This window comes from Dermacentor albipictus, chromosome 1, assembly GCF_038994185.2.
Source record: "Dermacentor albipictus isolate Rhodes 1998 colony chromosome 1, USDA_Dalb.pri_finalv2, whole genome shotgun sequence".
Taxonomy (NCBI): Eukaryota; Metazoa; Arthropoda; class Arachnida; order Ixodida; family Ixodidae; genus Dermacentor; species Dermacentor albipictus.
In genome coordinates this window covers 245,208,654-245,260,351 of record NC_091821.1, presented here as the reverse complement: position 1 = coordinate 245,260,351, position 51,698 = coordinate 245,208,654, and the positions used below count along the sequence as shown (strand labels likewise).

Sequence of the window (51,698 nt, the reverse complement as noted above, 5' to 3'; positions counted from 1 at the left end):
TATATATATGCCATAGAACCGTGCGGAAACGTTATCTATTGAATCTTGATGAATGCACAACCTGTACCGCTTATGTAAGGAATACATTTGGGCCACTGCAGCTCCGTTGTGGAGCCAGATCTACTACGGAGGTTGGTGAATATGTGCCGCCCCACCGAGGCTACCGACACTCAGGTGATCGCCTGATCTCGCAAGACGTTCAGACAAAGCAAGCGCCCGCCAAGTTCGTGTGATCACGTTCGTGTGACACGTTCGTCGCCGGGATGCTCTGTGCCAGGTGTGAACAAATAAGGTCCCTTGATTATATTAAAAAATTGTTTTATCTAGGAACCTTACGAGGGGAAACCACGCAGCGCCTCTCATCCTTTCGCTCTCTATTCTTGTCCGCTCAGCACGTGCGCGTTCTTTTTACAGACGCTTCAACAAAATAATCTGTGGGAAAACGTTCAGTAGAATGCACCCACAGATTTGTTTTCACGCGAGAGAGATGTAATGCGATAGCATTTATGGGGGCACTATCCCATCAAGTGATGATAAGTCGGTGACCAGACATTCGCATTAAATGAACTTGAAATTTTCCAAAAGCACAGCGTGAGACATCTTATGCGAGAACTCCACGAAGATTTCATTCAGATTGTTTTCTTGCAAGTTTTAGTACTGCGTTATAATATGGACAACTTTTGCGGGCACCAACCTTTTCCGGTGGATCCGCGCCTCGTTAATATGGGAACTCGCTGACCGGGCAATGGACGGGGAGGAAAGGCACAAAGCCTGTGGAAGCCCATGTATTTTGTCTCACTGATACGAACAGCGACGGTATGGACCTCCTCGAATGAAAGGGGGCTCACGATGGCGGCGAAACGCTCGCAGCGTGCCGGCGACGCTTAAGCGCCTGTGCATATTTGAAGGCTTCCTAGCCCACAGGGGCAAGACGCACCGCTGTCGGCACAACCGCACTGGCCTGCGTCCTTCCGCCGCTGCAGTCACGTGACAGCTTCAGTACTCACATGCTTTTTTTGGAGCGCACGCGCTTTCTGGGCCAAAGACTGGGACTTCTACGTCTTCCAGTTGTTATACTAGCACCCTGTACACACAAGTCCGTGCAGACAGACCGTGCTGTCCAGCCCTCGCGACGCATAGGGTGATTCAAGCTGCACATCCATTAATTTGAGCACAGCGGCGACCAGAATAATGCACTTCCACAAGTCAGATTTTTTTTTTTCAAATTTCAATTTCGATTTCCATCAGGGTTCGCTAATGTGGACGACCTACGGTCACGAGCAGAAAACACAATGTGACCTACGGTCAATATTGGTCAGGAGACATTAAGTGTCCATATTTACTAGGCACGGCTGTATTTTCGAGTAAATATATACTGTCAACTTTTGTTAATTCGATCTTGACGGGACAGGCGAACCTAGTCGAATTATCCGGTAGATGGAATTAAACAAGACAGAAAAAACACCGAAACACGCTGTTCAGTCAATTGGCAGTATTTACCTTTAAAGTTAGCTTCGCCGCGATACATCGTCATGCGGTGAACGTACCAAGCGGGAAAATGTGTCACTGTTACGGGACAAAGCACGTGTTATTACACACGCACATGCGCCCTCTCCGGCCACAGTGCGAGCACCGAGACGCCTAATAAGTTCACTGGTAGGCCTTCAGTTTTAGAGATACCTCAGTTTTTTTGTTGGCTTTAAACGTCCCCTGGACTTTTGGCGCGCGTATAATTAAGAAGCGCGTACTAGGCCCCGTTAACGGTCTCGAATACGAGACATGCATGGTGGGCGATACGAGAGCTCAAATCGCCAAAGCAACGTCAGAAACACCTTTGAAAAGATGCGAGTACGCTCATTAGGCGTCTATGTGCTCGTACTGTGACCGAAGACTGCGCATGCAAGGTCCGCGAATGCGCGCCGCCCTCAACTTGTTCATTTCATAGCCTTTACATTTTTCATATCAGCAGCATGCACTGCTTTGCTGCTTTCAAACTGATATAGTTCTAAAGTTCATGTGATATTTTCTTTACTTACTAAAGACAAAAAACATGGAAGCATTGATATCAGTTATTTCAGGCACAATTTTTGGGACATATAAGTACATTTTTTCATGAATAAATACACATTTTACTTGTCTTGACAGTGCGTAGAGTTCAAGAATTCGTTTGCAGCATCTTTGGCAATGGTAATGCAGTTATTATTCATGTATTTGATACCCCGACAAATTCTATAAGGAGGAGGCCAAGCTGCAACGCGAGCACCCCCCAAACGAAACTTCAGGCTATGCTACTAGGACAGAGCGATACGATGTATTGCAAAACAAACTTCAAACTTCAATGGGAATTCTAAAGCGAAGTTTCCTTTGTGGCATCCAAAAGATTTAGGTGCTATGGTTGGTAGTGATGGCAGTTGGACTGTGAAGAGGAGAGTGCAGGTGATAAGGAGGGGTGGCACTGGAAGGATGAAGAGGAGAAGACAGGTAGTAATGCGCACCAATTGGTTGGCAAAAGTGATGAGTCATCAGGCCGCCACGGCAGAATGGAAACAGTATGTGCACACTCACACTAATTCCCACAGCGTGTGGGACCAGCATTTTTTTCTACTCCTATTTTTTCTCTTTTTTTTTTCCAGAAGCTCAAAATAGAAGTTTGCTATTTCAAAAACTAAATCTGAACCAGTAACAGTCAAGCAACGTCATGTGCTCTGACTAAAATAGTTCATAGTCAATGACCCTCCTAATAAACTAATTTGTTGCATATGATGTAACCTTGCCATGAAAGGTTATATGACAACATCCATCAATGATAAGAGGGTACCAGGTTGTTGCTTCACAGGTAGACAGACTTTCACTGTACTTAAAAGACTCCAGTTGCACATCATTGGAGTGAAAATACTTCTGTATGCGCGAAGCAGCACATTACAGTCTCACATTAAATTGCGATGGCTGTTATGTCACTCTGGAAGCCCAATGCAGAAGTCAGAGGCATGCAGGCAAGTCAGCTAGTCCTCACAATACCTAGCAGTTCACCAAGAACTCTGGTTATGATGTCAGTGACAAACATAGGACTGTAAGCACAATTCCAGGAGGAACATTATAGTCAACCTAGTGTTGAGTTGTTTCATCATCCATCATTCTCATACAAATAGCATGGCCAGTGAGGTAGCTCGCAAGTAATTGTTGGAACCACCTACTAAAGCTCCACTCCTCCGGGCCGCCCCATTGAGGCCATTGTGCATAAAGTTGTAAACATCCGTAATGTCAGAGAAGATTGCCCGGGCAAGACACGCCTCATCTCTTTATCTTGAATGATGGAAGTCAATCATGTCAAGGATACTTTTTTTAAACCACACTAGGATTTCGGGAAAGGATACTGCTCTTCAAAATCCATCGAAGGCTTGTCAGCACCATTTGTTACACAGCCATAGCAGCACGGCATGCCTTAGCGGCATGGCCTGCCTTAGCAGCCAGCTGCCAAAAAGAAAACTCAAATTTTGCGTGGTTTTTAGAAAGAGCCATGATGGCAGCTGCACCTCCAAGTACCAAGCAGAGTGCCAGCTTTGAACACAGTGCCACACACAGGAAAAATACAACTTTGCACACTTCTACTTAAAGCTACAATGTTGCAAAGTATGGAACGCTGCCTGCATGTAATGCTCATGAGTGCATGGAGGCTTAAAATTGTAGCTAAAGTTCTTTTAAGGCACAGATATAGTCCGGCGTAACACGCAGCACAGTTATGCTACACCAGTGTAAAGAGGACGCTCTAGAGTCTAACATCACCATTCAGCTGCCTGGCAGTGTTCAGCGTGCTTCGACGTGACCAGCGCAGGAATAGAACAGAACACTGGACACACCAGACCAGAGTGCATTGCACGCTATCTTGGCTGGCCGGCAGCATGCTGGCCTATAGCTCGGGTGCAATGAAGATATTGTGTTGAATGTGCGCCTCTGCCAAATGCAAAAGCGCTTGCTTCCTGTGCACTTCTGCGCATGCACTGCGGCAGCAGCTGATTGCCGTGCTGTTGCGGGCCACATTAAACCGCCAAACTATACAAGGTGCAAATTTTTGGCAATGCTTGCAACACCAGCGTAATGTAGCTGACTTCGCCAGCCACTGCTTGGCATGCTGGAAAATCCGGACTATATCCAAGCCTTTAATGCAAATGGAGAATTAGCGAACACTGAAAATTGCATATAGCCAGCAGGGAAGGCTTCACTGGAAAATACGGTGCCTAAGATTCTTTAAATAAAACTTTATTTTTTTCACAGCATGACTTGACACTGTTTCTCTGAAAAGTACACTCACCGTCTTTACACGCGTTTGCCACATGGACATCAGTCCCAAGAGTAATGGTAGCAAAGTTGCAATTACCTTTATTAAATTACCTATTTATTGAAACATTAAACCATACATTGAACAGCAGAAGGCAATCCATGACTGGCACATTAATTTAATTAAAGTTGCCGAACGTGAGCATGTTTTTTAAATATACAGAGCAGATGCCGGCATCAAAGTTGCTTAACTTGAGAATTTCAATGAACAAATGTCAGCTGAGCTCAACAAAAAGTAAGTGAATTTCACACAGCTCAGTAGCAACATAACTAGGAGTAAAAAGGTGGATAGCCAACCCAGTTGGTATTATTGCATAATGTAAATTGTGTTAAACCCTTAAACAGACAGAGATTGCACAAGCCATGTTGTGTTTGTCTCTTTTGTGCTCAACTTCTGTCCTTTGACTAGAAGGTCACTCTAAAGACTTATTTTAAATGTAACCCACTATTGGAAAATGACTGCATTTAACTTTTCAGTATTAACATGTCTCAAAAAGACTAACAAAAGATTTGCTTATAATGACAACTACTGTGCTCTCTTACTTCAAAGACCAAGTAGCCTATCTTAAAACAAACTTTTTTTGATGCCACAACTTCCCTTATTTTATAAAATGCCCTGCTTTCTCATGCGAAGCTTTTCTGTGCAAGTCCTTTGCACAATTTCTTTTTTTTTTTCCCCCACTGCACAAGAATGCATGTGTTTTTGAACTGAGGCTTCATCAAAGTGTAGCTGCAACACTGTTTGTAGTTTAAATCTTCCCATGTAAGTGCACTCTCCTGCATCTTAAAATGAGAATTTTTAAAGCGTACTATTTTAATAACCTGCAGACAGTATTATATGGCCAGACATTGGCGCCTGTGTATTTCTACTGATAATGACAAGAGACATCACAGACATGAAAGCCCACATGTGAGAGAAATATACAAACTTGACTGCTCTATTCTCCAGTTGTAACATGCAAATTGGACCAGGTGTGTTTGAAAGCACACCAAGTTGAGACATGACAGCACTTTCTTAAGACCCAAACACAGACAAAGACAGATAAATGATAGATCAACGAGCCTCAGAGCAATAAGAAAAACCTCCGACACTGAAAGAGAGACGGTAGTCACTGGTGTCACAGATACACCTGAAAGGAGCTACTTAGAAGAAACACCTCAGCTGACTTAGAGCCACACTATGGACATAGGTAGACATTATCACAGTCAAAGTTGCCACCACAATCTCATAGTCAAGAGGACAGGTCACAATTCATCTTTCTGCTTCCGCTGTAAGGTGTCCAGGAGTTGTGTCACAGAATGAAGCAGTCCCTCATAGTAGTCAGCTGCGTGATCTGCATCCTCTGACAAGTGCTCATGATGTGCTTGCCTCTGGTAGTTATTGAGTAGAGTTCGCAGTTCTGTCACATGCCTCTGGAACTCTTCTAGGCACATATCGGCAAGGGCAGTCATGGCTTGCACCACCTTCTCCTGAACATCTACGTCTGAGCTGTGCAGAAGCCGTGGCACCAAGCTGCAGAATCCATGCAGCTGGATGCTCTGTATCAGCCTGCAAGTAAATATAGACAGGCTCAGCAGAAAAACACCACTGGTGCAGGTTCCTCATAGCCTGCACAAACAAACTTGATGCAGACTTTCCCAAGGTGTCGTTACAATTATTCACAGCTATACAAAAGGCTGCTTAACTATGGAATTACCTTTCCAAACATTTACCAACTCTAACAAAGTATGGTGAAATATCCCTTATTATTAGGCAATAAAGCTGAAGGAAGGAAATTCTATGTCACACATATGCTCAAAAATGAACCTCTTGATTCTGGGATGCTCTAACAAATAAGGTGCAAGCTAGAAAGTGCAAACATACACTCGAAGAGTGGTTCTTGTTTACAAAGCATACGGTAAGTGTTAGAAGACAAAGAAGTATCCTGACAATAAAGAGAAGGTGAGTAAAGCTGGAGTAGACCATCAATTTCTAACTCTATAGTCATTAGTGGTGACAGAGAAAATGAAAGTGATCAGCAGAGTGGAAATACATCGATCTCAGAAAGCCGAGATCAATATTTTTCGAAGCATGGTTCTGAACTTAATGCGATGCGCCGTATGGTAATTATGGAAAAAAGAAAGACCTGCTTTACACTCGTGCAAATATAGCAAGTAGTGCATTTTACTGTAACATTGACACCAGATATCTTAGAACTTGTGTTAGTCTCAGGATTCGTACTAAATGAACATGCCTTAAGCATTAACTAGTTCCAATTCTGTATTTGCAACTAGTGCCACAATGTAATTAACTTGGAAGTCATAAGCACAAAGTTATTAATTAGCTAAACACACATTATTTGCCCTGCAACCAATGCCAAAAGAAACTGTATGGGTTTCCCAGCAAGAACATTGAAGAAAAATTCATCTTGCAATTGCAACTTGTGTAGATTTCTACAAAATTGATTTGATTATTTAGTGTTCCTGCACTTTGAATTGTCAGTTAATTTAGCCTTACCCTGCCACCTGCCAGCCTTCTGATTAGCTCAGATTCATCATGAAAGAAGGTAAGGAAACTTACTCTGTGTCAGTTGGCTGGCCAGATTCATGCCTCAAGCGCTGCAAAACATCAAAAGAACAGTAAAAAAGCATGTCAACTAAAATCGAAACAGCCACTCAGCCTTTATTTTGTCTGCTAGTAACAAACTTTTTTCTGCCAAATAAACAAAACGAGTCATAAAGGATACTTTACTCTCCTGAAGTGATCTCGCATTGCTCTTTGAAAGAGGCATCTGCAAGTCAAGGATCAGCCTTGTGCCGTTTATAACAGCAGCTCTGTACATTATAAGCATGAAAGGTATGCACTGCATCTCAAAAGCTTAACACTCCACGTGCATATGCTTTCTCCATGGAGCTATCTTATGAATCCTGGGACTGATGAGCAAACAATGCATCATCACCATGCCATTAATATTATGGGGAAGTTCATGAGGCATGGAATATTGTCCCACTCACCTGTACTCGCATACTCCTTTTAACTCCTTACACCAACAGAGCAGTGACCTTTGTAAAACCTGTTTTACTCTCCACCGGGCCTCCATATACACTCCAAGATTCTGCACAATACATGCCTAAAACCTGGCATTTGCAGTTTGTGGCATGATGCAAACAATGGCAAACTAAACATATACAGCAGGCACTGCATGTTACATACAGGGGTAACTTCAGCATAGTGAAGCTGTGGGAACTGGGAAAAATCTTCACTAGTATGTCTGTATCTTCACTATAGTCATAGTTCATGATTCTGCCTTCCTCCCCAATCCCCTTCTCTTACAAAAAAAAACTTTTAAGAACAGAAGGTTGATTCTCGTTCAAAAGAGTTCAAATGTTATCTTTATTGAAATGCAGATTCACAGGCTGCTATCATTACGCATATAGATGCTGCCACCGTTACTCTTATAGAAAAGCATAATGACCACCCTGATCAGAATTCAAGGCAACCAGTGCTCATCTAAATCATCATAGTTGCTAAAACCATGGTAATTGAGATTGATGTTTACTCTGTCATCGTTAGGGTAATAAATTTACGTGCCTTTTTCTGTTTTTTTATTATTTTCGATGGCACAACTATACACGTTCCAGATATGGTAAAGAAATGTATTTTTATATATATATATATTGTTTTTTTTTTCTCTCTCAATAGCCATCTTCACAACATCAGGGAAAAATTGCACGGATGCCTATGAGAGCATAATGGGGACTGGCGGTTCTGTTCACTAGAACAATGTTTTGCTATATTTAATTTTTTGTGCAGATATTGCCCACTACAGGCACAAATGTTACTGGCATTGTACGGAACAAAGCTGCATCATAAACTGCCAGTGCTATTGATGTAGTGCCACCATTGCTGACAATGAGGTGCATTTTGTGCTGTTGTAAATGCAGTTCCAGATGGCCATGATATCTTTGTTCGCACGTACGAAGACATGGTTGTCCACGAGGAAAGGACTAACGAGGCCACCACGAGCAACATGTGTGAAACAAATGACACTGAGGACCAAGGGGCACGAAATGAGAAGACAATGCCGCGGGATGTGCTAGACACCTTTTACACAATTTCTCATTCTTAGGCACACGTGATGATGATGCTGCAATAGACTACTTGCTGTGTTGTGAGGGTAAAACCACAGAGTTAGTGCACAGCAAGGCTCACCAAAGTTGGGTAATGGAATTTGGGCAGAACGGTTTTGTTTTGCAGCCTACTCCCTGTTTGTGCTGTTTCATTTAGTAACAAAATTCTTGAGAAAGCCCCATCGATTTCGTTGTTACGCTGTTCAACTATACACTGATCAGAACAAAAGCATTCAACGTAGTGTAACCAGGAAATAGACATGGAAGATCAAGACTGTTCCTCTCAGTCCCAAATGCTAGTTGCACTACACTAAATGCTTTTGTGACCACATACCAACAAGCTTAGTTTATCACAACCTCACTTACTGATAAGAAGCTTAGGTATTCAGATGTTAACACATGCTAAGAGTCCCAGCCACTTACTCATATGGACTGGCATGCAATGGGTGCTTCATCTGAGTGCATATAATGTGATGGCGGGAAGAAAAAGGTTATGCCAATGTTCCCACCTGCTCGATGACCAGGTCATGCAAGAGTGTAACTGCCTTCAGCTGTAACTTGGGTGAACTGTCCGGTGCAGTGAAGAGACCTGCAAGCACGGTCAGCCCACCATGGTGGAGCAGGGATTCTTGAGCCTCTGGGAGTTGGCGCACCAGGCATGAAAGTGCAAAAAGGCAGCGCAGTCGTACTCGTACTGATGAATCCAGCACAATGAGGCGCAGTAGCTGTGGCAAAAGCCCTTGGCCCAGCACAGATCTCTGCACGTTTGGGTTCCTGCATAACAATAAACGATGTGAACACAATTTTAGAAAATGCATGGCAGCTAATTTTCTATATTCAACAGCAAGGTATATTAATATAAAAACAGGCAGAGGGGGTCCTGACAATTTTGCTGTTTCAACGAAATTTCTGTATGACAACGAAAATCCTCCACACATCGAAACCAAGCTTATTTATTCAGTACACATCTTTGTATCAGCACAAAAAAAAATCTTAACTGAGACAAGACAGAAAATGCAACCTATGCAGTTGCACAATGTTCTAACTTTAAGGAGGTCTAAGAAAAATTATTGAAATTATAAATTCATTTCATGTCTTATACCTACTTTGCAGAATTTCACTAATGAAAATAAAATGCACTCAACTGTCTGCACAAGCCTACAATACAAACAAGAAAATGACATGCTTGGCTTTTTTTAAAGTAAGAAGCAGAAAATTGGGTCCTTATTTGTAAGTTTTTTTTAGTTTTCCTACCATGGAGTTTCTTTCAAGATGTTTTCAAAAATGCATACTTTGTTACATGTTAAACCCACAGTAAAGTGTATTTAGTATCTCTTATCGGCATTTTTAATTTTGGCACCAAATTTTGAAAAATTGCAAAGTGTACAAACGTTTCCAGTTTTCGCACACAAATTAAAGAAGACCATCATCGCCAACTTCGACCAAACTTTCCCAGGATTATCTACTGTCATCGGTTATTTGCTATATGTAAAAAAATTTTCATCATTTTGTTATAATACGAAAGAAAGCAATGATTAGTGATGTATAGGCTGCAACGTTCGGCGCCCCATGGCCTGTTTTTTATAATGTTGCACTGTGCAAACATCAAGTTTAATTATGGCTCCTGTTTACACAACAAACTAATAAGCAACCGCAAGTGCTAAAGAGTGAAAACACATGCTTTTTATAAGATGTACAAAGGCCATCACTAGCTCTAATTGAAGTGGCTCTTGGATATGGTGTTCTCCTGCTAAACATGGATGCCACAGGTTCCACTCACTGACCCAGTGGTCGTATTCAAATGAAAAGCAGACACCCCAGTACTTAGAATTGGGTAAACGTAAGGACAGGTGATAAGATGTAATCCATAGCATTCCACTGCAGCGTTGAGTTCCCCAGGAGAACACCATATCCAATGAGTCGACTGTAATTAGAGCTAGTCACATCTTTCTATTTCTTATAAAAAGCACCTGTGTTCACTCTGTAGCACTTGAGGTTGCTTATTAATTCGCAGCACAAACACGAGCTATAATTTAAATTTGACATTTCTCTGGTGCAACATCATAAAAAAAGGCTGTGGTGCGCCGAACACTGCAGCCTATACATCACAATTTATTGCTTTCTTTTGTACTTCGGACAAAATGACGCAACAAGCTTTTGCACATAACAGATAACCAATGACACTACAAAACCTTAAGAAAATATGATAGAAATCAGAGAGGATGGTTTTGTTCGTGCATGAAAACTGTCAAATTTTCTAAGTTTCATGATTTTTCAAAATTTGAGTCCAACATTAAAACTACCGGAACGTAAGAGATGCTAAATACACCTTGCTGTGGGTTCAATATGTAGCAAAGTATGAGCAGAAGAAATACCAAAAGAAATTTGCGACAACGAAACACATTAAAGATTTTGTTCAAAATCAATCTTTCTTTAAGTTAAGCATAAAGACAAACACACATGAAGAGAGAAACAAACAACAAAAATGCCGTCTGTTTTCCTCTTGACTCCGCACGCCTAACTTTTTCTGACATGAATTCCTACCAACTAGTTCAACTTTCTCTTGTTCAAAGCTCTATTTCTTTAGTCTTTTGTTCAAATGCCAAGTTTGCCATTTTTTATTTGTGTTATGGATTTGCCAAAACAATCAAATGTGCAGTAAACTTCAATTAATTTGATTGCGATTCAATTCTTCGGTTAATTCGATCTCGACTAAAGGTACTAGTCAGTGCCCATACATTTCTACAGGCCCAAATCTCTGTTATTTCTATCTCAACATTGGCATTCACTGAAAAATTCGAACTTGACTGGTCAGCTTCGCCGCAATACAGCCATGTGATGCATACTAAAGATTGAAAGAGGTCACTGTCACGGGACATTGTACGCATTCCTTAACTATACAGGCATGCATGCACTGCCTCCAGTCACAATGCGAGCACCTAGACAACAAGCGTATGTGTAGTTTGGCCATTTCCAAACTACATGTACACTTGCCGGCGCACAAGAGCTCGCGCCCGCACCCCTACGCAGATGGTGCGGGACAGATAGTAAGTGTCAAAGCACAGCGCGAGCACAGATACCTTTGTCAGGCAAATATGGGAGCTCTGGCTGCCTCACAAAAATATGAAACAATGTCGACCAAGGCAAAAATCGTGAGCTAAGTGGGTGGGCGCTGGTGCGCGTCTTGTAGTTTCAAACCGATATTCCTCGTGAGGCACGGCAAATGCAAGGCACGCAGGTGCGAGCCTTCATGTGGCAGCAAGCGTACGTGCAGTTCAGAGCAGTTTTTGACGTTGCTGTGGCTCGTTTCAACCGCTATGAGTGTCTTGGTATATGAGACCGTTAACAGAGCCTAGTACGTGTTCCTTAATTTTACACAACTGCACGCACTGTGCACTGAGATGTGGGGACAACAATCTGTGTTTTGGGAAAGCAAGCAAAAAGGAAGGCGGTAAGTTGGAAAAACTCCAAAAGACAAGGAGACTTTAAAACCAATCACAGACCGGCGGTCTATCTAAAACTATAAAAGCCTTCCAGTAAACATATTAGGCGTCTCAATGCTCGTGCTATGACCGGAGACGGTGCATGTGCGTGGGTAATTTTTCCCGCTTTCATACCTTTCCCCCTTGGTATGCTTCACTACATAACAGCTGTATCGCGGTGAAGCTAACTTTACAGGAAAATAATACCAATGAATCAACAGCATATTTAGGCATCTTTTCTGCCATTCGTTTAATTCGACCAGTTTTGTCGGTCCCATCAGAATCAAATTAACGAAAGTTGACTGTATTTTATTTTCATTAATATATTTGTCAAGTAGGTATAATAAGTATGAAAGGTTAGGAAATTTTTTTCCTGTTCAAGAGGCATTTTCCACCTTGTCTCGGTTAAGATTCTTTCATGCTGAAAGAAAGGCATGCACTGAAAAAATAAGCTCGGTTCAGATGTGTGGAGGGATATTGCTTTGTCACATAAAAATTTTGTTTAAATCAAAAAATGGTTTGGGACCCCTCTCTGTTGTCCTTATATGAACACACCCCGCACTGAAGGGAATGAAAAACTTTGCAGCCCGCATGAACATATATACCATATTTATTCGAATCTACGCCGATAGTTTTTTTTCAAATAATCATATTCCAAACTCTAAAGTCGGCTTAGATTCGAGGATTTTAAAAAACGCCAGTTTTTCATTGAAACTGCTAAATATGGTGCATAGCTAGTGCCATCCAGAAAAGTCAGTATCGCAGCCGCTACTAGCTGTGCCGGTAGCCAACCGTACATAAGCGAGGTCACCATTTTGACCTGTGTCGTGTCGGCCGTATTGGAGTGCGACGTAGTGTTATCGCGATGGCACCAAGCAGGAGATGTCGCTACAGTGCTGCTTTCAAGTGGAAAGTTGTGATAGCCACAGAGGCATCGTCGAACCTTCAAGCCGGGTGGGACTTCGGCATCGACGAGAAAAACGTCAGTCGTCGGAGGGGACGACAGCAGCTTTTTGCGTGCGCCGCAACGAGGATGGCATTTAGAGGACCAAAGAAAGGCCGTCACCCCGAAGTGGAGACAGTTTTGGCCGACTTTGTTCGGACGCAGAGAGCAGCTGCCCTTCCAGTGACAACAGAAGTGCTCCAAGCGAAAGCTAGGGAACTTTCGAGAGAGCGAGGCCTAACGCCAAAGGATTTCAAAGCCAGCCGGGGGTGGCTTCAGAAATTCATGAAGCGCTTTGGCTTCAGCCTCCGACGTGGCACTTCAATCACCCAGAAGCTGCCAAGTCATTTCGAAGAAAAACTGATAGCTTTTCAGCGCCACGTACTGTGAAAGCGAGAAGGGGCAGGCTACAACCTTGGGCAAATCGGCAATGCCGACCAGACGGCTGTGTATTTTGATATGCCAGTGGCGTACACCGTGAATGAAAAGGGCGCCAAGGAGGTGAAGGTGCGCTCTGCAGGCTACGGGAAGCAGCGCGTAACTGTAATGCTGTGCTGCACAACTGATGGACATAAACTCCCTCCTTATATGATATTTAAAAGGAAGACACTGCCTGCTCGAGAAACTTTCCCAAGAAATATCATTGCGCGGGCAAATGAGAACGGGCGGATGATGGGTGCGATGGTGGAAGAGTGGGTTAACATTGTGTGGCGACGGCGTCCAGGAGCCCTTTTGATAAAGAACTTGCTCCTTGTCGTTGACTCTTACCGTTGGCACTTGACCGACAACGTGAAGGCTGCGCTCGGCCTAGCGAACACAGACCTCGTTGTCATACCGGGCGGCATGATGGGCCAGTTGCAGCCACTTGATGTCTGCATCAACAAACCTCTCAAGGATCGTCTGCAGAAATATTACACAGACTGGTTGAATGACGAAAACCACATGCTAACGGCAACGAGCCGCATCAAACGTCCATCGCTATCACAGCTGGCGGGCTGGGTAGCTGCAGCGTGGGACGACATCCCAGGTACTTTCATCGTGTACGCCTTTAAAAAGTGCAGCATATCTAATGTGCTTGACGGTACCGAAGATAGTGCACTGTTTGAAGGTGACAGTGACAAGGAACACAGCGACGAGTCTAGCAGTGACGACGACGTTGAATGAGCTCTGCACGTTCAGATTCAATAAATGCTGTTTGCATTTTGTGAATGCTGTCTTCGTTTTTTTTCTTCGGCCTACATTCAAGGTAATGGATATTTTTGGGGGGGGGGGGCTTCGGACTTTAGGGGGTCGGCTTAGAATCGGGGTCGGCCTAGATTCGAGTAAATACGGTACATAGTTTGTAGTTGCGTCACACCTACGCGTTGCTCCAGCATTACTTTTCTGTTGCAGCAAAAAAAACGAGAACATGCAGTTCATCTAATATGACACACACTGATGATGAGAGAGACAACCTGGTGCTCTAAGACATTGTAAAAGGGAACCAAGAGAGTCAGAGGGGCTGATTGGTTATGTTCCATTGTAAAGGAGGACAGAAAAGCTAAGAGACTACAAGGTCAAGTGCCACCTTCATTATTTCTTAGCTTGTCCTGTGTCCTCTGTTTGCATAGTTATGTACTCCAGTACAACGGACAAGAAAGACTAAGGAATATATCGTATTTACTTGCATAATGATCGCACTTTTTTGTCAAAAACATTTACACAAATTCAGGGGTGCGACCATTATGCAGGTTAAATTTTCCGCGAAAAGAAGCATTTTCTTTTTTCATCCCGCGTTTGCTGCGGGATGACAACGAATCAACATGCAGGTGGCTGCCGCTGGACACCAAAACAAAAATGGCGGCCAGCGGAGCAAGCCGAACGCGGTTATTTTTCTTCTCGTGAGTACATTACGCGCATTGAAACAGTTTCTTCCGTATCAGTAATGAACAATATCGTTAATATCGGCAAGTTTGTGACAATAACAAAGCCATGTCCACTTTGAGGGGACAGAAACAGAGATGGGCACGCTTAACTGCCAGTGATAGAAACACATGGCGGGCATGCTGCTGAAACAGCGGCATTTGTCTTCACTGCTATCCTAATACGGCTCGTTTCCACTAAGGGTGGGCAAATATCTTCGCTGCGTTACATGCGTTGGCATATGAATAGGGTACACTTCTAACGTATCAGTGTAAACGTGGCCACTATCGTTGCCGCTCGCGATCCTGATGCTGGACATATCATTAATGAAGGTGGCTGGCCAATGACAAAGAGCACTTACGAAAAAAAAAAAGCTTTGAATTTGACTCCTTGTCTTTTTATTGTTGTGCATAGCATTCGTTCCATCCTTTTCAACTGAGGTGAAGCATTGCATGTGATGCCATCAGATGACTCCCGAGGCTAGATCTGATACACATGCACAAATAACCAAGAAAGCAGGCAGAAAGGTGGCTGCTGCAATAGCTCAATGGTACAGCTCTGCAGGGTGCACTCAGCTCCCACCTGTGGCAAATTGTCTTATCATGCACTTCCATTTCTCTCTTCTTAATTATTTCTACATTAAAAAAACCTAATTTCTGCTATGCTTTCTTTAGCTTCATTCATTGTCTGCTGGCTTCATGTGGTTGTAACTAATACATATTGACCACTCGATTGTTCTTATTCTTCTTGCTTATTAGTGGTACCATCAAACTGGTTCCTACCATGCTCCACCTCGGTTTGCAGCGATATGGAGCCCTCTCGAGACTGGAGCCAGAGAAAGCCTGCCTCAGCCAAACGTGCTAGGTGCTTGCAATTGGAGTAGCCACGTGATAGAATTACTGTTGTATCTCGCTTGTGCTCCCAGGTTGTAGGTGGGAGCACCTCCGAGTGCACCTCCGAGCACTCAGAGCTGAAGCGCCAGCACTCTCAATGAACCAGGCAAATACGTTCTTTGCGCTCGATTTCAAGCCGAATTTAAGCTGCAGCACGAGAGCACTCGAAATTTAACAGCTGAATGAACCATAAAACTGCAATGCATGAACATACACAAGCAGTAAATATACTAGAATACACCAGAATACACCCGAGTCTCAAAACTTAGAAGTATTTGTGAATGAATCATACCAGTGACAGACAAGAAGGCTGAGTGTGGAACGGGAACATACCTTCCAGTTTGTTTATAGTGTTTTATCATTTTATCAGTTTAATTCTGGTGTGATGGTACACGAGGTTACCAAGAAGAAAACTTACCCCTGCAATGCCGAGCCAAGGGTGTACGCCACCAGTTCACGGACAGTGTCAGATGTGGAGTTTAGATCCGGTACAATGGCAAGAAGGCCACCCATCCTCACAAAGTCCACAGCTCTGTCATACTAAATACAGGAAACAAAAGTCCTACATGTCATATATATTAGAAGTACAGATTCCTGACTTTGTAGCGAAAGAGAAGAAAGGGGGTTTACCGAAGGGCCCGATTTTTAATCATATTATGAGAAGCCAAAAACAAAGACGCCAAGGACAACATAGGGAAAAATTACTTCTTACTAACTGAATTAAAGAAATGATAAATTAATGGGAATGAAAGTGCATGAAAAAATAACTTGCTTCAGGTGGGGAACGATCCCATGTCTTCGCATATGCGTGCGACGCTCTAACCAATTGAGCTACCGCAGCACCGTTTCCCCATCCACTTGGGTATTTATGTTTTAATACTACAACTAACCTTGGGAGTGTTAGCCAGCACCACCACTCACAAACCTTGGCACCTGATGTGGAACATCCTTTCTGCAGCAGGTGTCACGAGTACGTCACCTTTTTGGGTGAAGGCAACTGGTCAATAAACCCACACATTGCTACCTGAGGCATCAATGTTGCCGGATTTGAGACCCTCGTTATGTAATGAGCGAGGAGAAAGGGGGTTAACTGAGGGGCCCGATTTTATTAATCATATCATGAGAAGCCAACAAACAAAGACGTCAAGGACAACATGGGGGAAATTACTTGTACTTACTAAATGAATAAAAGAAATCGTAAATTAATGGAAATTAAAGTGGATGAAAAAACAACTTGCCGCAGGTGAGAAACGATCCCACGATTTCGCATTACGCATGCGATGCTCTAACCAATTCCGATGCTCGAACCACTTCTTTAATTCAATTAGTTAGTACAAGTAATTTCCCCTAAGTTGTCCTTGACGTCTTTGTTTGTTGGCTTCTCATGATATGATTAATAAAAATCTGGCCCCTCAGTTAACCCCCTTTCTCCTCACTCATTACATAACGAGGGTCTCAATCTGGCAACACTGATGCCTCAGGTAGCATGTGTAGGTTTGTTAACCCGTTGCCTTCACCCAACAAGATCACGTACTCGTGACAACTGCTGCAGAAAGGATGTTCCACATCCGCCACCAAGGTTTGCGAGTGGTGGCGCTGGCTAACACTGCCAAGATTAGCCATAATTTTGTTTGATATGATATGATATGATTTTGTAGTGTCTATATTAATCTTTTCAGGCAGTATATACACAATTGTGTAGGCCAAGATAATGCACCAACAGCGAAAGCATTGATGAAAGTAATTATATTTAAAATGTGCCGCATACAGGGTTTGTCCATAAGGTAAGGTTTTTACCAGACTGGGTCTGGTAAAAATAATTTAACGATCCAATCAGTACATATTAAAATACTTCGAAATAGTCTCCTTGGGCATCGATACACTGCTGCAAATGCGATTTCCATGCTGCAAAGGATGTCAGCTGAAACAACCTCTTTCAGAGACTCTGTGACAGCCCACTAGATGGTGGGAACATCGTCAAAACAGTGACCTCTCAGGCTTCTCTTGAGCTTTGGGAACAGGAAGAAGTCTGCTGGGCTCACATTGGGGCTGTACTGTGGCTGCGGCAAGGTTGCAACCCCTATCCGGACCAGGTAGGCGATCACAATGAAGGCAGTGTGGGCTGGAGCGTTGTGGTGGAGCTTCCAGCAATGGGCAATCCCTGGTCATTTCTGTTTGACGGCTCTGTGAAGGCACTCGAAGACTTCTTTGTAGAACGGCATTGATGGTTCATCCCAGAGGTACAAATTTTTTATGGACCACCCCGCGCTTGTCAAAAAAGATAACGAAGATTGTCTTTATCTTGGACTTCAACATTCTTGCTTTCTTGTGGTGCGGAGAGTTCACGGTATGCCACTCTCAACTTTGGCGCTTGGTTTCGGGGTCGTACTGGAACATCCATGATTCGTCACCTGTTATTACACTATATAAAGTCCTGTTCACTTTCTACCTGCACCAACGTCTCATGGGAAACATTAACTCGTCACTGTATTTGTTCATCACTCAACACTTTTTGCGCCAATTTCACACAAACCTTCCGCATGTTAAAATTTTTAGAAATAATCTTGTGAACCTTTGTTTTGCACATCTTGAGGTCTTCGGCGATTACTCTGATACTCAAACAGCGGTCGGAGTCCAGGAGATTTTTTATTATCAATGTTATTTGCGCACCACTTGGAATGAGGACTGGGGGATGACAGACACAAGCGCAGTCCTCGTTCTAAGTGGTGTACAAATAACATTGATCGTGAATTGTAACCAACTAACCCAAAAGCAGTACCCTTCTGAGATTTTTTACATTGGGCACATTTTCGATCAAATCCCTCGTTGAAGGGCGTCCAGATCGCTCTATATCTTCAACGGTTTTTCATCCATTCTTGAACTCAATGACCCACCAGAAAACCTAGACCCTTGACAGGGTGTCGTCTTTGCAAGCCTCCTTAACCAAGGCAAGCATCCCAGAAGCGGTTTTTCCTAGGTGAAAGCAAAATTTAATCGTTTACCACTGCTCCAGCAAACGCTCTATTTTTGACATTTTCTACCGTGACAAAAACTTGAAAGCAGCTTTTGCGCCACTTCAGATCCTCACTGCGTCAGAGCTCGGATGCCACTGCCACCTGGTGCATTACTTAGCTTAGAACCCCCACGACAAATCCCACCTCCGGGGAGCGCGCTACTGGTGACTGCAGCGCCGCACAGCAGGCAGTCTCATTACTTTACGGACAAACCCTGTACGTCTTGGCACACTTCTAATTGGAATTGTGCTGCAAGTTAGAATGACCTCTTCAAGATGTTTAAGTACGAGTGGGAAGGTAGACGGTTGTTTTTTTTTCTCGCTGTGAGTATGTCATATATAGTGGGTTCCCTTCTTTAATTGTTTTTCATAATGTGTTGCACCAGTCATGATCTTCAAGTGGCTGGATAGGTGCTTTATACACCTGCTAGACATGAAATAGTTGATGTTCTCATATCTGATGATCCTGTAGTGAGTTTTTGCATGGCTTCCACATTATGTAAACATGCCAAAACTCACTAAGGAATTGAAAATGCTTAAGCTATTCTGCAGCTGTACACTTTTTATGATTCTGAAGATGTAAGAAATGCAATTAAAGTAAGTTTTCTATCCACAGAATTAATTGGCACCTGAAAGAGTTAATAAACATTCCACAGATGGTTCTTTTAAGCTGGTACATTTTGCCGTGTTGGCTTCACTTTAAAGAGATCCTGAAACACTTTTTGAATATTGTAAGAAAACATTGCTGATCAGTAAACAAGGCTCCAGTGAACATGTAAGCCAAATATTACTCCACTGCATATATCAGAGAATTCACAATCTCGTGTCAAAAGCAGTTAAACATTGCTTGCTCTTTCCTTCACAATGTTGTCAGCAGCTATGTCGCAAGCAGCCAACCAACCAGTATTGGTGGATTTCGTGATTGTGAGAACATTCTCTATTGCTAATTTTGAGTTAAATAAATGAAAAATATATGTCTGCGATCTCAAAAAGACCAAAAATGTATTTCATCTTTCCACCTCAAACCACAACAACTTAAAGGGCCCTGAAATGGCTCGGACAAATATTGTAGATGCGTAGGGTACAGCTAAAGTTAATCATTCGCACCACAATTTGTGTAAAGCATCTCACATTAAGAGAGCTACAGACAATTAAAGTTACCCTCCTCCATAGTCATGCATTTCCTCCTCAACTCGTTCGTCGAGTGAACGGGCTAAGCTCCGCCTTCACTGGCTCTGCGTCACGATGGCACGTCAGGTCGTCAACTTCTGGTTCTCTAGGAGCGAGCGGGCAAAGCCTCTCAAAACTCTCCACCAGATGCTAGCAGTCGACCCCAAGCGAGAGCTATCGAAGCAGCACGAGTTGCAAGCATTATATCACAGTGCCAAACGTGTCTGCTATTCCGGTAAGCACAGGCGAAGTGGGCGTTTCGACTGATGGCTGGAGGCATAAACTCAAGCTGATGAAGGAACTTTAGCGTAGATGTAGGTGAGCGGCCTGATCGGTCTGCATGGTCCAGCCACCTGTTGGCGCAGTACTTAACCAGCCAAACGAAGCACTAATATTGCTATAACCAAGTGTAAAACACTTTAAACCTTTACAAGAACAACATGTTGATGATTACACACCTGCGAAAAATTTACGCCAGCAGCAAAGAAGAATACTTTTCGTTACTGCTACTGTGTGTGGTTGAGCTATGTGCCACCAGGTGGCTGCATTGTGCAGACTTTCATATTTGCACTTCTGCTCATCCCGTGAAACAGCACGGTCAAACGGTCAGGCCCTGTCCCTTTGCGCGTGCGTTTACTCGAATACCGGACTCTCGAAACGCTATTGCGTTAGTAATCTTCCAGTGTAAAGTGAAGGCCGCAAACGCGCAAATCCTGGCGCCGATTGGATAGAGGCAGTCCGATGCACTGCAGCTAGTCCGCTCATCTGCTGCCTTGCAGAGGGACACGATGTCGCAGCTTGACATATTGCCAGTCACTAGGTTTGCAGCCAACAATGCAACGAAGTCGAATCATGGTGCTCGCAAAATGACTGAGACCAACTCTGACTGTGGAGCTCTCGTGAAAATGGAGCACGTTGTAACACAAGCAGACGTTTCCTGTGTGCCGGAAGTGCTTAAGTTTGGCGAGAAATTGTTGGTGTGCATTCTCTTTCTGTTACTTTCTTTTCATAGAAGCAAATTAACTAACACTGCAACTATTACGAACATTTGTTCACCATAATGTTGGAAAAATTATTGATGACACACCCTGGGCAGCCAATAGGATAGCTCGGCCTACTAACGTCATTGGGGTAAATGACGTCAAATGGGTTGGGGCCCCTTAAAATTCAGTCGAGCGATGTGCTGCGATCGGCAGTGACGTACATTTTTAAAACCTTATAATAAATTACACGCTTTACGCGGAGCACTTAGATGCATCAAATAATGATCAGAAGGACCTGCTCTAACAACTCGGTACGTTTGAACAAAATCGTCAAAATCGTTTCAGGGTCCCTTTAAGGGCAGACCACATGCATGCTTGCCAATGCCTGCTCACTCCTGGTTGCTCCCGGTTAGATGTCATGGAAGACTTATTGATAGCACTTCAATATGCACAAGTTGGATGTGGCTACTATCCGTCGGTCAAGCTGGTGAGGGACAAAGTTGGTCCACACCACGTAACATAGCCAGACAGGAGCATACGAGAGCAAGCATGCACTGAAGAGCTGTTGTGCACAAAGCAAACACTGGGAATACGCACTACAGTTGCATGTAGCTACAGTCTGCTACGTAGTATAAATACGGCAGCCTCCGCAGGGTGCCGCAACAAGTCCGCAGGCTGAGCGCACTGCAGCTCCCTGAGGATAACCATGTTTGGCTACGTTTGGCATGTCGTAGGCACCAAAATCAGAAATAGTGGCGTCTACGCGAACATCCAAAATCAAATTTGATTTGACTGTGCGCCACAGTGAAATTCAGTAGGCAGAGCACAGTGGGCACACCCCGCCTTAGGCTTTGCAGTGCAGTCATTGATGAAGGAGTGGAAGCACAGCACAGGGGACATTAGACTGCCATTAGCTCTGCTTCTGCTGAACTACTTTTTACGGCAAAGTATTTCTGAAATAGTCTATTTTAACTTCAAATGCATTTCTCGACTTGTGTGTTTCCTCAAGAACACCACTCATTTTCCCAGAAACCACTGGCATGCATGTTTCCTTTCCTTCTGCAAACTCATCTAAACCCGGATGAACAAGTTCAGAAAGTTCCAAACCAGTTTTAACCCTTATAATTTTTATTCTGGAGCTGAACTTGAGCCCCCAAATAATGGAACAGTGCCATGCACAAGGAGATCTCCACCTAAGTTACTTTTTTTCTTATTTGCACCTACTCTGCCTCCACTGCAATGGTAACAAGTGGAGAGGGGGGAGCTCTGTTAGTTCCCATGCTGCAGCCACTGTGGCAGATGAAACGGGAGAGTTCACTGATTCTAACGTGGAACAGCACATGCCTTGTCATTTATTTTTCTGTGTTATTCATCTGAGCTATGCAGCTGCATAACATTAAGAATAAACTCTCAATCTATTTCTGTTAAAATATCAAATGCACTCATGGTTAATTTCTCCACGGTAATATTGCCATATGGTGGTGAGCCCTTGCTAGATTGCTTCTCTATAATTTTGTTATTCAGTGCACTGAATGCAACAATAGTGCAGGAAGAACAGGGTCTAGCATCAACAAAACTAGTAAACAAGATGGTCACTGCGCTAAAAAAAAAAAGAAAAAAAAAGGCTAAGCTTGACACAAAAAATTGCGCGACAAAAATATCAGGGGTAATAAAAAATGAAAAAAGAATGTCAAATTTTGGAAAAATAAAAATTGTAAATGCTGAACTGTAATCACTTTAACATAACTGTGCACAATGTTCTGTGCACAGAACATTGTGCACTGTGCACAATGTTCAAGCCTGGAAGGTGCATGCTGTCTAAATCAGAGGCTATATTGTCAATCGATCACCTCGGGTATACGATTACTCTGGCGAAATTTTTCATAACTCAGCAGCTGACGCTTCCGAATCTGTGGGTGACAATGATCCTCACACAATGTCAGGAACACTGTTGCTCGTAAACACCAACACATCATCTGCCGAGTCATGCACAAACTCACAAAATTGACCATATCCCCGAATGTGATCAATGAAAAATACCACTCCAGATGTCTCAAACACATGCATGTGAAGCCCTCGAGTGTGACCCATGTCTCTTTAAGGTTTCACCTCATCACCTTTTATAGCTTGTGTAGACAATGCTTTATACTCCCTCTTCTTTGTGACATACCAGTGTGGCCTGCAGGAAGGTATATGCCAGGCATTGTAAACAACTTAACTTTCATGAAGATGTAACTTTCACGAGGATCGAATTTTTTTCGAGTTGCTTAATATTCACAAAAAAGCTTATCCTGCGAACAATTACTGTTGTCACATGCATGCATATTCATTGAGAACAGACGATGGGGATTAAAGTGTGTACTTAGTCATACTGTAAGACATATAATGCCATTCTTGTAGGCCATCACACAAACAAGCCCTGTTTGGAATACAAAGGACTTTACCCACCTGGTGTACAAGGAACTCCATATCTCTCAACAGAGCTTCCTTCCCTGCTTCAGTGGCATTGTGGTAGTTCTCAAGCAGGTTATAAAGAATTTCTGACTCAGACTTAGCCTCCAGCTTTAAGCTTGACATCTTCTTCTTCAGGTCATCCATGTTCCATGGTAGGTCCTTCTTTTCCTTCAAAAAGATAACATGTTAAGTTACCTTTTGTATGTTATGTCCACTTTCTTCCGTAAAAGGGTAACATAAGACCAGCAGCTTTCTGATTTGTGAATAATGTCCTTTTTCAGAAAGAAACATTGCAAAGAATAACAAGCTTTCCTCAAGGAACTAGTCAAACAGATCACACTATTGACGAAATACTGTATATACTTGTACAAGGGCTTTTTTTTTTCCACGATTTTGGCACGATGCGGCCCCCATACACAAGTAGGCCATTTGCAATTCAATTTCCAGTCCACATATGGAGAAATAAAACACTTTATTTCTGCAATTATAAGTGCACGCTATCTGGAGTCTGTCCATGGAGCAGTCAAGCTGCAGCAATTCGAAGCTTGAACGCAGCATTGTGTGTGGTTATGCATTTTCTGTCTATCGTAGGCAGTTGTGCTATGTCACAGATAGGGCACAACACTATGTCGCATGCTAAAAACTGCAAGGCAGCTATCATCATCTGGTAGCTGTGCCGAACGCAAATATCACAGCACCATACGTGAAACACAACTGCTTTTCTGCCACTTTTTCAGAGCAAAGCTTCCTTTGCCTCTTCGACTTTCCCACTGCTGCTGCTGCTGCTGTATGGCACACCATGTCGGGCTACGGTTCAGAGCCTGTGTATACATGACAGGAATGTGGCAGAGGAAAGGCAATGCGAGAAATTTATTTGGACCGTTGCGTGTGCACAATGCCCTCAGGGGCTCCCTGGGCATCACCACAATATCCTCTTGATGGCTGTAATTATCTGTGACACCCACAAATGCATTGCAAAAACTGCAGTCCTTACCTTTCCACAACATGCAACCGCCCAGAGGGGAAGTGAATAGAATGAGAGGGGAGGTAGGGGAGTGCATGCAGAGAATGGGTAGAACTGACAGAGCCACGAAACGAGTCAATAACAGCCTTGGCTCGCAACTCGAATTCATGGGAGGAGGGCAGGAGAGGGAAAAGGTGGCATGCGAAGGCGAGGAAACGCTACTATACTAGACACGAAAGCGGTTGCAGACAAACTGGATAAATTTAAGCTCCAAGGTACGGTACGGTATGTTTCTGCTATTTCTGAAAAATAAACACCATGAAAATTTGTCAGGCGGACAATTGACGCGCAGCATGCAGACTCAAAGCCACATAAAAGCACCATAGTATCTAGGCATCGCACTTGAATTCAACACTTCTGTAGCTTTGCAGTTATGGCATTGCTTGAGGTAGCAGGTTCAATCCCAACTGCAGCAGCCACATTTCGACGGGGGCGAAATACAAAAATGCCCGTGTACTTAAATTTAGGTGCACGTTAAAAAACCCCAGGGGGCAAAAATTAATCTGTAGTCTGCCACTGTCTGTAGTCTGCCACTGTGGCATGCGTTTTAATCCGATTGTGGTTTTGGCCTGTACAGCCCCATAATTCAATTAAAGTTTACACTTCTACCATGATGCAATGTGCCATGAGGGAATGACAATACTAAGCTTCTCGGAGGTTATGAATAATGGCACATAACAACGCCTCAGGCAAACACGTCTCACTGTGTGTTCTGTGTACAACACAAACAAAGAGCAGTGGTGCACATAAGGCAACATTTACCATCAACCCACCACTCTCGTATTGCACTAGATGCTGAAGAAATTAAACATTCGCTGTCACCATCACTGCTAATTATTGTCAATCAAAGCAAACAGCACAGAAAGCTTCGATTATGTCGATTCCCACAGTACGTGGGATCCACTTTTTTTTTTTTCGTCAAGTTTTCAGTTGTCAAATTAGGGCATGCGGCATTATTCTGGTATATATGGTAACCGGAAAACTGGAGTGTCTCAAAGAGACTGGCAGGTTAACTTTTTTGTTACGACAGGAAAATAATCATTTTTTAGAGGTTTAAAAAATATTTTTTGGCGCCATAGACAAAACTTTAACATATGACATAGCACTGTACATTGCACAAAACTAATTGGTGTTTCCAAATACAGTCAAACTCTTTTACAATTAAGTTCTTGGGGCCTCCGAAATCATTTGTTATACAAGTCACATTGTTGTAAAGGCCGCGCACCGCAGAACTCACAATAGCTCACACACCGCACAGCTCACCTGGACAGACTTTCGTTATACAGCACATTTTGTTGTAGAGGCACTCGACTGTAGATAAGTTTCAAGAAAGCATTCTTTAACGTTTGTAAAGTCAACATTTTCGTGGCCTGCTTGAGAACTCTATAATCTACAAAAATAAATTTCATAAGAAATTCAGAATGTATGTTTGATAATTCAATCTTCTAAAAACATGTAACTAAAGATATGCTTGGCCATAGATATTCTTTAGGTATAAAAAACAAAAAGGTTAGTCTTTCCAGTGCCTGTGCTATACAGTAAAGCAGTCCCTTGGCATTGTGAGGCAAAGGTAGACTGTGTATTTCCAACTGCAAATGTTCGCTTTCAGTTCAACTTTGCATTCCAGATAGCACAGGTTCCGATTTTGCCTCATCTGCATCTCCCTGATTTGGAGCTAAAGTTCTGGTGCTGGTTTTTGAGTAGGAAGGTCATTGTTATCTTCACTGTCAAGCCCCAGCAGCTGTTGGACAAGCTTAATTATAATCAAATGGGTGAAGTTGGCTTGTCTCTGAAATTGCAACTGTTCTAAACATGGTGAAAATGCACAGTTCTGAGTGTTGAACATATAACAGACCTTTTGAAGTGTGCTTGACAGGAACACAACTACTCAATCAAAACCTTCACTGAATGTGGACAGCTGCCAATTTTTTTGTTCAATTATCACCCTTCAAATGTGACGATGTAATGTTCTCTAAATTACTGCTGGTATTTAAAAAAGCCATTGTTCGTGCACCATAATCACGAGTTACACACTTTTTTTTTTTTTGGAAATGGTGAAGGGCAAGGGCCACAAAAATTTTCTCCACAATGTGCCTCTGTTTGTCAAAAGTTGCATCAAAAATCAGTTTTGCCACGAAACAATATCAAAAGATTCTGAAGGCCCTTGTCCTGGACTACCTACTGGATAGTGTTGTGTATTTGAAAAATGTTTTCAATTTGCTAAAATTAGCTATCAAAATTGGCAATCACTGGTGATCGTTTTGTAAGGCGTAAAAAAAAGCATTAAAGCAGAGGCCCAGCCTACAGAAACACATAGTGCGGCTTAGCCAGAAGTTACCATAAATGTTATCAAAAACATTGCCTTCCTCTCTCGCTTTCTCATGCAGCTTGATGATGGTAGCGATAATGTAGCTTGTTAATAAGCCTGACAAAGCAAGACTAGAATCTACTAAAGGGGCTCTGCAACATCCCTTAAGGAAGCAGTGGAATATTTCTGGTAGTAAAGGGCACTTTGAATAAGCACCTCGCGTAAGCAGAGTTATTGGCTAACGGCTGTTTTTCCTGCCATGCCTTTACGGCCTTGCCCTCCGTTTAGTCATTCTTACTTGCACTGGAAGTAAGAGGCAGCACAGAGCAATGCTAGCAATTATGCCACCTGAATATGTCATCATGTCTAGCTTTGGTACTGGCTCAGTTGCAGTTCCTCATCAACAGATGGAGCCACCACCATTACATGAGACATTTCTCCTTTGTGTTTTCGTTGCCTTGCTACAGCTCTCGGTTCACTTTGAATAAAGCACATGATTACTGTGGCTAAATTTGCTAGTCAGAACCACATTCTAAATTGTTCCCTGTGTTGTACTTCAAGAATAAAAACACAGCAAATAAGTACACTTTACAAGTAAAGAGTTGCATCACCTCAGCCTATCCATGGTGCTTTCGCAGAGTTCAAGGCACAAAGGATCTCAAAGAATGCAAACACACGCAATATACAGAAAGTAAAACTATAGTAATGACAGCCTGCTATGGATACGGTTGCCACCTTTTCCTGTAAGAAAAACTAGCAGCAAGAAAAGGTGCTGGTGGAGGTTTTTTCTTTTCCTTTTTTCTTTTATATATATATATATATATATATATATATATATATATATATATATTTTTATCAGAGCGCACTATGTGTACAACAATACAAAATGAAAACAAAATAAAGTGGCAATATGCCGAGTGAGAACTTTGCATGACTTGAAATATACTTCTAGGCTCCATTTAAGGTTTGGTACACATTTAAAGTAAAATTAAAAAATAGTGGGCAAAGGCAACAGCCAGGTAAGCATTGTTTCCATAGCCCAGGGTTGTGCAAGCACAGGACAACAAATGTGTGTTCATTTCACTCATATGGTCCAAATTGGTCGTGCCATCTGGTGCGATAAGCTCGAACGGTGGGTAGCCCCTGATAAAATGTATCATAGAGAAGCACACGTGTTTCTTGGACTCAAGGGAGAAACCTTCAGAAGAAATAATGAAAGTGAAAGTATGGGCCACTGTGTTTGCCAAATATAGATAACACGCACTCACTTCCGACATTTCAGTTGTTTGCAATGTGTGAATGCCCTGTATAAATGCTATGTATGAATGTTTTCGATGCATAGCCAATTGACCACTTGCAGAAGTCGGAGCGCCACCTAGCGCGAAAAACGGGAAGCTTGCGCCTCGCCGCTTGGTTGGAAAACATACCGGCTCCAGCCTGGCTTTGGTACGGCAGCATCGAGTGGCGACGTTGTGTTTGCAGAGCTTCTTTCACGTTTTATGAAAGCGTCGACGTTCTTCTGTAGTTGCATATGACCTGCCTTAAATACGATTGACGATGACTTCATTCCCTTGCCGTTTTTGTAAATGGGACGGTCAACTGACTTCTCAGAGTGCCGGATAACGAGCGACAATGCGTGGGGTTAACTTCATGCCAACACTGCGTCCGTTTGTCAGGCACACAGCCGATGGGCTTTAAAGAAAGAAGTTTAAGTTAAGAGCATAAAACTTAACGTAAACACCGTGGACCCTTTACTTGGCCTCATACGAGACGTACACGCCATCCATGAAGTCGGGCATCTACGTGGTTACAGCATGGTTCACAAAAGCCATTGGCGACATTGCCGGAGAGCACTGTGAATGTGTGGCCGGATAGTACTTTATGCCTGTCACATTCCCCGAACTCTTAGTTGTTGCATGGAACAGTAGATGTACACGTTCTAGCTTGCAAATTTGGTATTCGTCTCGTGCTGTTTCGCCAAACTGCTGTGTTGCATGCTCGTGGTGTACAAAGCCGTATCCCAAATTTCGCATGCGCTGCATGTACGCGGTAGGTTAATTATTCAGTGAGTTTTTACGAGCGCTAAGACCTCAAAGCTTACATCAACCTATTTTATTATACGTTATATTAGCTTAAATATGGGCAGTACGTGCGTCCTCAGCCAGTACGCTCCCGCTCACTCGCGAATACTCATCAAGGCAGATAGTTGGGCGAATTGGTTCGAAGTCATGGTGGAAGACAGCGCAACTTAACTGAAATGTACGGAAGAAAAGAAGACGAGCGCAGACTCACAAATGACACGAAGTACATAGACTGGCCACATTTGTTTCCGCCGTTTTTCACAAATCACTTTGTAGTACTCGCAAATACTCAGTCACTCAGTGACAAGCGCGAAAGAAAACCGCATTCTTTATATTTTACAGCCTTAGAGAAACCTGCCAGCACGTCACTGGCCTTCTGCTCAGCATTGCAGAACTGGCAGTCGATGACAAGGAAATGGAAGTCGCCTGCACAGGCCACAGATCTTAGAATGCACTGTTAGCTGCCATGGCATGCCGTCCGGGTTCGACCGCTTCACCGCTGCCGTCCACAAACTTTTTCTCTCCACATTAGCCTTCGCGGGTGGAAATCTGAAGAAATTTTATTTTCATTTCCATATAAGCTCGCGCAGCCGAAAGCGACGCACTTCGCCAGCATGTCACGCCCGAGCTGCGCAGTTTGTTTTCCAACCACGGAGACGGCGATCACGAAGCGCCGCCCCGCGGCCGGTTTTGGCGCATGAGCAGCTGTACTTCTGCAAGTGGTCAATTTATGAAGAACTGGAAAACCGGCAAACGGTGTGCCAGTGTGGGTGTCAAACCAGCAGCCTGCACCATAACGAAAAAACTGGCTGTGCTGGTGAAAAACCAGCCAAGTGGCAAATCTAGCTATGGACAAATATTAATACTAGTACAATACTCGCACATTAAATTACAATAGCACCAAAAAGCACATTTTTGATAGTGTCACGGGCATTGAATATTAGTAACATCTAAAGATATCCGGCCAACGCTCATAAGAATTTATTGGGTTATAAAACACAGAAGATGGCAAAGGTTACAGAAATGTTGGAGGAAAGGACAAGCTGTATTTTAAGGCTTATAACAATATTTATCTTAGGAGCTGATGACAGCACTGTCTAAAGACTAGGTGGGTTTTAGTACCATTTTTCACATTCAAAATGCTTCGCAATGCCCCCTTGAAAGGTAGCATAGTCAGAGACTTAGTTCTCCATTTCTGTTTCTAAATTTTCTCCCGGCTACTGAATGACCTGCCAAAGTTGAGTTCAGTAAAGGTTCACCAATGTGATAAGGCTCCTCCGGTAGTTGAGATTGCTCCCCCTTAGGGCCCTACATACACATAACAGCTGACCCACAGAGAGGACAGGTTGCCTTTGTGATCACAACAGATCTTAAAATTAAAGTCACAGGCAGTCACATGCTAGAATCACTTGACGTTTTACTTGTGAAATAGGGATAATGTCCCTTGAACTCTAGTGACAGTCAGAAGACATGACGTCCGTCAACCTTCATTACAGCACAAAGGGGAGCACAGCTATTTTTGTTGACTCACAAACATGGCACAGAGATCAGATAAGGCTCTGGAGTAAGAGGTCAGCCAGGCTAATTCACGTTCACCCGCACACACACAAATGCCCCCCCATGCACACACCCACAAAGAAAACCACCACAGCACACGAGTCATGACAGTTCATAAACCGACGGTGTTACAAAGTTTTGATAAACAGTACACAACCTTTGAGAGGGGGCTTACTGAGAGTACTTGAATGAGCACAAATAGCTGTGGGAGCAAAGTTAAGCAAATAAATCCCATGGATTTCCTTTACAGCTTCACACCACAGTCTGGTGGATGACAACTGTTACTGATGCGGAATCTTCTTTACCTGATGGGTTTCCACAATATTTATTCCGACGGGGCATTTTGAAGACAATATCCATTGTTGCAATATGGTAGTGTACAGATGACAATAATACTTACAGAAAGCATTATGGAAGGCCCATCTTTAGCTTGCTCCAGGAGCAAACGGTTATCCTGGCTGCCAGAGCTGTGGGATTGTTGCGCATCCTTCGATTGATCTCCATCCATTAATTTTGCTTCAGCATGGCCTGTTGCTAAATTCATTCGTACATGCAGACCAGCCGGTACGGCCTCGCCTGAAGAGCCAGACAGACAGCTGTTGACTCAGGGGGAACAAGATGGTTGTAAACAATTGCATGTCTTGCCACTTATGCCTATTGTGCACTACAGACAAACAAACAAACAGTTAGGACAGTGGTACACTTGTCTTTTTTGCATTTTTTGCATCAAAGCTATGTATGGCTAGGACTCCACACGTCTTCTTTTTCCATGACTCACAAGCAGGAGGTGTTGCCATATATGCAAAGGACAAAATGTATATGCAAGCATACACCCCTGACTCACAAAAGGTCAATGCCACCGACTGTGGGGATGTCCGTACTGCCGTACAAACGAAAGACGGAATTGTGGTATCCACTGTGTATACATCTTCAGGCACACCCAAGTGTGATATCGAGAAATTCATGACTACACACTTTGCATGACATTGCCCCTGTGATCATTGTTGGAGACTTCAATGTGGCCATTTTAAAACCAGACAAGAAATGGTTCATTCAGTTTACACCAGAAGAGTTTGCTTTGAAGTGCCACACCAATCGAACTGTGGTATAAAGTTTGTAAACAGGGATAAAGTGCCTCAGATGTTTACAAACTTTATACCACAGTGTGCTATTCCATCTGTCAGCCCCTTTCTTGTTTTTGGACACACCAATCGAAGTCACTCGACTACTCAACAACGGTCGTGTATAGATTTTTAACTTTGGCCAAGAATCTGTCTAAGGTTGTAACCGAACCAATCAGTGTATATGAAAGTAATCACAACACTATCATCACTACCATGACCAAATGATGAAAATTACTAATGTACCCTTGTCTAACCATATCATGAGAAGCCAACAAACAGACACCAAGGAAAACATAGGGGAAATTACTTGTACTTACTAACTGAATTAAATTAATGGCAATGAAAATGGATGAAAAAACAACTTTGCCGCAGGTGAGGAACGACCCCACGTCTTCACATGCATAATGCGAAGATGTGGGATCATTCCTCACCTGCGGCAAAGTTGTTCGCACGCGTAATGTGAAGACGTGGGATCGTTCCCCACCTGCGGCGAAGTTGTTTTTTCATCCACTTTCATTGCCATTAATTTATCATTTAATTCAATTAGTAAGTGCAAGTAATTTCCCCTATGTTGACCTTGGTGTCTTTGTTTGTTGGCTTCTCACGATATGATTAATAAAGATTGGGCCCCTCAGTTAACCCCCTTTCTTCTCGTTCTTGTCTAACCATGTGTGATATGCTACAGCTTTGCTGGTCATCCACCATCATAGAGTGGAATGGCTCCTCAACTTTTTCTTTATTAGAAACTTCAAAGCACGAGATGGTGTCAGCAAATAATAGCGGCCAAGGCCTGTGATGTCCGACATTCTATTCCTGTAATCAAGCAAGACACTTTGATGGGAACAGCTACTGTATAGTCGATTGATGGTGCTCAACATAGCAAAGCAATGCGAAGGCTGTGAAAGATTCCATAATGAGGGGCTACATATTAGTTCTGACAACTTTGGGTTTTTTAATGAACACCTAAGTGTTTGGCATTTTGTCCCCATGAGGATGTGGCCATAATGGCCAGGAACCAAACCCATGAGCTCAGCAGTGAAACACCACAGCCACTGGGCAACACTACGGCAGGTAACTGCTGTATTGTCACAACTCAAGTTTGAGATCCCTGTTCTAGAAGGATAGAGGCAAAAAAAAAAAGAAACAGAGTAATGCAACATTACAAGCACAATTTACATGGAAAAAGCCATCTCAGCTGCTGCATATATTCACCTGGCTTAACTTCTTTCCATTGATTTGTGGCTTGAAATTGTTTTGTTGGGTTCTCTTCAGGTTTGCTGCTTTCTTTTTCATTCTTATTTTGAGATACTTCCTCGTCAGCAACTACAATGACAGCCTGTTGCTGGCAATATGCACTCACTGCAAAAACAACTAGAGCTGCAGCAATACACAGTGGTCCTCCTTTGAGCATAGTGGTTCTCTGTTGGTGTCCCCCTTTGTAGTAATGCTGTCCCTGAGGAAAAATATGAGAGGCAGTGAGCACAACGTTCCTTTCAGACCGCATATTTTAAGGCTTAAGAGTTGGTCACATATAATGGTTTGTCACATAAAACAGTAGAGAGTACCAAGATTAGGTGCTAGCAGTAGCATTCAGGTTCACGAAACTCTAACAACATTGTATCTGAATTAGATTATTGTTATGCAGAAACATGCAATAAAAAATCCTACATACCGAAAATAATTTGAAATTAAACATCAACATAAGGTGTAGAGTAGATTATTATGTGACATCATGAGATGTCTATTATGTCATTTCATCAGCAGTGAAACAGTGCTCATACACTCCGGAGGACAATAAATTGCAATGCCTCACAATGTAAAACATACTAAATATACTATTCTATAATATAATAATATATAATATAATATACTAATCATAGTTCGGGCTCGAAGTTTAATAGGACTCAAAGTTGCCATGTTCTACTCCACACTTGTTAATTTTTGCGATGGGTCTCCACTCTCCTTAAGTGCTGACAACAAATGCACAAATCATAAACAGGAAAGCGCCGAGAGCTACTGACGCGCGCAACCAAGGAGCTGAAGACGTGTGTGGATAGTGTTACACTTGCAGTTTTCAGACATTATGTGGCGAAGTACGAAACATCCCCCAACCCTGCCTTTTCATGTTGGAGAACTTGCATTGCATGAAGCTCTACATAAAGTAAGCTGCTACAACACTGAAACATACCCTGCTCAGGCTATTTCTTCATTTGACACTTCGCTTCTTTGCTCGCGTGTACGCTATACAGAGCGTTTATGATTACTGATTAAGCTGGTTCTATGCAACTTCACCTTGAATAGCGAGTGTCATCACCACAGAAATGTAGCCGGTATAGAACCCACTACCTCGTGCTCAGCAGCACAATGCCACTGCCATTCAGCCACCACGGCAGTTTAAGATCAAAATTAGAAGCAGCACAATCCTGTCAGCACATTAGTTTGTTTAAACTGTAACAGCCTAAACACTTTCTTTTTTAACATTATAATGTCAAGACAGCTTGACGTGGAGCAAGTAGCGAGTTCTCCACATAACTTTGTACTTCCAGTTTCTGAAATGTTTCTTTAACACCTGCTGCACTGCTTGTTAAAGAGTTGCGCAAAACGGACGATGTACAACCGCTACTTTACGCGCAGACGCGAAGCCGGTGAAACTCGGTTACTACACGTGCACGCCATGTGATGTCAAGACGGTTCAACGAGTTCAGCTTCTTTCTACTACTGGCTTTAGCAGTCCCAATGGGTCCCAATGGTGTGAGGACTTTACTGCAAAACTCACACGGCAGGCCAAGGCACAGCCATATCAAACTGACCTTCTTGAATTAACGAGAAACCATCAAAACACAGCACTGAAGCTATGACTGACGCGCCGCACAACAATAGACGCACGCACTTTAGCACATAAGACAGCAGCGCTCCCAACAGAACATGTGGGTCCTGGGCGGATGTGGCGAAGCAGAGAGAAAACGCACAAACGCAAAGCTTACGGCGAAGAGGGCAAGGGCGGTGAGTGAGCTGAGTGAGTGCAAAATACCAGAAAAAACTCGGGCGCGTGACGCGAGCGGGAGACACCGTGGCGAGAGTGGGCCGGCCGCGTTGGCTATCGTTGGACCGGTCGACGCACTGCGCCGCCACCTCTTGGAGTGCGTCAGAAGCGCAGTGCACGGCTAGCACTGGGCGTCGAGTTCTGTCTTCCCGTCAAAGGCGAAAGCACGTGCTTCTACATCCCAAAATTTCCTAATGCCAAAATCGCTTAGCTGACACCGACTTTGCCGAAATGTGAGTACCAAACTTCATCATGCTTTTACTACTGGCGGATTTGATTTCTGTGAACTACTTCGCAGTGTAGTGGCCCATTCCGTTTTACTACTGCCGGAACACGTGTAATGCTTTAGGCTTATTCGGCGCTTTCCAACTCTTGAAATACGAGTCAGTCCTTAATCTTTACTCCGTTGTCGAACGCAGTAACGATACTTAAATCCAGTGCCAAAGCTAGGTATGTGTATCCCTTAAAGGCGCGTGCGAAACGCGACGTGTTCACACGTGGAGCCGGTCCGCCTGATGCCATATTGTTGACTCTGAAGGACAAGTTTAACAGCCCCGAAAGCTGTATAATTGATAGGCATCTCAGTGTTACGCTGCCTGGTGATTCAGGGCGGATAATTTGATTGTTTTAAGGTAGCTGATGATGCTGTTAACACCATATTTACTTGTGTCATCGCAGTGCGCGGAGTGCGCTACCTGCGCATGGCGTTCTCGGAAATGCCGCGTGCGCAGCAGTCATGCCGGCATACTGGTATACACGTGGATGCCCTCAATTACAGGAATCGCTGTCCTCTGTCAGTGGTTGTCTCTCACGCACGCCGACTGTTCGCGAACGCAGTGACGAATGTCTTTTAAAATGATTCGTCTGATCTCTTGTCCGATCTGCGCTTGCGTTCGGTATCGCCTCCCCCCTTGTTTCTCGTCGTCGCAGTATCAGGCTGTGGTGCTGACAACGGCTTGTGAAGTCGGCATATTCGTTATCACAACCGGGGAAAGTCAGTTCGCGCTTTAATCTTTGAATGATTTGCTTTATTTTTGTGCTGTTTAGTGCTTAGCACCTCGCTGATATAGCTGATCGTGCGCGATTTTTTTTTTTTCTTTGCAGAAGCCGGCAACAAATGTATTCAATGGAGATGAACAACTTGATCAACTGTAGGAATATGGAGCAAGTATATTTTGACCTCCTCTCTGGACCCCTTCTAGAAGATGATGATAAGGATTTGCTTGACCCGGACTTGCCATTTGAACTCCCCGACCCATCTGTTGTTTTCGAATCAGAAGTGGCGTGCTGGGTGCAGCAGAGTCCCATTTGGGGCAAAAATGTTCCTGATATAAAAAGTTCAGTAGAAGAGGAGGTTGAAGGGGACATAAACTGGGTGAGTGAACTACCTGGCTGGATCAAAGAGGTGCCAAAGATAGAGTCTTCAGAGGAAGATGAGGTGGATGTTGTTTCTGTTGACGACGACACGAAGTCATTTCAAAGCACAGAGCCTAGCACACCTACCAAGACAGACACTCAGCCTCTGCCAGACAAGAGCCCAAAGAATGCAGCTGAAGGAGCACCTGTTGGTATGTGTATTACAATCCATCTCATGTTAGAGAATTTTTAATGCCAGAAAGGTGGAGAGGTTGGCCTGAGTGAAGTGTCTCTAGCCTGCTACTCCATGCTGGGGAAGGGGTTCAGGGGAACGACAGGGATAGAATGCGAAGAGTAAGGAGTGTGGGGATGTGGTGAATATGATGATGATGGGGGCTTCCACAGCATACTTTTTCTGTGAAATGCGTACATGTACCCTTCACAGCACAGCAGTCATCTTTGAGTCTCATGTTAGTGTCATGTTACTATCATATACTGTGTACCAGATGCAGTCAACGAGTTTGAGTTGCTTTACATTACCTGCACAGAAAACACTTGATTGAACTGACGGTAATTTAAGTACTGATACAGTGTTATGTACCGACTGTGTGTGCGGGGTTCATTCAGGTAGAATTTTTTTAGTTTCATCTACGTTGCAATGTTTTTCAGCAGCCGTTATGCTTTCTTTGGCCCAGCTGTTTTGTCGAGTCATTTGGGATTTCGGAATGCCCTGCTATCATTTTGGCAAGGATGTTGGCCATACTTCATACATTGAATTAGTAATTTTAAGGTAATAATTCTGCGGAAACCTGCAAGGTGGAGGGCAATAATAAATAAACGGGAACAGAAAATAAATGGAAACCCGGGACCACCACCTTTCCAGGGCAGCCACTCTACCATGTGAGCTAACCATGTGGCTAGCAGATGGCAGGGCGAAGTTGAATTTGTCACCAACTCGAAGCAAAGGCAAGAGTTTGACGTAATAGTTCTGCAGAAACCCACAAGGTGGAGGGAAGCAATTAATAAACGGAAAATGAGACCTCCACCTGATTGTAGCAGTTGTCACAAAGGAAACCCATACGAGTTCCTCGAAAGAAAAGCCTTGCAATTGAAGAAAAATTCGTTCTGGTGCCAGAAAGCAGTAGTCCCGGGTTCGAATCCTGGACCAAAGAATTTTTCTTCAACTGCGAGGCTTTTCTTTCGAGGAAACCGTATGGGTTTCCTTTGTAGTAACTACTACGATTGGGTGGATGTCTTGTTTTCCATTTCTTAAGTAATTTTAAGGGGTTATCATTGTCTTTATGCGTTTTAAAATGTTGCTTTAAGATAGCTCTGCAGTTATTTACTCTGTGTGTACGACTGGAGCATGTAGCCTTCATTAAGCAAGATTGGGATCTTTTGGCTCTTGAAACCAACTTGTCATCAACAATGCTACACGTCACTGTGTCGTAGCATACCTGACCCCTCCCACCCCGCCTTCTTTGTTATTGTTTTTTTTTTTTTTACCTTTACTGCTAAGGTATTCTTGGTGGTGAAATGAAATCGTGGTCTGAAATAGTAATCGTACATTTCTTTTTCTCTCCTCAGTTTCCAGTTCTCTGCTAGACCGTATGAAAGCAGCCTCTGCAAAAAAGCGCAGTCCAATCTTGATTCAGCCTCCTGAACGAAGTCGTCCATCAAAGAATGACGCAGCTACCAACACGGCGCCATGTCCTGCTGCCACCCCTGACCATGACTACTGCACAGCAGCCAAGGGTGGTTCCAGGGCTGAAAACCACTCGGGGAAACGTGATCATGCTGTGGTGAGACCTGTGTCCAGATCACCATCTGTAACCAGGAGCTACCGCCCACAAAAGCGCAGCGTGGCAAGGCGGCCTTCACGATCACCTAGGCGGCGGCGGCGGTCTCGCTCCAGCTCTCCGTCTTCCGGAAGTTCTTCATATGGATCATCTGATGACTCAGTGCGACAGCGGTCTCGGTCGTCCCGGCGTTCTCGTGACTGCCATAGTTCATGGCGGCCGCAGCACTGCCAAAAGGAGCCACGGAGGTTTATGCCTTCCCCACCACGTCGACGAATTCCAGATCAGAAGGTGCACTGTTTTATTTACAAAGCATATCACCTCTACAAAGTAGAATAAGTTTCTTCAGCAAATACATCGCTTCTGGCACTCTTGATTTGTACTATACCAACTTAATACATTTGAACTACTATGTAGTTAACGTGGACATAACAAATTGCCAGATATAACAAATCAGGTCTAAAATGTTTATTGCTGATATCAGCATGCAATGACTAAATGCTTATAACGAATATCACCTGTGAAGAAGGTATTTTCATGTTAGATGAGACTTCATTGCAACCAGATTCGACTGTACTGCGAATGTGATGTTCAATTTCTTAGCATGTACCACCCCCCCCTCCCCAGTTATCCTGAAGTGGAACAAATGCTCTTCAGCGATGTGAGGCCGCACAGCAGCAGCAGCACTGAGCCATTCTGACCTATCACAGAGGGCTAATGTTAAATTTGGAAAAAAAAAATAACTGCAATAGCTCTCCATTATCCTGGCTCAGCTCCACCTAAGCAATTTTCTGGTTTTCTCAAATTGGTGCATGCCAAAGGACAACCATGTAGCAGATCGAGTAAACATGCAGAAGACGCACACAGAGATTGAGTAGAAGCTATAATGACAACTTCTGAGAGGGAATATCGGAAGTGCCAAACATTTTTTGTTGCTTAAAGGAGCTCTGAACCGCTGAAGTGGAGAAAGGCATTTGAACTGAATATAGGCTATTTCAGAAATACTTTGCAGTGAAAAGTATTTCAGTGCATTCAGCAGAAGCAGAGTTATTGGCAATCAAACACAGCCTCCGCTTTGCTCCCATTCCTTTTCAGTGCCTTGCACTATGATGGCTACGGCGCAGTGGAGCATTTCCACAACTCTTCGCCTTCTAAATGCCACCGTGGTGCACAGTTCAAATTTCACTTTGGATGTTAAAGTAGACGCCACAATGCCAATGCCTTTGGTGCCTACGACACGCTAAACATAAGCCAAACGCAGTTGTCCTGAGCAAGCTGCAGTGTGCTTAATCAGTGGACTCGTGGCGGCACGCTGCGGCGGCTGCGGTATCTACGCTGTGTAGCCGACCACAGCTTGATGTCGGCTATCAACCAATAGTAGCCGTCTAAGAGAATGACGAAATAAAGCTTCCAGATGTGAGTGAGGACAGGGCTTTCTGTTGCAAACAGATCGCGGTCACCATTCTCTCAAATGCTCTCTTTTCAAGCTCCACACACTGCGTACGACAGCAAATCGTGGCCGAGATGTTCACAGCAGCATATGCTACCCGCGGACTGTATTATTTCACCAAGCCCAAGGGCTGGTTCAGGGCCCCTTTAAAGGGGCTCTGCAGCATTGTTTAGACCATAGATTCTTTTCTTTGAAAGGACTGTTGTAAAGCCAGACTTCATGCAAAAGTAATTGTGAAATTTGTCACCTGTGACTGAAAACTCAACGTAAAGTATGAAATAGAATGAAGCAGAAAGAAAGGTGTCATCTCTTTCATTACGCTTGCCCAGCAACTCCACAAGCTGCTACTAATGAAAGCGGCACTTTTGTGAATGTGGGTTGGAAGCTTACATTTCAAGGTGGCCCTGTTGATGTGGCAGGTTAGGTTAGAGCTGAACTGGACTTCGTGGTCTCTACTTGCTACTTTGCGAGGAAAAAAAGTGGGCAGCAGAAGCAGCAAGAAAAAAAAACATGTATGCTTACTTCCTAAAGGGGGGAAAAAAAGCTAAAACTTGATACATTGCTTGCATCTCCTTTCCACCCATCTCTCTTTTCTCTTCTTTAGTACAAACAAGATTTGCTCAAACTGCTCGCAACCAAGCACAGTAAGGAGCATATTGCTTCCGTAAGCTGGTGCTGTTGAGAAATATGCATTCCTAGATCAGGTTAAAGATATCAAATACATAGATATAACTGTTGTGAAAATAGAGGCAGCACCATAGCCCAAACCAGGTTAGCAAAGAGAAAGAAAATTGCACACTCGCTCTGCATTATGGTATTTCTTTAATACAAGTGCTGATATATTCTTTGTACCATTTTTGTTGTGAGGTGAGCTTACTGATTGCACTCGATTTTGTAGTGTCGGTGCACTTATTTGCTCATTTGTCTGTACTTCATGGCAGTGACATTGTAATGTGACTGAGGTTTCAAAATACCGTACGAAACCGACAGGCTTGTGCAACATTTTGCATTGCTTGAAAGTCAGCAGCCCCTTTTTGCCGTTTCTTCCATCCTTGGCGCTCCTTTTATTCTGTGGATAGTGCCAAGTAGTGCTGAGCCAGGCAAACAACGAACAAAACTTCAGAGGTACCAAAGGTAGTTTGGACCATATAGGCTTGAGCAGTGCAATGTGGTATGACACTGCACCCATTTGTTTATGGGGGGACGAGTTCAACTCTTACAGTATTGTGGTTTGTGAGCAGCATGACTTAGCATTTTGGTGCTTCTGAGAGTTCAAGCTGGAACTATTCGCAATAAACAAGAAAAACTACTAATCACACACTAGTTGAGGTCTCTTTTAGTGACTATGTCCTCATACAAACAAGAATATATGGATGAAATTTTGTGTCAGTACACCCTTCATGCAATTTACAGGTGTGAATATGACCTCCATATGGTAGTTCTGAGCAGGAGCTTCAAATTGTGAAAATACTCCGTCTTTATTCCTGTTTGGTTGCTGTAAATTGCCATTACTGTAAAACCTAGTTCGTTTGGATTTCACGGGACCTAAAAAAACGTCAGAGTTAACCGAATGTTGAATTATCGAGGGCATCAATAAAACAATAAACAAATGCTTACTACACGACCAATTTTTATTTACTGAATGAATGAGCCAATCCTGTTTCTATTTTGCACAAAAGCAGTGCGGAAGCTGCAGTTGTCGTCTCGTGGCTGATTAGCGCTCACAGCGGCGAAGCCCTGGCAACTTCCTTCACAGTGAGGCCGCAGCCTGTCTCTCCATCTGAGACGTGCTTTTCACTACTGCGCACACATCCCAATGATTTTTTCGCCAGCGAGCTGGTTGCCGTCCATCGCGATGTAGCCAGCGCTCTTCATCCTCGAAGGCTTGTCAAGACGAAAGTACTGTTTGCAACAATCGCTGCGGACGAAACCACAGCCACTGTCAATGTGATCATGGATGGCAACCTTGCTGCTCTGAAGGCGCACAGCTGACGCATGCAGCGAGTCAAAACGAAACTACTGTTTGCCACAATCACCGCGGACAAAACCGCAGCCGCTATCAACGTAACCATGTATGGCAACTATGCAGTCATGGAGGCACGTAGCGAATGCGGTCTTCGAGGGATGTCCGAATTAACTGATGTGCAGCCAAATATATCCGAATTTCCCGTGTAATGGTCGTACCCCGAACTTGCCACAGCGATATGTCGTGTGCCAAGTCTAGCTAATAATGATTGCACTTACCATCTGTCGAATGCTATGCGAACAACTCTTCAAGACAAACCAAGCGGTCTGCATGCACCAAACATTCTTAAGCAGATGCCCCATTTCATTCCTTTCATCACTTTTCCGCACTCTATGACAAAAAAAAGCTACAACCAAACTTGCATTTATTATGCGTAGGCTTTATAGTGGTTGTGGTCAACAACAACAAAGGCGCCTTTCGGTTCTTCTCGTCTGCACTCGTGGGCACGCAACAAATCGCTACCGGCAACGATAGTAGCCACGTTTACACTGATATGTTAGAAGTGCACCCTATTCATACACAGATACTTGTAACACAGCTAAGATATTCGCCCACCCTTAGCAGAAACATACCGTATTGGGATAGTCTAGTGAAGACAAATGCCGCAGTTTCCGCAGGGTGCCCGCCATGTGTTTCTGTCACTGGCAGCTAAGCGCGCCCATCTGTTTCTGTCCCCTCAAAGTGGACATGGCTGCGTTATTGCCGCAAAGTTGCGGATATTAACGATATTATTCATTACTGATATGGAAGTAACAGTTTCAATGCACGTAATGTACTCGCGAGAAGAAAAAGTCATGTTCAGCTTGTTCCGCCTGCCGCCATTTTTGTTTTGGTGTCCCGCACTACATACAGCGGCAGCCAGCTATTTGTTGACCTGTTCTCATCCCGCAGCAAACGCGGAATGAAAAAAAAAATTTCTCTTTTCATGGGAAATTTAACCCGCATTATGATCGCACCCCTGAATTTGTGTCAATTTTTTTTACAAAAAAGTGCAATCATTATGCGAGTTAATATGGTAACAAGTTTCGTTGCATTAAATAATGCATACGTCTGCCGGGACCAAAGTACGAGTCCGAATTAATTAGGTTTTACTGTAGCAACTTCCTGCACATTGCATTCCAAGCTCTGCCCATGCAGCTACAAAGAGGTTTGGATGTGCAGCATGACTCAGCACATGTAAACAGCACATACCTTTGCTAGGACAGGCTGAGCTCGTAAGGGCGCTGAGTTACTACAGTGTTTTGCAACTTCCAACTGCATATGGGCACATTGAACCAGGAGACTGCAACAGCCGTTGTTAGCGTGGGCATATTCAAATTGTGACAGTATTGTAGAGGCAGGTGGTGAGCTTGACTTGTAGCAGTCAGATGCACCAGTCATGGTGATAACCCTCACCACCTAATCCAAGCACTACTGCCCAGTGTATTGTAGGGAACTTGCAAAAAAATCCCACATTTGTTTCGCTGCCAATGACATCATGCTACAGTGCCTCAACATTGGCTGGGGAGATGGTTGATCATTGCTGCAAGGAACTTTGTGGAACCTGGCAAATATGCAGCAGACACCATTAGCTAAGACAGATTTCTAGTTCTTTTTTATTTTTATTTATTTATTTATTTTTCCATAGCATAGGCCATGGTAGAAGGACACATTTCATTTAGCTGAGACTTGTTGAGAGGCTGCAGAGTGGGAGAAGAGTAAAAATTTCGTAATATTTTGTTAACTTGTTGCAGTTTGCTACAGTGCTGCTAGAGTTGCTGTATGTATTCCTATAACGGGAGCAGATTTGCATGGAGGTGTACAATCTTGTGTGCTAAAAAAACTATGGTTGTGAGGGAAAGGCATACTGAGTGCTTGTAGAAGCCATGCTGAACACAACGCAAGTGATAAGTGTGCATTCGAATGGCTTTGTCTTGAATTCTCAAGCACGCTTGGTTGCAAATCAATCCTTTAAAGGTGTCCTGATCCACCCCTCAGGCTTGGTGAAAAAACAGTCCGCGGATAGCATACTCTGCTATGAACAGCCAAGTTTTGCCGTCGTGTGGGGCACATGGCACTTGCAGGCGCGGCATGAAGTTTCCTTTCTCTAAAACTCTTTTCGACAATAGCTTGCCCCTCACTCTTTTCTTGACACTTATTTTGCAATATAGCAGATTCCCATATGCAGCTACTATTGGATAATAGCTGACATCAGTCAAGAATGGTATTTGGATCAGTGTGCTTCTAGTTTATTAAACAGGCTGAAGTAAGCGAAAATCTGCTTTACTATTTTTATAATTGCCTACTTCTGGAAGGAGCTGAGTATCGTCTGCTCATGCGCAGCCACCCATGTAGGAACTAAACTTTAGCCACCCTGCTTATCGGTGTCGTAGCCATCGGTCTAATTTGAACTAGTTTTGAACACTCACCTAGCCTCATACCACGTGAAACCACGCATTCCTGGCCGCTGCCGGTTAGACACCTTGGTAGACTTCGCTTCATATTGTACTATTGATAGTGCTTCAGAATGCGCAAGTTGGATGTGGCTACTATCCGTCACTCGAGCAGGTGCAGGACAAAGCCAGTCTGCACCATTTAGCATGGCCAGACTGGAGCATATGAGTGCGAGTGGGCACTCGAGCTCTGTCGTGCACAGAGCAAATGCTGTGCATACAATTTGCAGTTGCACGTAGCTGCTGTCTGCTACGTAGTGTAGATACCGCGGCTGCCACGGGGTGCCCCCACGAGTCCACTGGCTGGGTGCACTGAGGCTCGTTAAGGACAACCGTGTTTGGCACGTCGTCGGCACCAAAATCAGAAATAGTGACATCTAGGTGAACATCCAAAATCAAATTTGAACTGCATGCCACGGTTACATTCAGTAAGTGGAGCATTGTGGGCACACCCTGCAAGTGCAAGTCATTCAAGGAGGAGCGAAAGCACCGTGAATGAGCTGTTTGATATCCAGTAACTTATGCTTAATGCATTGAAATGCTGCGTAAAGTATTTATGAAATAGCCTATTTTAACTTCAAATGCATTTCTTAGCTTCGATAAAAAGTCATTCAGGGCCCCTTTAAGGACAAGACATAGAAATATAAAAAAATTTCCATCAAAATAAGGGGGAAAGAAAGCATAATCAATAAAAAGAAATATGTTTGGGAAAATTTTGGTGCTATAGGATGATAGTGCCAGGCATAAAACTGGAAGTGTGCTTCACCCCAAGGCATCCATTGCTTCATTTGAAATCTGTACAGACAGCCCTCCTCATATGCGAACCATGGGCAGTGTACATTTCATTTGCTTTGCATCCCGTGTGTGATACCACTGCAGCCAAAGATCTTGTATCAGTCTGTCTCCTCTGACCATTGTTGGGACTCAGGGTAGCATATCTCACCGTGGTCAACCAGTTGTTGCGACTCGATGTCCGAGTGGCCATTACGGTTCCGTGACTGATGATGTGCCAGGTGCCGAGCGATCGAGGTCCGTGTGACCCATGACTAGAGGTTCGTGAAGTTAATGTTGTTCACAAAGTAGTGACCAAAATGTTGCCACCACAGAGATGTCATGCATGAGGTGTGTACGCAGTTGGGCTCCTATCTCGTGCTTCCCTCTGGAGCGGCAGAGCCACAAAGTTCATGCATGACGCTTGTGTGAGTTTACATTCAGATAAGTTTGCCTGAATATATGTATCTGACGTGGGTTCGATCGCACCCAAGTGCCGGATAAATCTTGATCGTTTTACAGCCAAAGCTGTACATGACTAACCTTCCATAGTTTTTTCGGTGTCCAGCAACAGAAACGGACTAAGCGATTTCTAACCCGTACAGGTGCAGTGTGGTGGCACAGATGTGAAAATGCGGAACCGATTAGAACGCCCGCCATGAACAATTGCGTGAAGTAAAGGTTATCGCAGTATATAAGCAGTAGAAGTATCGGTGCTAAAAACAGCTGCATTATTGATGGGGCAGACACGTATAGTTCGTACACCCGAAGAACATGTGTACGAGGAGTGCCGGAGCGAACATAGAATGTAAACAGCGGCGGCATGAAAAGACCACCGACAGAGAATGTTCCCACAATGCTGAATGAAAACAACAATTGCGAGCTCGAGCAACTTCGAACAAGCAATGACGCCAGACTCGCAATGCAAAAAATGACAACCATTCCGCTCTGTGAAGATGGAATGACAGTGAAAGTGCTTTGCTTTTCATTTGAGAGCTTTGACTGTCGTCAGCTTTCTCTGCCATTCCATCTTCAGAGAGTGGAATAGTTGTCATTTTCCATTGATGAGCGGCACATGCCCAGTGACCCAGGATGTTCTGGTGATTGATTTTGAACCTAGTTTCCTCAGCACAGCAGCCTGATGCTATAACCGTTCGAACATGGACAGCACATTGACCCAGGTTGGCAGGAAACTGGTTAGAGACATATGCAGGTACGCAGGTAGCTAGGTAGGTAGCCCCCAGAAATTCCATAAAGTACCATAAGGGTGCTAATTGCATTAAAACATAAGAGGCGAAAGTGATGTGCACAAGTTTGGGACAGGGTTACCTGTACATAAAACAGGTATTGTGGTACCCTTGACAGCTATAGTATGGGACAACCCTTGTAAATATCTCATGTTGGCTGCCATCTGTTCTTTTGCAGGAAGAAAGACGTGTGATTTATGTTGGAAACATCCCCGAAGGGACAACTCGGCTTGCTCTGCGTGAAAGATTTGCTCGTTTTGGTCACATAGAGGAAGTCAGCGTGCACTTCCGGGATCACGGGTTGGTTTCAGCTGCTTGATTGCTTGCTATTTGGTGCCTTCTTTTGTGTCCGGCAGCTTCCAAGTACAAGTTTTCTCTTTTTAATGCAGGGATAACTACGGGTTTGTAACATTTCTGCGGGGCTCTGATGCGTATGAGGCTGTCGAACGTAAGTCTTTTGAGTGGGCCTTTTGTGTCTGTACAGTTAACCGAGTGCCCATGTCATCATTCCAGATGGCAACGATGATCCCAAGCTTCCGCGCTTCGACCTCTGCTTTGGTGGACGCCGACAGTTCTGTCGAACCAACTGGGCTGATCTAGGTCAGTAATGGGCATTCTTTTGTGTGCACGTATGTGTAGCAGGATGTCCTTGTTCAGACTTTGTTCAGCCTTTGGCAGTTGTGTTTTATTGAGACAGTCTGCAGATTCAAATAGAAAATGCTGGCTGGGAAAGGTTGGTGGTCAGGTGAGACAGTAGCTATGTGCCTCAACACATCAAGAGCTTTGTCTACTTCTGTTCCACACATGGATACATTGCCAAAACTAAAGTTTTGCAAGCGTACGGGCACTGTGTCAACCTCTTCATATGACAATGTTCTGGTGCTGCAAGTTGCCAAGAATTACTGAGCAAATGAAAAAGTTGAGACAGTTATACAATATCAACACCTTGCTGTGATCTCTGTACAGATGTAGGATGGATCGTTCTGTGCAGTTTTTCTTTCATTATGCTATTTTTGTATATTCTAATGTGTACCTGCCAGCTTTAATGACTTATCGTAAATTGCCCGATTTCTAGTGCTTGTTTACAATTGTATTGGCGCCAATAATTTTACGACTTTTCATTTGAGGTTGAGCGCATGCTTTTTCATCTGTGGGAATAGGTGGTAGGCTGAGGGAGCCAAATCAGGGGAATAGAGCGTGTGTTGAAGCAGTTGCAAACGACAGGAGTGAATTGCAGCCATCACAGCAGCCGATGTGTGAACTGATGCATTGGCCTGTTGAAAGAGCACCCCTTTCCGGAGCATGCCTCGCCGTTTTTCCTTAATTGCCAACCTCGGGCATCTGAGCTGCATAGTATTTCCCATTGATAGTTTGACCTTTTTGGAGGAATTCCAGGAGAATGACGCCCTTGCACTCCCAGAACACCGATGCCATTAACATGTCAGCAGATAGAACCACCTTTGCCTTTTTGAGGCTCAGAGAGGTGGAATGTTTCCACTGTTTCAAGGCTCCTTTTGACTCAGGACGAAAGTGATGCACTCAAGTTCCATCCATTGTAACGAATCTCTGCAGAAAAAGATTAATATCAGCTTCAAACAGTTGTAGATTTTCTGCAGTGATGTTCTCTCAGACGTTTGCTTTCTAATGTCAAAAGTCTGGGCACCCATCAGACCGAAACATTATGCATGTTCAGGAGTAATATAAGGATATGGCCAACCCCTCTTCACTGATATGCCCACACATTCTGCAATGTGCCGCTGTGTGACACGGCGCTCAGCCACGTCAATGTCTTGCTCTTTTTGGACATTTCCATCTGTGCATGGTGTTGAGTGTGACCTCTCGAGTATGGGAAAGATCCAAGCAGACATTCCCATGTAGAGATGGTTTACCTTGTCCCAGCAACTTGTAGAAATTATTATTTGAGAAAAATGAAAGATTATACAGTAAAAGCTCGTTAATTCGAACCGCAAGGGGAAGCCACTTCAGTTCGGATTAACGAAAGTTGGAACTAACAAACGTGAAGGAGAACAACAGTACACTGCGATTTGAAAGCGGTAGGGCTTGTCAGAAATTTAATGCTTTAAAAAGTCCGTGATCGTAGCCTGCCTTTTTTCCTTGAAGGCGACAGCTAGCACTTTTTGCTCTAACGAGCGAATGTGGCGGAAGGCCTCCTCTTCGCCTTCTTCAAAACTGAAGAAGAGATGGACAGCATTCAATCCAGCCATGACCTCCGCACTGGAGGGCTTCACTGGCACGTCATCTTCCTCCGCCTCCTCCTCGTCACTGGCGGCGACAGGTTCAGCGTTTCTGACCCGAGAAATTATGTCCTCATCTGTCAGCGCACCACACACCACTGCACTCTTGTCCAAAACGGCCGCCATGGGAGCGGTGACGCCATCTTCGGGCGCAAGTGGCTGGTTTCCTCCTTGTAAAGCTTGCGCACCGAAGCCACAGTAGCGATAGCAATTTGCTATCGTAACTGCGGTTACTTGCTCCCAAGCACGTACAAGCATGTGTAGTGTACTTAGGAGCGTCACCTGATAATTATTGCTCAAAATAATTTGCTCCAACAGATGGTGCCGGTAAAATGATTAAAAATTTTTAATGGTACATTGGTCTATGTGCTGCAGCGCCGCTATAGTGTTAGGTGGAAGGAAGGCTAGCTCAATGGCCTTCGTCTCAACGTCGACCTTATGAGCCCAACAGTTGTCAATGGGCCGGAGGACTTTCCGTCCATACCACTCAAACTTTTTGTCCATCTTCGCTAGCCACTGTCCGAACAGTTCCCCCGTCATCCATGCCTTTCTATTGGCCGCGTAGTCCACTGGGAGGGACCGGATTTGGGAGGTCAACGTAGAACGGAGAGGAGGCAGCCGCTGCTGGCTTCTGGCCGACCCCGCGCTGGTTAAATTTTTCCCGATTTTGCTTTCTCTCGCCGTTCTTTCCGTTCCGGAGGCGATGCAGGCTTGTGTGTAGGCAGTAGGTGCGCTTCTGTGGCCGTGTGCCAGGCGCCAAGCCGCCGGCATGGTGGCACGTAGTTCGAATTATCCGTGGCGGAACCTTCTCGCGTTCGAAATAACAGGCTTTTTTATACACAGACTTCTGTGGAGCTTGGCCGGACCAAATCGTACAGTTCGAATTAACGAGCTTTCACTGTAGTGCAAAAATATTCATTTCACACTACAAAATCATATCACCTTCTTCCAAAGCAGCATTGACAGCTTTTTTTTTGGGGGGGGGGGGGGAAGCGAGCCAAAATTTTACTCATTCAAATGAGGCCAGGATTAACTGGCTGTCTGATAAGCAGCTTTAGAATGGCAAATGGCACAAAATGGGTCATTTTCAACACTGTTCTGGAAGAAACTGACCATTTCTTAAGCTTCTTTTTTTATTCCTCTCGATGCAGTCGTTCTGAGCTAGTTCCTTGCCAACAGGTCCACCATAATGTGTAGATTAGAAATATAACAAATGAAAAATATATATTTTTATGTGTGTGTGTGTGATGATATTGAGATTTTTTATCTTCCAAGACCTTTAACATTATGTAAGCGAGTAGAAAAAAAAACTACCTATTGCAAACAAGACATAATGGCCTGAACTTTGCTTTTTTGTTCTGCAGACTCTCAGTACGAGAGGTATTACTACATCCAGCGAGAGCCACATGTTAACAACCTTGACTTCGACAGCCTGCTGCAAGCAGCAAAGTCGAAAATCCAAGGCTCCCAACAATACTGACATCTGTGGACCTTATGGTGTTTTCCTTTTAATGGCGCCACACCCGTAGAGGGTTGGCTTGTGCCTGGACTGCTATTAACTTATTCTTCTGATGATGTGAGGTGCTATATAGGAATCATATTTAATGTGTACAGAATCCTAAGTGGGCTAGGAGAGTGTAAATACATGCGGGGTTCCTTTTTAATCATTTATGACCTTAATGGATTGAATCATCCTGAAGACGAGCGTCAGGCGTGGAAGTGTTTTTATGGCTTGGCAACTTGTTACTATTACTCTCCTTTGTTATTTCATGCAGCACGTTTTTTTTTTGCTGAGTGTTGCAGTACTTTTGTGGCCATCGTTAAAGAGATTGGAGCATTATATTTTATCATGTGTGCCAAGCACAATATTGTTGCTTACTCTTGTTTTATTGTTTTGCCATGTAAACATGGAACATTTTGCCTTTACAATGTGGGGCAGGGATCAGGGAGCAGTTTTTCTTGTACATATCCATGTATTATAGTGCAAATGGCTGATTTATGTTCAAATGTCTTAGTGCAGCATGTCATTGTAATTTACCTAGTAACTAATAGTTTTCATTGAACATTTGTGTAGTCCACCGCATGTTCCTTCATGTTCAACATGAGCTGTTTTGATGGGACTTAGTAACCAACCATTCAGCATGTGCTGTTAAGGGGCAGCTCTGGTAATTTTTTTCGGTATACACATCGCATCACAAAAGTATTTATTGTATGCAGTGCGCAAACAATTTATTCATTATGGTTGAACTTGTCTCAAGATGTCGTTGCTAGCCCTCCTGTTCCATCGACTACCTGTTCTAGCATCAGCACTGATGATGCAAGCAGAAATTCTCTGGGCTGCCCAGTCTGGTTTTCGTTTTGTTTTCTGCTTATTTAAAATTATTTCTGCATTCTTATATGAATTGAGCTGTCTCACATGTGAAACATAACCAGCCTGGGAACCCTTTGGTCTCAAATTTGATACCCTGGACAAGCACAAACTTCAACTGTGAAGCATCGTGAGAAATCTGAGTTTCCTTTGTAGCTTCATGCTACTGTCGGGTTGAAGACAATTTTCTCTTCATAAAGGGCCCCTCACTGGCCATGCAGCAAATTTTGGTTATACGCTGGAAGTTGTTACATGCCTTCTAGAGAGTGTTTCATCACAAGAATTTTAAATGCGTGTGCATTTCTACGCCTACACAACGAGGAAACTCATCCGCCACGTAAGGCGACTGCTTTCATTATAGGGCCCACAGCAGCATAAAGCGAATTTACCTTCGTGCTGCCTCTCACTTCAACACAAACTAAGCAGCAAGAACACCGTGCACATGATGCTATCGGTGCACTGTGTCCCCATCGGAGATCACCTTCAACATGAGGCCTACGCATCTCGCGTCAACGCGAGCTAAGCGGTGAAAACGCAGCACACGTGAAGGTATCAGCACTCGGCGCACTCTGTCCCCATTGCCGATCGCTTTCAACGTAAAACCCGTGCCATGCCATATACAACCGCTGCCGGAATATGGTTCATCACGGTTTATAGTAATTCGACACAGATGGCGCTAAAGAGCAATAATGGCTTGTAACAATGGGAACTTCATCAGTGCACCTGGTGCTGCCACCTGTGGTAGTTTTTTTTGTATCATCAATTCACCTTGCACTGCCATTTGCAGCAGTTCATGTTGACGCAGCACTGTCATTTATACTGGTTGGATCAAGTTTCGTAACATTTATAATGACACTTGGCTGCGTGGAGATGGGCAAGTGGCAAATGCTTGCACACACTTAGACAACTCCCAGAGGAGTTTCTGCGTAAAACTGTTATCAAGTTGGTTCATTAATAGCCAAGATAAAAATATTTCAGTGCCACAGACGCACAGTTTCAAGAGGCGAGTGTCACTGCCAAAATACTCTCTTCATTTGCCCCCGTCTAGTCTCTGCAAGCGAAATTTCTTCCCTGCATTCTCCCATACCATGGCTGGAGGATTGCACAAAGCATATGGCACAGGCCCCACCTCTCTTTTTTCTCTCTCTTTTTTAATGTGAAAGTGTTATATGGCTTGTGAGGCAGAAAATCTAACGTAGTTGCAGGCGTTTGCATCGCCAAAGTCATCGTACCCTCAACTTTTGGTGGGAGTCGAACCCACAACCTTGCGTGGTGCCTTGCGATGAACAACATTGCTCACATGACATCACAGCACTTAAGCTGACATGGTCGCTGTAGTCGCATGGTTGCAATGATTGCTTTCACATTCATCCATGTGGGGAGTACTAAATTTCCCTTGATTTTATTTTTATTTTTGTTTTATTCGGGCTCCCACACTAGCTGTTGCATTTGTCGCGTTTCACACGATGCACGACAACATCCGACTAGCGATATAAGACAGTGCTACAAGAACATTAAGACAGACCCAAGCAGATCGCAGCATGATTGTGCACTAGAACACGGTAGGAAATT

At 43.8% G+C, this 51,698-nt stretch overlaps 2 protein-coding genes across 8 annotated transcripts; one reads left to right on the top strand and one right to left on the bottom strand.

The window, feature by feature from the left end:
* Positions 1–4,371: 4,371 nt before the first annotated feature.
* On the bottom strand, positions 4,372–34,549 carry Sil1 (Sil1 nucleotide exchange factor). Of its 7 annotated transcripts, none has more exons than XM_065439734.1 (8): positions 34,411–34,549; positions 32,592–32,832; positions 30,656–30,831; positions 23,280–23,453; positions 16,084–16,205; positions 8,955–9,219; positions 6,896–6,933; positions 4,372–5,884 (listed from the first exon to the last, which is right to left on the bottom strand). In XM_065439734.1, the coding sequence occupies exons 2-8, from the start codon at positions 32,788–32,790 to the stop codon at positions 5,581–5,583; spliced, it is 1,278 nt and encodes a 425-aa protein (XP_065295806.1). In that variant the 5' UTR covers positions 32,791–32,832; positions 34,411–34,549; the 3' UTR covers positions 4,372–5,580. The 7 variants fall into 7 exon arrangements, with proteins under 7 accessions (XP_065295806.1, XP_065295801.1, XP_065295803.1 ...); XM_065439729.1 differs by having other exon boundaries at positions 34,364–34,497; XM_065439731.2 differs by having other exon boundaries at positions 34,349–34,471.
* On the top strand, positions 34,516–50,954 carry LOC135907932 (peroxisome proliferator-activated receptor gamma coactivator-related protein 1-like). The gene is made up of 7 exons (XM_065439727.2): positions 34,516–34,655; positions 35,527–35,990; positions 37,366–37,868; positions 45,682–45,803; positions 45,893–45,951; positions 46,017–46,103; positions 49,123–50,954. The coding sequence occupies exons 2-7, from the start codon at positions 35,540–35,542 to the stop codon at positions 49,236–49,238; spliced, it is 1,338 nt and encodes a 445-aa protein (XP_065295799.1). The 5' UTR covers positions 34,516–34,655; positions 35,527–35,539; the 3' UTR covers positions 49,239–50,954.
* The last annotated feature ends 744 nt before the right edge of the window (positions 50,955–51,698 follow it).

Coding starts and splice junctions, on each gene's coding strand:
- Sil1 (XM_065439734.1), bottom strand. CDS start 32,790: ATGCTCAAAGGAGGACCACTGTGTATTGCTGCAGCTCTAGTTGTTTTT. Junction 30,832..32,591: donor ATGGAAAGAAGTTAAGCCAG/GTGAATATATGC, acceptor CTGGCTCTTCAG/GCGAGGCCGTACCGGCTGGT. Junction 5,885..6,895: donor GGCCAGCCAACTGACACAGA/GTAAGTTTCCTT, acceptor ATTTACTTGCAG/GCTGATACAGAGCATCCAGC.
- LOC135907932 (XM_065439727.2), top strand. CDS start 35,540: ATGTATTCAATGGAGATGAACAACTTGATCAACTGTAGGAATATGGAG. Junction 35,991..37,365: donor AGCTGAAGGAGCACCTGTTG/GTATGTGTATTA, acceptor TTCTCTCCTCAG/TTTCCAGTTCTCTGCTAGAC. Junction 37,869..45,681: donor GACGAATTCCAGATCAGAAG/GTGCACTGTTTT, acceptor GTTCTTTTGCAG/GAAGAAAGACGTGTGATTTA.